This window comes from Labrus bergylta, chromosome 3, assembly GCF_963930695.1.
Source record: "Labrus bergylta chromosome 3, fLabBer1.1, whole genome shotgun sequence".
NCBI classification, from domain to species: Eukaryota; Metazoa; Chordata; class Actinopteri; order Labriformes; family Labridae; genus Labrus; species Labrus bergylta.
The window spans coordinates 9665233-9737321 of record NC_089197.1 but is presented as its reverse complement, the minus strand read 5'-3'; the positions used below and the strand labels follow the sequence as shown (position 1 = coordinate 9737321).

Genomic DNA, 72089 nt, shown 5'->3' with positions numbered 1-72089 from the left:
TCATTTGGTCTCATATTACATCACTGGAAAAGCTTGACAGTGCTTAGAGAATGTATTACTTACAAACTAATGTACCCAGATACAGCATCACCAGGCCCAGCTGTAGCCTGCTGCTCTATAATAGGTCCATTATTTGCCAGCATACTTATGCTCTCTCATCATGTTTGGTAACTGAAGAATGTGGAGGCAAATAAACACAAACTCTGAATCCTCCTTCCTGTCTCTCAGTCAGACAGCGTCACCCTCGCAGGCTCTCTATTTCCGAAGAAGACCTAATGAATATTTCCCTTTGAGTGGGAGAGTGTAACACAAACACGAATCCTGCTGGATCTCCGTTCCCTTTTCGTTTTTTTTTTTTTTTTTTGTAGTTCCTCGGAGGGGGAAAATGTGCGATGCATGAAAAGGCTGAGACACAAGATCACATGCAGTATTTTGGCATCAGCTCTGCATCCTCTCGCCTCTCACCAAATCCTCTCCAGCCCTCTGATCATCTCCAGAAACACGCACACACTGATGGCAGAGAGAGAGAGAGAGAGAGAGAGAGAGAGCATGAGGCTGATGAGAAAGAGAGAGAGAGAGTCACTGCTGCACATTGAGCCTCTCAAACTGAGCTGCTGATAAGTCTGCAGAACACTTGGTCACAGAATAAGAATGAGAAGCAGAAAAAGCTAGAAACGGTATTTGATGATAAAAATGTGCAGTGAACAGGAAGACGTTAACGTTGCTTGGGGGAAACATTCACCTTCAGCAACCTGAATATTTAGAGGCCAAACACAATCTCAAGCTTTGAGCCATAACTCAATTGTAAAAACTGGCAGCAAACTTTTTGCTTGTGCAAGTTTTCTCTAAATGGAGCGTCTTATTAACAGCAAGATCACGTGTGACTACCTAACATTTTGAAATATTCCAAGTTAGGTTTTTCACTATCTATCAGAGTAAATGTTAATGTTAGCTGCTCTACTATTCTCTTAGTTTAGAACCAGGACAGAGTTCAATCCAGCAATCAGCTTTAACTGAGTCATTTTGTTCACACGCATTGTCAAAACAGTGAAAGGTTAGATGTAAGAATACAAACATTAATGCATGAATCAAACCACTTAGCATCTTTTTCAAGTATTCATAACATCACAATGATACCTGAGAACATGAGCTTGCATGTTTCTTTTGGTTCCTTGACTGACTTCACATTTAAAAACACATGTAAATTGGTCAATCTATGTGCAGATACATTTGCATCCCCCCCTGTTCATAAAGATTTGCATCTGATGTGATCTTGATCAGGCCAGTCACATCGGGTTACTGAATATGGTGAGGGTTTTTTTCCCATTGGGAAAAGCTGGCTTCCAGGACCAGAAACGTGGTAAAACTAGGATAAATATCGGAGATGCTTTAAAAATTGGAGAGAGGTTAAAGCGCAGAAAAGTTTCAAGACTGATGCAGAGCTGGCTAAACACTGAAACTTCTGTGTCCAAGACATGGCAACCTGCATGTCGCTTTCTCCGATGTTTTGAAATTGGATAGCGGTACCAATTTGAAACAATACATGTCAGAGTTACATATTGCTCCTTTAAGCTCTACTATAGTCATGCTGTCTAGCTTTAAAGTAGAAACAGCTGATAATTACTGCTAGAAACGATCATTATTTCAGTCGACAAAATCTCTGCGATTGTCTATAAATTAGAAGCATGCTTCAGTCCTTTTATCTGAAAAATGTAAACCCATCATTTGTAAAGTTGCTGTTAAAATTAGGAGGTATACAGTATCTGCCCTCAGTTTTGGCACAGTGCAGGAAAAGGAAGCTTGACAGGCGCAGTTACCAAAAATAAGAGCAAATGGTCAATTGCACAACAATCTTCTTTGGTGTTGTAATTTAGGGAAGTAATCTCTCTTCTCATATCCTCCTAACTGTGGAGCCTTGTAGCAACAAAACGGTGTCTCATAAAAAGGCAGGAAATGTGTGTTGGCTGGAAGGTTAAAAGATAAACCCTCAAGTCGTGATTGATTGTTCTCAAGTGAGAGTAAACACGTCTGACAGGCTGCAGGGGAGGTGAAGACAATTTTGGTATTTTTTTCATTATTGATATAAGGCTGTAGTTGTGATTTTTATGGTTGTATTACCTTTTTATGTCTCTTTGCTGTGTTTTTCTGTTTTCATACAGGCATTTTACAGGTTTGTACCACCCCCACCTATGTGCTTTTATATTAGTATTTTTATTAGTAGACCAAGACTACACTTAACTAACAGTAATGTTAAGATATTATAAGACAAGATTTTCCTGCAGGGAGGTAAAAGAACGTGGCACACTTTAAATATTATTTATGGTGAAATATGGTCAATAGTGTTTTTATGATAATGAGTTAAATAATAGTTCAGTGTGGTCTTGAGTCGGCTACCGTGAACCGCCTCGCTGGTTTTCAGGGTGGCTGCTCGGTGCAGCAGGCCTCCCCGTGGCCATGCTGGGTGCACCGGCTCTGATCAAAGGGGCTCCGGCTGGAAGATTACAGAGAGAGAGAGAGAGAGAGAGAGAGCGCTCCTGCCTGGGTTTCCGGCGGGCACAGATGGCACTCAGTTAGGCTGGAGGCCCGGGGCTGGAGCTACTGAGGAAAAATCAGAGAGAAGCGGGCACCATGCTTAGGCCGTCTGGGGAGAAGAGCCCCCTGGCCACTGACAGTCAATCCAAATGGAGGCAATCTTCCCCTCACTCAAGGGAACGGCTTGCAAATGTACCCATTCCATGCATCCTACGAGCGGGGCCTCCATCTCTTCCATCTGAAGTATGAATGAAGACGAGCAGGAGAGCAGGAGAGTGGGGGTGAAAAGGGGGTGGAGGGGAGGAGGAGAAAGGTTGATGTGGTGGAGGAGAGGCAGGCAGGCAATCTCTGTGTGTCCTTTGAAGCTTGTCTTATGGCTTTTCTCTGTCAGGTCTCTCTCCAGGGACACTCGGGGAATCTGGCTCTGGAAGGATTCCACACACTCCTCAAAATCCGAGGCTGAGTTCAAGCATCCAGCCTGGAAAGTGTCTGCATGTAGTAAAGAGCTCACAGCATAACCTGTGACATTCAGACCTGCACTGCTACAGAGACAGTGACATGTGGATAAGTGCCGGAAACATGCAGGGCTGTATTTGGCTCAGGTAATAATGCACGTTTTAGTGGCAAGAATGAAGAGAGTGTGCACCTTCAACCCCAGCTAAGCCCTTTTCACACGTGTAAACCTGGAAGTTTTTAGAAGATTTCAGGACAGTCTGCTCCTGACATTTAGTTTCCCTCTCACACATGGCCCCCACAGTGGGAGATTTCCCTTGTTTGGGGGAGACATCAGAAGGCAAGACATGACGTAAAAAGGATACCGCATAAGTCATTATATGCAGGACAATCTGAGCTGTCGCCCATATTGCATCATATAAACGTCATCACCACCTCCACCCTCTCACTCTCAGTGATTTTTTTCCTGAACATTACCCGCTTCACACATCAGCTCACCCTGACGTCTTGTAAAAATGTTACAAGGGGGCTGGCAGGAAAAAATCTAGATAAAGTTGGTATGAAAAATGTGGATGTTTGCATCCACACATGCAGCTCATCCTGAAAATTTGGGGACATTTTTCAAGACTTTTGTGCATCTGGTTACAGTTTAAGAAAAAAAACACAACATGCAGGGAAGAAAAAAAAGTTGCCACGTACCATTTATCAAAGTCTTGAACCCTCAACAACTCCGGCTTATTTTGCATTGACTCGTGATCATATTTAAAATGCTTTAAATAATATACTCTGAACATAGAAACATACATAATACATGTATTTAAATGTGTTTATAGCGTTGTACTTTCAATCTGACTTCTCAGCTTCACTCACCGAACTGAACAAGTCCTTCAAATTTAATATTAAAATAGATTTAGTTACAATCTTCTGCAGCAACACATCAGAGAGTTCAATCAATCTGATGGTTTGTCAGTGGCTTCATAAGTCAGTCACAAGTCAGTCACAACATCTTTGTGATGAATTAGTCCAATTTTAGAGATATTAATTCCTGACAGGACATTTTTGAAAGATCGTTAAACAAATACATGGAAAATGGAGGTAACAGACAAAGATATATCATCCTAAATCTTGTGCAGATTTTTTCAGTTAAACTGGAGTTGTATCTAAAAGTTTGAATAAAGTTTTAAAAGGTGTAAGAGTCTGTAAAATCTTAAAAATGTGTTTTCTGTACCATGTGGTTGATAATCAGCAGATATGAAGATCAAAACTGAATGAAAATAAAACCTGGAGTTTCCCTCCGACCCATCCTGTGTGTGTGTCTGTGCCTGAGCTTCAATGCTTTCTGCAGAGGTCTCCAGTCAAAAGCCTATCTTTAGCCTGCTGCGTGATTGTGGCAGAGCTCTGTAGGCCTCGTTTAGTCCCCCAGTGCAGAACTAATGTGCTTCAGATCAATAGTAGCTCAGAGGCAGGGCTGAGATAAAGTCTGCACAACAGCCATGGAAACACAGCCACTGAGCTCTCACACCATGTCATCCCCTCTTTCTCTCACCAACACACACAAATGCAGGTTTACTTTACACAACCCCACAATTTACTGTGAGTTTTAAACAGTTTCAAAATAAAAGCTGCTGCACAAAATAAGAGAACAAAAAGAGAATAGGTGTTTTTTTATTTATTCATTGTGTTGGTTTTCAGGGTGACATATTTTCCCTCCAATGTCCACATTGCTTGTCTTTTCTTCTTTTTTTCTATTTCTGCGAGGCGATTCATGTATGGCATTCTTCAGGCATGGTCAGGACTAAATAGCCTTATCTGAAGCCGCCTCGTGCTTTGTGTACGGCGCGTCAAAGACGATTGTTTTCGGAGGACATCACAGGAAGATAGACAGATACTGCCGCGTGCCGACTCCTTGTCAATTCTGCGAGCGGCGGGGGTGTGCGTTCACTCTGCTTTATCAGGCGGGAGATTGATTTCTGTGTCCATCTTGTTTGCCCTTCCCTTTGTGTTTCAAAGCTCAATTTAGAGAGGCCTATGATGTATTGACGCGTGCACCGTGAATTACCCTGCTAAAAGATGCAAGCGCACAAAGCATCTTGCACAAACGGATAGGTTTCTGTCCCTCCATTTGTGACGGCGGGTTGTTGCCGTTCAGGGCACGTCCTCATTGTGAGGCGGCGTGTGATGTGTCGCACAGATGAGGGCTAATGTTTGGCAGGCGAGCGTCTGACTGCCGCAGCTCTAACTAGATCAAGCCGCTCTAAAATAGGATGTCAGTGGTGACTAATATGAAGAAACTATTTGCCTTGTGGCAACGCCTTTTTTTTTTCTTCCCTCCACCACCATCTCCATCCGCCTTGCAAACGCATTCATCACTGAGAAACACAATAAGTGAACAAACACCATCACTCTCTGCAGCAGAACCCCGCCAGCTCCCTACACACACACACACACACACACACACACACACACACTTTCCCTCTCTTTATCCGCTCTCCCTCCATAAACCTGGGCCTTTACTTCATTACCTCGACAGGCCTTGAATGCAGCACATCTAATTAAGAAACTTGCTTAATTAAAAAAGAGGCATTAAGGCTTTAATGGAGAGCAAAAATAATGACTGTGTCAGAGAAGGACCCAATAACAACCAAATGAAATACTTCCTGTGTGCTTATACTTACATACACTGGACTTTACATCTACCACGATCTGCTGGAGAACTCATCCAGCCGCCATTGTTGTTTGTTCGGGAGGACAAATGAGATAGTTAGAGGCTTTAATAGATGTGGCTGTAAAAAAAGCTAAAGCAGAATATCAGCCGCGGAAGGCCTTAAGGAGAGGAGGAACGTCTGCAGCATACAGAGCAGCAAACAGCTAAATGCCAACGGGCAACACTCATTCATCTCCCCCATAATGTTTCATGACTATTATTATGCTCATTTGTTCTCCGTGCTGGGCGGAGATATGAGAGTTCAGCCGTGTCAGATGGCTGTAATATTGTCAAGTGCTGAGTTTTTGAGGCTAATCGTCACACAGTTAACCCTGTTCCCCCAAAAGACAGGAAACAAGCTGGAAGATGTTTCACATCCTTGGAAAGAGTCAGAAGTTAAAGATCCAGTTTTAGTCATTATCCCCCTTAGTGCTTAACAGCCTGGAACTCCCCGCGATCCCAAACGTAAAAAGCGGTAAAGATAATGGATGGTATTTTTTGTGACCAAAACATTTTAATTCATTTCTCTTTCGATGTTATCTCTTTAATTAATTAATGTTAACTCTTTAATCCAACACCGGATGCAGATGGCCTAGTGGTTAGGTCGCACCCCATGTGGGAGGCTGTAGTCTTCCAAGTGGATGGCCCTGGTTCAAGTCCGGCCTGTGGCTTCTTTCCCGCATGTTATTCCCCACTCTCTCCCGTTGTAGGTAAAGCTGAAAACCTTGAACAACGATATGGCAGTAAATGCAACGTACACAATACTGCAGCATTAACGTCAATATAAAACTATCAAATATAAAACAGCTGATATTTAACTGCTCAATAATTGGTTTAAATTTGATACTTTAATTTGATATTAATGATAGTCTGTACATAGTCTAAGTCAGGATTCTGAAGGCAGGACTCTGATATGTAGTGGAATACTTTAATTATTATCCCCTAATACTTCTTCTGACTCTTTACGTATTTTAGGGCTCCATTTTTTGGGTGAACTGTCCCTTTAAGAGGAGCCATGAGAACTTGGGAGAACGCCATAACTTTTGCCGTGTGCGATGTTCGATATAAATACCAGCAGCAGGGCGGCTTGTGAATGCATGTAAATACCTTCATGAATGCTAATGGCACATTTACAATACAAAGCAGCGTCTTCCAGAAGGTGAAGGAGTCTGAACATCATGCCTTTGCTACATAACAGATGGTTACGTCGGGCTGTAAATTTTCCTCGCACAAGGCCAGCGACTCCGCCGTGATGTGACCCAGCCGACGAGGAGAAAAGAAGGGGAGAGAGAAGATGAAGGAGGACAGAAATCAAGTGGGCTCCGGTTCAACGGCTTTGTTTGGTCGCTGCAGTGAAGCGATCATCAATGCCCGTCTATCAGCGCGAGGGAGGATTTCTGATTGCTGTTGTCCTGTAGGAAGGAGAAAGTAAAGAGCAGCTGTCAGGGACAGCAATCAAGCAGCTAAGGTCAGGAGCTTTTGTGCATCAGAAACACGCTATACCTTTAACCCGGACCTTGAAGTTTTTAATTAAAGTGAGCACGGATGTGATGAAAGGAAAAAAGAAAAAGGATTCACTTTAGTATTCCGAGTGAAGCTAATACATTTTTAAGTCACACAACTCGCAGTTTCTTATTTCATCCAAAGCCGCCTCCGCAGCAATATCAGAGGCCTTATTGTGTTTCACTGTTTCCGAGTTGATTCGATGAACTAAAATGAGATGAGACACTTTCGGTCCCAGGACTGGAAGGAAGGGGACAGGAGCTCTCCTGAGGGGAATCACTGGTCGGGGGCTCGAGCAGAAAAAGCATCGAGGTTGCCTTTTCCCTGCTCATATTAAAAGGCTTCTTATTCATAAAACAAATCGAGTTGTGTTTCCATCTGGAGTTCTAGCCGCAGATTTAATATGAAGTACAGTTTGACTTCATTTAAAACAAAACTAATTTTGCCTCATATCTGAACGCTTTTGTAAAAAAAAGAAAAAAAGAAGAAGAAAAAAAAAGCATATGCTATTCATTGCACAAGAATGCCAAGAATGCATTCTTCTAATTCATAAAAATAACACAAGTATGATTTAAATGCCGTCATCTTCATGTAAAAGCTGCAGCAGGACGAGGTTTAAAATGCTCAGAGGGGGGATTAAGTGCTTTTCTAGTTCCACCCTAACCAAGTCGACACTGCGTCTGCACTGAGGGGTAAACACCAAATCCACACACAATCCATTTCCTCCACCACGTCCAGAAACCTTCTGACTGAATCAGCACCATTTTTGATCCTGTCAGATTTCCCCTGAATCTCCACAGTGCAATTAATTACCATAGCAACAAGTGGATAAAGTTTTTTGTCCAAACAAATGTTTGTCTGTCTGCTGGCCCCGCCCACCTCATCAAGCTCACCCAACTCACCTGTGCATGCAGCTGTTTCCCATCATTACAAATCTTACCAGTATCTTAGCCTCTCCCTTTCACACACTCATTGCCAGATTGTTCTCGGTGATTCATGCATGATTTCTAGCACTTTTTCCATTTTGGATTGATTATCCTTACCGATCCTGCCAGGCTCTGAATATCATGTCCTCTTGTAATCCTGGAAATTCTTCCAATTTATTTAGGCTTTTATCCAAATTACCTCAGCCTTCTTCCCTGACCACAATTCTGTCTCAGCGCCCCTGGCTTCTGTCTCTTTAGCTTTTACCCGCATCAGTTCTATCTTCTGAGTATAGCTGTTTACTTAACTGTGGATCTCTGTGGGTCAGACACTCTCCTGGTGTTGCCAGCTTGTTTATCTGGTTCCAAACCTGCTACCTCTTCAACCAGGTCTCCTTCCTCTTGCCCAATCATATTCTTGCCCTTGCATGTTCTGATGTATACGTGTGTGTGTGTGTACAGCACCACACTCACCTGTCTGGGTTAGATTCAGGACGTCTGCAGAAACAGAAAATCCTGCAGGACAGGGCAGCACTATATGTTTGCATGTGATGCTTCCACTCCTTGTTTACATGTTGTAATGGGGGAAAAAAAGGTATTTAGCAGATGTGTTAAAATAATTCTGTTAAAGCTGTCTGTGCCATTTCAAAAGAATAATGTTTTAGGTAAGCACAATGTGATTCTAAAGGATTTTGGATGATCTTTGATTTCTATAAGGATGACTCTGCATGGACATGTGCTCTTCCTCTGTTTAGGTTGATTGTGTTAAACTGCGTATCTACCTACAACAGGAGCTTGTCAATATTGTTCCTTTCTCCTTGACGTGTGTAAAAGGAGTCTTCATTCTGTATGTCATTTGAGCTACTCTGCAGTGTGGTCACCATGAAACACTCTGTACAGTTTCTCCTTCCTGCAGGAATAAAACCTGTGTCCCTGAAACGCTACGACAATAGTTATGCAATCTCTGTGGGGAAAAGTGGCTAACATATTTGTTTTGTTTCTGACGGACCAGCCAAGTCCTAAGCATGTCTAACTTAACTGTAAATTAGACCGAGGTGACGGGGGCTCTACTGTTATTGGCGCACAGAGCAAAAAGAGTGCGTTCTTTGGTAGGGCTGATTGTAGCGCTGAAAGTAAAAAAAACTCATTGATGTCTGAATTAGCCAAGATAGAAAACGAGTGGAAACCTCTTGCATGCCAGAATGTCAAAAATCAAGCCAGTAATGTGTTTCATGCTTTGGTTTTGTTCACTGCTCATTTCTATTCCACGCCGCACCAAGCCTCCTCTCACGGTCAGACATGCTCTGCCTTCCTTCATGATGAACAGAGTTTTTTTTTTTTTTTTTTTCTTCACACGCTGCTCTCAGTGTTTGAGCGTCTGATGAGCGCACGGACAATGTAGCGTTAATGGGTTTGTGAGCGCTGTTTTAATTTCCCATGTGGAGGCCGCGGGAGCCCGTCCTCCTGACCCTGGCGTGTGTCGGAGAGAGCCCTTCCAGAACTCAGCGGAGAAAAACGGCCTTATTAGCCCAGTTCATTAAAATCATTAATAGTCATGAAATGAGAGGCACCAGAGTCCAAAAGGCTTAATGCTCCATCCATATTAATTAGACACCCACAAATCTGAAGTGAGGGAAAACCGGGGCTGCAGCAGCTCCCACTACACAACTACACACACGCATATACACACATTTAAGCAACCTGCCTACTGTGGCGTAACCTCCTCACACCCCTCGCCCTCCCCTCCCCACGCCTGTCACCGCCGCTACCCTCCTGTTACTACCGCGATTAAATTCCATTTTAATTAAAACTGATCACATTAAGAAACTGATGTGGTTAATTAACTGGACTCGGGTGGAAGCGGCTTCCTCTACATCTGACGGCCGCATTGTAAAACACTTCCTGTCGAGGGGAGGGGTGCGGCATGTAAAACCACCAGCACCCGCCGTCTTTCATCCCAGCTTCTCTATCCCCCTTTTCACACAAACCTCTTTTTTTTTTTTTTTTAAATCCTCTGCAACAAGTCACTGAGACTCATTATCAGGTTTCAAGACTCTTGATTAAAGAAAGAAATCTCCAAACCTACTCTGCAGTATCTCTCTTTTTATATTCTTTGAATGTTGCTGAATTGCTAGCTTGTTTAACACGTTGAGCATGTTGAGTTTTCGGTGAAATGAGTACAGATGGCTCCATGCACTGGTGTGTACAGGTCAAGATGCACAGCTTTGACCACAGGGGACCGCCAAAAATCAACAGAACCCAAAGTTCCTGACAGGAGCTTTAAAATCGACATAAACTGTTCAGCTGCCAATCAACTGTACTCCCTTTTGTGCGTCATTGTTGATGTAACTTTAGCTATATAAGGAACTGTTTGACTACACCTGTAGCGAAGCTGCACATGAATGCTATGATCATTCCCCACTTAACATATCGTATGACGAGCTGGACCCAGGTGAATAGCACAACATTAAGGCCAATCTGATAACTTCACAAACAAGCGCTTAAAGTTTTGGACAGAAAACCCAAGCTTTACCACCACTGTTACATCCTTGACAAATATAACTTTCTCAGCTGGGAAAATATTTGAAAACACTCTGACGCATGCCTAATTTTTAAGATTATCAATGGCAAGGCTCCCCCACCACTCTGCACTTTTATACAGCAGAAAAACTCCAACAGCAGAACCACAAGGTCTGCCCTAAGAGGGGACTGTGTAGTCCCTCTTAGGTCCAGCTCTTTGGGTCAATTATGTTTCTCTGTGAGAGCCTCTAAATTATGGAACCAATTGCCAGTGGAGATTAGAAATTGCACCTCCCACCATACATTCACCCAACGTCTTAAGGACTTGCTTTTAAGCAATCAAAAATGTGAACACCTTTTTATAGTATTTAATCTGAGTGCATGTTTGTCTGTTGCTGTGTATTGTTGTAGCTGTGCTGTCAAACCCTTTAAATAAATAAATGAAATGTATTGTTCACGTTTTGGGGAATAATAAACAAGCACAGAAACACATGGTGGGAGGTTTGAGTGCAAGGCTGCAAAATGAGGAGATTTCCCAGCAAGTAGCCAAAGCCTGTAGGTGGTTTACAGGATGTTGATGGATGGGAATCAGAACCATTGGGTAGTTTGGAAATGGGAGGTTTTCTCAAGAAGTGCACAATTAACAGGACCTGAAATGTGCAACATACACAGACGCTGTGAAGACACAATAAGACTTAAATATGTTGAGTCTTGTCAGTAAATAACCAGAGCCAGTGGCGAGGAAAAGATACTGAGGTTATAATAGTGTGTCTTGAAATCTAAACCTGACCCAGCACATAAACCAGGCCTTTGGGTAGTTCATTTAAAGGTTGAACTTTTCCCAAAAATTATAACTCGTTGTTTTGTCCCTGGGGCTGGAAATGTAGACCGTTCCAGCAATTATACCAATCCTGTAGGATTGAGTCTTCCCAGCAAATACCCAAAGCCATTGTGTAGGTTTAAGGGATTTATTAATGAGTGCAAAAACATGGCTGTTCAGGTAGTGAGTATGGAAACGAGGAACTGTACCAGAAATTACAGCGGGTGATTTTAACTCCTTCAGTATACCTTCAATGTCAAGAAAATATTGTTTTTATAATTTGACCTTCATCACACGGATCTTCTTCTCCATCTTGATTAATTGTTTTGTCTTTTTCTTCTTCCCTTCTTTGTTTCCTTTCCCTCTCCTCGTCTTTTCCTCCTGGTCTTTCTCGCCCGCCGCCTCCTCCGACCACACGGCGCTGCTGCTAGAAGTTATGGTTTGTGGCTGGTGAGCTGACAGCGCTACAGCAGAGGGCGAGATAAGGCTGTGACCTCTCTGGCCGCAGAGGATGAGATGAATACATTTACTCCCCGTGTGATGGGAGGGTTAGGAGGGGGAGGGGTAGGGGGGAGGGGGGGCGTCCCTGGGTGCCTAGCCCCCCCCCCCCCAACTAAATCTGCTGGATCTGTAACAAGGACTACAGACAGCAGGGATGGAGAGGGGGAGGTTGGGAATCTGAGGATGGAGGAGGGGTCGGTGTGTGTTTATATATTTATATATATGAGTGAGTATCGTCTCTTCTTTTTCCCCAAGGCCTGATATTGGATGATGTCCCAAAATCAAGGCCTCCTGCCACACGGCCATGATTCATCACCCTACATAGAAGTATCTGTGTGTGTGTGTGTGTGTATGTGAGAGAGGGAAAGAGAGAATCTCAATGGTTCAGTTCACATCGGCATACTGTACACATGGTGATGACTTGTGCATCTGCTCTTTCTTGACCGTTTAAATGTCCCTGTGATGACAGCAAGATGTTGTCATAAGGTGATGAAAAGCAACGAAAACAAACTCACACTGGTTTTCTCCTTTTGATACATTTTATATCATGTGACCCGTCGGTTGAAAGTTGAAAACGATCAGAAGAAATGTAAAGCATTTCTTTGAGACTTGAAGAGCAGCTGATTAACGTCCGTGGCTGAAGCGAGTATACAGACCCTTTAGAAACTTCTCTGAAGGTCTATCCAATGTCAAAGCATTTAATGCTACCAACAAAAAAATCACGTCTGCCATAATTTCTGGTGAGCAATCAAACCAAAGAAGATGAACATTTTAATAGGACATAACATTTACTTTCTTATTCTGTTAATCGTGACCTTCATTTTTCAGGGTGTTCAATCATTTGCTCAACTTGAATGACATATTTGAATTGAAATCATAAAATTTAAATTTGTGTTCTTAAAACTTAAATTGGGTTCATGCAAGTTTGTGAACACTTCCAGTTAGTGCGGAAGAGCTATCGAGTGCAGATTCACAGAACTCCTTCTGGACCAAACAGCTCCTTTGTTTTGACCATGGGAGTACATTGATTTATGTGATTCATGCTCGTAAAACGGCCGCTCCCTTCTTTCCACCATTGGTGATGCTGGAACAAAATGAGTAATATCAGGCGACCATAGATTAAACGCTTTGATTATTGTTTTTTTTTAAAGTTATATTTTTTGGGGCATTTTGCTTTAATTAGATTGGACAGGTGAAGAGAGACAGGAAATGTTGGAAGGAGAGAGTGGGGGATGACATGCAGCAAAGGGCCGAGGTCGGAATCGAACCAAGGGTCGCTAGGACAAGGACTGTACATGGGGCGCACATCATACCGCTAGTCCCCTAATGTTTTTTTTTTTGTTTTATTTTTACAGTTTAACGTCACAGCTATGTAGTGGGATTGTTTTGTTCAGTCAGTGAGACAAACAAAGTTTTCTATCAGTTTTATTAAAGTTTAAAATGTTGCATATCATACCTTCAAAATGACTTTTAATCCATGAATTATTAAAAGTGATGTTAATTAGATGTGACGGACCCTAAACCAGAGGTTTTACATGTTTTACCGAGTGTGTGTTTCTATTTTAAATGTGTGTGTGTGTGTGTGTGTGTGTGTGTGTCCACCAAGGGCATCATTTATCCAGCAGCCCAGAGGCAAAAACAACCTGCCGCCAGTATTGATGGTTCGTCCTGCAGCACCTGTGTGGATTGGGTTCAAAGATCACCAGTCACAGGCAATCAGGAGTAAATGGAGCCTGTGTAACACCAGACAAACGGCTAAGAGCTTCAGAACAAAGCCAAGGCCAGCCTGAGTGCGTGTGTGTGTGTGTGTGTGTGTGTGTATTACTGCTATACTCCCTTATTTCACTCAACCTTAGCCTCTGTAACAGGATTAATTCTTGTTCATTTCTAAGCCTCTGTCCTTGCTGATGATCCCTTTATCCTTACTTCTCCTCATGACTGCAAACCACACCGAGAAAAAGTCGCCATCTCTTTTTATTTTTTAACTAAATAAAACGACTGCCGGCCGGGTGAGGCACTCAGCAGCCTAAACACATTTCCAATCCTTTTATCCCCGCGGTAAAGGTTTAACACTCTCAGCTCCTGCAGTCAGCAGCGACCCCGGCTCATCCGCAGACTAATCCAACACTGTGTTATTGTCTTATTGACTCTCTGAGCCTGAACGCCAAGAATCATAACCGGTTGTGGGAGGCGTCGCGGAGGCAAGCTGGCAAAAAAGAAAAATTCGGCATCTCTTTGCGGGGACGAGTCGAGGAGGAGGAGGAGGTATATCAAAGAGGTATTAAACGCACTGATCCATCGTGCCTTAACTCACTCTTACATCATCATAAAACATCATCCAATTTAGCAGCACTGTCAGAGAGAGGAACCATAACACATTTGCATAATGCAGCGTCTTCACTATGTTAATTCTCCCTTCAACCCAGCCGTATACAAGGACTCTCTTTTGGACTTATTCTATCTCTAACATTGTGTGTGTTTGAGTGCATTACGCCCTGCTAGCATGTCGACGACCGAGGAAGATTATGGAGGTAAATGAGGCTCTCCAAAGCCCTCAGAGCTCCTCATGCAGCCGAGCACAGACACTGCGGGGCATTACAGGAGGAGCAATAGAAACACATTACTGCTGAAATCACATTGAGAGGTGTAAGTTACCCAGGAAATGGATGCAGCACACGGGGGGAAAAGGTAGGTGGGGGGGGGGGGGGGGGGGGGGGGGGGGGGGGTTAGGTTCAGTCTCTTGACAATTTGCGTTAAATATTCTCAAACGGCGGAACCAAGCTACAATCCTGTTATCATGTTTTACTGCTTTTTTCCCCAAGTCAATCACACAACATCTGATCAGGAAATTATGTCAATATTTAGAAAACTTTCAGCTTTTTTTTTCCAAATGAAACAGCACATTTAATAAGCACTTAGCAAGAATATGGTTAATGCTAATTTTAGCTGTAAATTTAGCTGTAGCTAAGGCTGCGTTCAGACGATAGCCTAACATTTTTTGATAACGCACAGACCCTCAAAACAACAAAAAATGCTGTAGTAGAAATGCACAGCTAATAGTAGGCGGTGTGGCTTTAAAATAAAACAGCATGCGCATGGGCACATAAACTTTCACCTTTTACAGAGCAGTGAGGTGTGAACATAAGCAAACGGCTAATGGCTAATCGCCTTTTAGTTGCCCTTCATAGGTGCATAGGTTTTATTTATTAAGATTTATTTAGGTTGTTTTTTTGCCTTATTGGATAGAGTCAGAAATCGGGGCGAGAGAGAGAGTGGGGAATGACATGCGGGAAAGGTGCATCAGGTCAGATTAAAACCCTGGACGTCCACTTCAAGGACCACAACCTCCAAATAGGAAGTTTTCAAACTAACAAGTCCCCCTTTGAAAACTCCCTCAGATCGAAGTTTCATCTACGGCTCTTGCTGTGTCACACATACACACGTCAGCATCAAACACAAAGCTACTAGCAAGCTAAATATCATAATTACTAAAACATTCCCTGGCAGCTGGAGGTCTGCAGCTACTTCCTGCCAACAATCCTCTTGTTAATATATTTCATGATAGGAGGGGACGTATCAAACAGGCATGCCTGCTGTTGCTGTTGTGCTCTTCAACGCTGTTTGCCAGTTTGCGCAGGTGCAATCACGGAAAAAAAAACTGAAGTCTGTGAATCGGATGGTGGCTCTGATGTCACTGTGCAAGATGCAGTCATATCAAAATTTCAAAAGTGCCAGAAATTAATCCGGCCACTTGGGAGCAGCAGATCAGGCCGTAATCAGCACCAGTTCGATGCACGGCACAAGACATGCGATTGGCACCCTAGTTGTGCCTAATTGGACTCCCCTTCCAGGTGTGCCTTTATTTACAGACTCACACATTTACACAGCCTGAATGTCAGCTTAAGCCGCGCAAACACCATACGATTTCAGGTGGATTAGGACCCGATTTTTGAGATGCATGACGGATTTTAACCCAGTAATCATAAAATATTACACAGGGGTGAGGAGGGTAATTGATGAACAGGAAATTATTATTTAACACTAAATGTAATGGATTAAATACATTACCTGCAGAAAAGAGAAAGAAAGGTCTCTATTATTATGCATTTTAAACAGGGCAACGTTTGGATCTGAGAGATCTTCCAAGGGCTCATTGTTGCTCATTTGGAGCTGAATAGTGTGTGGACCTTTCTCTGTTTTTCTGCAGTTAATACATTCATATGTCCTGCACCTGTATGCCTTGTGCTTGGATGTGCGCACACTAGTGATCTCTTTTTTAAACAAGTTGTTAGTCGATGTCCTAACAACTCTTTCTCTCTGTCTCACTTTTCCAACCTCGCCGTCTTTCCACCAATGAGTCTGGTTCTGCTCTGCGTGTATCTGCCTTTTAATTCTTCTCTCTGAAATGTTAAAGCCGGTCTACACCACAAGAGGATTATGTTATAAGACAACTTTTGTTGTTGTTATATGGTCAATATTTGTTTCCATGCAGCACAAACATCCATGGTGTCTAGAGAGGACAGACTTTTCTGATTCTCTGACCTTCTTGCGGCACCATGAGGTTGATCAAGTCAGTGCTGTACTCTTGTCAACTCATGACTTAGTTAAAAGCTCTTTAATTTGGACAAAGCAGTGGGATTTTTTTGATTATGACTTATTCACCATCAAGCAGAACACAAGTCTAACCTCTCCTGATTTTTGACTTTCTCTGGTTATTGTTTGTGTTTTATGACCTATATACTAAAACACTTCTGGTTCAGTCCCATTTTTACAGCCTCCTTAACCAAAATTAATTCAACCAAGGCTCAAAAAATGGAGACCTTAAAATATAAACCAAGAGAGGATCCCAGGTATCTCCAGCCCAAACTAAAATAACAAAACCCAGCAATGTAGACATGTGTGGGGAAAAAAATAGTAAAATGGGAAGCAAAAGCTCATCACTGCATGGCTGCCCAGAGGGTGTGTGACCCTCTGTCTCTCCTACCAGGCTCCTCTAAATACCCTTTTTGCACTCAGGTGCAGCAGGTGAAGGAGGCGGGAGAATCAAGGAGAGAGAGAGAGAACAGGTGTGCAGCAGGTAGAGGGGGAAACAGAGAAAGAGAGTCTTATCAGATACCTTTAATAAACAATTATCTAAGTCCTTCCAATATGCTCTTGGTGGCTTTAATATTTGAGCAGGAATTTGAAACAAGGTTCTGTAAGTTTGGCTTTGGTTTAGTCACAACACAAGCAGATACTGACCTCTGGTGGTAAAATGTAAAAGGAGCAGAAGTGCCTGTACATAAAACAACAGAAAGTGTAGATTTGACCAAAAAATGTGTCACAGAAAGGCCTCAGACTGCCTTCATCAACATTATTAATTTATACTGAATTAATCCCGCCAGGGGAGATTTGGTTTTACATTATTTAATGAACATGCTACACACACAGAAGCTGAAAATACACACACATGCACAAACAGGATCCTATGGACATGCATTAATGAAGAGGTGTCAGAGTGAGGGGGCTGCCCACAGCAAACACTCCAGAGCAGTTTTGGGGTGACTTGCTCAAGGGCACCTCAACAGTGCTCAGGAAGTGGACTGGCACCTTTCCAGATACCAGACCAATTTCCAGACTTGGCTAATGCTGGGACCTCATTAATCTGACCTTCAAGCTTTAACCTAGTGTGGTCACGACTGTCATTAAAAAAAAACCTGAGTCAATACAAAGTTTTATAATCTGCAGGAACACTAATGATGACGTCTGGAAGCAATGAGAGAAAAACAGTTGATTGCATTGAAAAAGCGCTCATCTCTTACATGCATTTCATATAATTTAAGGTATTTTTCTCACAAATGTTCTTTTAATGTTTACATTGCCAGTTCAGACGAGAAAAAAAAAAAATTAACAGCACAACTTTGATGAGCAGGTTCTTTGCAAAGAGGTTATTAATTGTAATAATAATAATGCATTAGACTTTTATAGCGCTTTTGTAAGTACTCAAAGACGCTTAACAAGAAAAAAACAACAACAACAAACCAAACAGTGAAAACAATGCAACGCAGAAATAATGTAAGAGAAGAAGGATGAGGACAGTATTTGTTAGTGGTTGAAGGCGATGTTGAAGAGGTGACTTTTTAGGGATTTTTTGAAGGTGGTGAGTGAGGGGGGGTCTCTGATGATTTTTGGGAGTGAGTTCCAGAGGGTGAGAGTGACAATGGAAAACCATTTGTTGGTCCTGCATGGGGGGGGCAGGAGGTTTGCATCAGCAGACCTGAGAGTGTGGGATTGACAGTAATAAGGATGGATTGGCCCATTAGAAGACATATGGGTTCATGATTATCATAAAACACACAACATACAGTATCATAAACAGTTAGAGATGATATAGAGTCATCCTGGTTGAATTGAGACATGCGTGTCTTTTTAAGGACTGTAGTGCCCCCTTCAGGCAAACCAGGCTCATTACAGAAGTATAGGATGATGTTGAATTTTTTTTGTACACGTCATATTAGATATATTTCTAAGAGGTGTTTTTGTAGCTTGTGTGGTGTCTAAGTTTCATTTGCAGCGCCCACACGTTATCATTTTTTGCTCACAATATAATTATCTTGTGCACACAAGATTTTTTTCACTTTTTGGGACTTCAGGGGCTCCGTAAGGCCTCGATGCATTTAGTGTTGAAATAGTTTACTGATCAAACATAAAGAGAAAAAGCAGCAAGACATAATACATCAAGATGAACTTCAATATCTGTCCAAGAAAGACAGTTTTATCAATATCCTAATTTCATACAGAGTGAAATATTCTAAACATTTTGGTGTAAATGCAAAAATGGCTCAAGAAATATCCCACATATCTTGTTTTTTCATTTATGTGTTTGCCACAGTTTTGTGTATATTTATTGTGAAGCATGCATTGTACATAGTTTGATGGCTTTTGCTGATGCTGCAGTTTCTCATCTCGTCCCTCCTTCTTATTTCCTGTTTTATTGATTTCTTTTTTACAGAAAAAAGTTACAACCCTTATCTGTTCGTCAGAAAGAAGAAGAATACAGTGAGCGCTGAGACGATCACCTACATGTGCCCTGAAGGAGACGGGCCGATGAAACCTTTTTTTGGAAACAATGAGCAGAGCCTTCTTTCTAGGCTTTTCTTTCTTCACTTGAAGCTTTGCAGTTAGCTGTCACTGTGAGTGATATTCTGACATCCATCATTTCAGAAGCTCTCAGGATACAAGCTGAAGAAGCAGCCTGCCTCTACCCTCCATCTTGGTCTCCTCCCCCTCCTGTGTTCCTCACCCTTCCAGCTCTCCCTACCCTCTTCTCCTCCTCACCTCCCAAACCCTTCCCCTTCTCCATCCCCGCCCTCTCATCTCGTCTTATCTCTCCTCATCTTTTTCTCATCCCTCAGTTAAATCTGAAGAGGATCGCTAACTCCAGTCCCTGTGTCGTTTTCTACAAGCGTCTACCAACCCAACTCAACAGCTGCTGCTCAGCCAGACATGAACAAAAGTATGTTTAAACATTATGTAACTTTAAACATTTACTCTCACATTTTACCGACACAATGACTTAGACTTAGAAAACTTTATAAATTTATAAACAAACAACAGAAGGAGTTTATCAGAGACGACAAACAAACAAATCAGTACTTGAAAAAGATGAGCGCTGTACGCTGACACCCTCGTGTGGTCTCTTTGGGCAATGACACCTACAAGGGCCAGATGAAACGTTTAAGGACAAATGTAAGCAATCAATAAATACATAACATGATATTCAAGGAGGCACCGCCGTCACATTGAAGACTACAATCAAGGAATGTACATACAGACCTCTGCTGCAGAAGTCTCAGGAATAATCCACTTTATCGTTAAACCCAAGAGCACGGGACACGATAGAGAGAGAGATGAATACAAGGACGTTTTCATTCAGAGTGGTTACTATCAAGATTTAGCAGCCTGATGGCGGAGGGATTGAAAGACTTGGAATAGCAGTTTGTCTTCCTTAGGGGCGGTATGAAGCGGCGGCCTGAGGGCATCGCCTTGAACTCAGTGGACAGGATATGGTCGTGTTGGGACATTATTCACTACTATGTAGTTTAAACAGACTCATCCTCCTTTGTTTTTATCTCCAAAAAAATAATTCACAGACAGTTGAGTTCAGAGAGAGATAGAGGTGATACCTTGGACAGGACAAGTTCTGCAAAAAGATCAGATTAACCACTTTGTCCACAGGGGGGCGCCAAAATCCACAAGAAGTTAAGAGTTCTTCACAGCAGACTTCACTTATACTGTATATTTGAAGATGTAGGAAGATGTATCTTTTGCTGATGGATTGTAGGGGAAATAAAAATGATGTCTGGAAACATCCTTTGAACAATATGAAGTTGAAGCAGTTAAAGACCCATCTGTTCAGACTTGGCTTTGTTTGATTTGTCTGTATTTGATTTTATGTGACTGTCTGTTTTTTTTTTTTACTGTGAAGCACTTTGTGATGTCTGCTCTTGAAAGATGCTATATTTGACTTACTCATTAGTTGTCAAAACATGGCGCCTACATTACCCACAATGCAACTTATTCACAGCAGATTTGGATGTGTTTTGCTAGTAGCTAATATAGCTTCTAGCTGCAATAGCCATTCATTCAGAAATAAGCAGTGAGCTGCACGAGTGTGTAAAGTAAACTTCTGACAGGCTTCATACCCCAAGATTTAATTTATATTTAAGAACTTGTAATCTTAACCTTGACTGAAGCTGACCATAAATAACGATGGCCGAAATCTGAGCGACGTCACCCATTGGTTTATGAATGGCTGTTTTGGAAGGCTATCTGTGGCATTTTCCATGCTGACCGTAGCGCTACAACGCGGCCACTTCCAGATCTGTCCCTTATAATGACTAACTGTCTTTCTTTAAAATCTAAAGCTGACACTTTTTTATGGAGTGTGTATGTGACTTCTGGGCCTTTTGGAGCCAGCCTCAAGTGGACACTCGCGGAATTGCAGTTGTTGCACTTCTGCACTGGGGTGACATCATTCGAGGCAATCTACCAGACTTCTATCAGGTCCCTCTGGAGACATAAAAGGCATTATTTATTCTTATTTTATAAATATTAGTCATTTTGATAATTATAGTATCAGTAGTATAATATAGCCTATTATCTATAGTCTAATAAAGCCCTCACATCCTCACAGTGATGAGAATGGTTTCCCCTTTAAATCATCTGAGAAAACGTGGATGCTGCTGTTCCGAGCAGTGAGGAGGGAGGGGGGGTTAGAGGGAAGGATGAGGAGGAGGTGAGATAACTCTGTCAGTATGACACACATATTCACAGACAGGAGGACCCGCGCAGAGGACACGCGTGTTTTCATCATGTAGAAACAGACGGACTCGGCTTCATCCTCAAACTTTGAACCAACATGTTTCCTGCGCGGCAGCGTTGACTGCGAACACGGACTGACGCATCTTATTATCTGCACGTAATAAAGATACAAACACAGGTGAGCCTTATATGACACATCCAGGAGGTAAGATCGTCACACAGTTTGAGCCTTTTAAAAAGAGGTGATGGATCGTATTTCCCTTCCGCATTAATTATTCATGTGCGACCCTGCGTCTGGCTGTCTTCACAGGGATGAACTTTGATCCTGTAGAGTTAGATTTCACTGACAGCAGCGGTGTTATTTTTATATTCTGGATATTACCGGTGATTTTCCCTCCATGCAGCGGAGCCTGTAAACAAACAGCAGACATGCGGCTGCTTTCAGCTGCAAGGACAGATGCTCCTCAGGCTGCTGCGTAGTTTAAAAAAGAGGAAGCTTCAGTCTGGGACAATAACACATAAAGCCTTAACTCTGACAGTCTTCAATTACAGCTGGACTCATTTCTCTCATCAGCTGCACTGCGTCCACAGAGCTTTAAAGGAATAACATTCAGCCAGTGTATGGATGAGCTGTGAGGTTGTTTGTGCACCAGCTGGTTTGTTTTGTCTGATTTCTCAGACACCACGGGGCCCCACCACTGTAAAATCAGAGCTGTCCTGTCACTGCTGTCTGTCAGAGAAAATGAAACGAGACGACAAAACGTCATTTTAGCAGAGAGCAGAATGACTAGACCTCAAGTAAATGGATTTATAGACATGCCTGCAAATATCTGTTAAAGAAAGAAAAACGTATTTACTTTTAAAGCAATTAAAACAATAATTAAACATATTTTAAGTAACATACATTGTTTAATGCCTGAGAGAAAATGATTTGTATCATTTGTAACTTTCTCTGAATGTAAGTCTGTATTTTAAAATATGTAGAGTACATACTTATATTGTATACATTCAAAACAGTAATTAATCTGTTTTAAATGTATTTATAAGCTTGTATTCTTCATAGATCTATTCATAGATAGATAGATACTTTATTGATCCAAAGGGAAATTCAAATAATTATCTTATTTTCCTTTCATTTTTCCTGATGGCTTTTGTTGTCCTTTCTGGGAAGGAAAAAACAATAAAGACAATACTGGAGCGAATAAGTAAAAACAGAAGGAAGAAACACAATGATGACACTTTAAATGATATGCAGTAATATCAAAAATCTAACAATAAAACCAAAGCTCATGCATGTCTTAAACTGTAAAACAGTTTTTTTGTTCATGTAAACAAGGCTGCACACTGAAAAATAAATAAAAACTACTCTGGACTTCACCAGCCATGAGTCGGTTTAAAGGCTACAATAAGTTGGACGCCCCTACATGATGGGTGACTACAAGCTGCAACATTTAACATGCTCTCAAAATAGTTTTTATGCTACAATGACAGAAATTCTGTTTTCAGTCTCTTCAACAGTATCAACATCTTTGGATGAAACATTAAAGGCATTACTTTGGAGTTGGACAAACTGGGTCGGACACTTTACAATATTTTCTCAAAGTTTACCGACCAAATGATTCATCTATTAATGTTACCAAATCAAAGAAAAACATTAGTAGCAGCACTACGGTAAATATTCCAGTCAAACCCGAGGAAAAGGCTGAATTTGAATCATGTATCTTTTATTTAGATTTTTTTGGTTAATTTTCTTAAAGATGAAACCCGTGCTGCTCTTTACTTTTATGTTGCTATTTTTGTAAGCCTATGCCATAGCCTGTTTTGTATGAAATGTTCCAAATAAAGTTGCATCCTCTGACTGATGGATGGACTGTAAATGTCTTTTACAGGGGCAGAAAATGGCGACTGCAGACAGCTTCTTCTTCTCTTTGTGGATTGTCACGTCTGTCGCCACTGGACTTGGATGCCCCGAGCGCTGTACCTGCTCCAATAAATCCGACGCCTATCTTGGTGATTGTTCCTACACAGACTTAACTAAAGTCCCTGATGATTTTCCTCCTATTATAACAACTATGAGTCTGTCCGCCAACAAGATCACTTTAATACCATTAGGGAGCTTTGACAATGTCACCCATGTGACGTCACTGTGGATGGCCCACAATGAGATCGTCACCATCGAACAAGGAACCCTCACTCCTCTGGTTCATCTTCGAAACTTGGACGTGAGCCACAACAAAATTGTGGACTTTCCTTGGGAGGATCTGCAAAACCTCACCAGCCTACATCTGCTAAAGATGAACAACAACGAGATGTTCCACCTGCCCAGGGATGCTTTCTCCAACCTCAAAGACCTGAGATCCCTCCGACTCAACGATAACAGATTCACAACGATAGCTGAAGGGACGTTTGATAGTTTGATGTATTTGTCCCATTTGCAAATTTTTAAAAATCCTTTTTCATGCACCTGCTCCCTCGACTGGCTCAGAGACTGGATTGCAACCACCATTATCTCAGTACCACAGCAGAATTTAATCATGTGTGCATCTCCAGAGAAACTCAAAGGGGTACTGATTGAAAAATTGCCTGAGTCAAAGTGCACCAGCCCACAAGTCATGATACGATTCCAGCCTAGTCACCACACAGCTTTCCATGAAGGCAGTTCGTTGTTCTTGACTTGTGAATTCACTGGAAATCCAAAGCCGCTGGTCATGTGGAGCATCCGCAGCCAACGTCAGAAGCAGCAGGTGGCTTTGTCGTTCGCTGAAGATGACTTGGCAGGAACAAGCAATGACTCCTTACTGTCCAATAATCCAGTGAAAGTCTTCAATAACGGGACTCTGATCATTTCACATCTGAGGAGGAAAGACAGCGGCAACTACAGCTGCTCTGCCACAAATGAATTTGGAAGAGCGGAAGATTTGGTGTCAGTGGAGACGGTGGCTTTACCAGAAGCAACTTCCACAAAACAAACTTCCACAGAAGCACCACCACTTTCACAAAAGACAACAGACAGGAGATCTGTTTCAGACTCTGCGCATCTTCCTGATTTAAACACTAAAGACCTCATAGACATCGTACCTACTTTGGCGCCAACTGCAGAGTCAAAATCTTCTGAAGAAGCAACCAGACATTCATCACACGCTAGCAAATGTGGCTTGACGGCTAACACAACATACATTTCCAGCCATGTTCTTAATGGGAGCCTGGAAGAAGTCAAACAGTACACATTTGACTTTGGTGTGATTGCATTAGGGGTGTCGGAAACAGAAGCGACAGTGCGGCTCAATCCTCTGCTCATACCGAGAGGTAGAAACGCCAATCAGGAAGCCTGGGACGCCTCGCCTGAGAGCTTTGACGATGGCAGTGAAGAGCAACAAGGTCTTTTAGACTTTTCAGAAAATGTCCCATCGAATGGCTTGTATCTGTGCATTACTGGCGACCGCAAACACTCAGCCGTGCAGTGGTCAAAGATCAAAGACGGCGTCAACACATACGTCTTCAGTGATTTGCGCCCTGGCACAAACTACTCCCTGTGTTTGACCTACCGAGGTGAGGACTGCGAGGTCCAGGTTCTCTTCACCACCAGGAGGAAGGTATCCAACCTGCTCATCATCATCTCGGTCAGCATCTGCCTCCTCACCGTTTCCACAGTGCCTCTCCTCGGTGCAACCTGCTTCCACCTGGTGTACAAATACCGCAGCAAGACTTACAAGCTGATCCTGAAGGCCAAAGACCAGTACCACATGGAGAGGAACCTCACCGTCAACTTCAACACCCACGCACCTCACAACGACTACAAGAGGAAGATCAACGGCAGCCACCTGGACGAGGAGGAGGGGGAGACCGAGACAGAGAGCGGTGACGGAGAGAGAGAGGCTGACACCGAAGAAAGTATCATGACAGAATCATTTACTTTGTCCCAGTGCCGAGGGAATCTCGACAGCTGTGAAGTAGGATCAGAGTATAGTGATAGGTTGCCGTTGGGAGCAGAGGCAGTGAATATTACAAGCAACTAGAAATATCCAAATTGTACATGTTTCTTTAGTGATGTTTTGCGTTCATTTAGAGAGTAACTCAAGGTCATCTTTTTCCAATGTGTGCCAATTATTTAAGCTCCCTTGAGCTAGCAAAGGCAGCCAATAAACATTATGTTGTTCCTTTGCTGTCTTACAAAACTCTAAATTTATACTTGCTTAAAAACAATTCCCAAAACTACAACATTCAGTCACTATAAAGCTGCTTGTCATTGTTGACTCTGTGGACAAACATTTAAGTAAAGCTGAATCAGGCACGGTTTAACAGTTACCTTGATACACCTTCTTTTTGTAGGCGGTAATTTTAAGGTTCTCCTCCCTTCAAACTAGGCAGTTTTCTGTCATTTCCTGCAACCTACATTTGAAAAAGCCAGAAAACATCCAGGGAAATAAGTTCTTCATAAAAGTTAAAGTTATATCAATATATGTGCAGCTTCACTGTCTATTAATATATCACTGATAATGTCGCCGTCGTCAGAGTAGTATTGGAAAGAAATAAAAAGTTTGAAATTAAGGGAAATGCAGAGAAGCACATGAGCAAATCAAAAGCACTCTCATGCCAGCTAAAGGTAACCTTCAGCATTATAGTCAGTCAGCTTAACTTGTCTTTATGACTTGAGAGAATAGTAAAAAACTAGCATGCTATCAACTAAGCTTGTTAGCGTGCTAAAAAGATGAGACAGAAGTAAAAGAATATGCTAAGAAATTATCATTTGGTTACAGATCTGTGAAATTACATAGTGATAGACAATCATGTTGTACATAAGTTTTCATTTTTAGAATTTTATCATTTATATCAAATATGTTCTAAAATGGCTCCTTTTTCTAAAACAGAAAAACAGTATGACAGTGGCTGTTTTTCTTATTCATGCAGAGAAAGGAAAGCTAAAAAGTTGAAATGCAGTAGGCCTGTTATACAAACGGTTCAAACGTATTAGCTTCCCAACTGATCAACCAAAATGACACTGAATAGAGAACAAAGAGGCCATATTTCAAGATACAAGTGTTTAATAAGCTGCCAAGAGCTGCCATTGTTAGCTAGCTAGCATTAGCTTACTGTCATAACAGCTAGCTAGGAATACTACATATCATGCTACAAAAAATATGATTGCGTTAGCAGGAATTGGTCGAATTCCAATGTAAGTTCTGGTCAATAATTTCATTTTTTTGGCATTCGACCTATTCCTGCTAACGCCACCACATTTTTTGCAAATGTCTGATGAATTTTCAAAAACCGTTCCATCTTCATATCCTCAATTTTATTGATGCTATGCTAGTAACCAGTAACACAGCAGTGGGAGACAACATCATAAACGTGGGAGGAAAGCAAGCGGCGACCTCCGGTGTTGAAAAATGAAGCCAATGCGGAAGTGCAAAATTCTTAAGTTCATCAAAACCCGCCTCAGCTCTCAGCCTGTCGTTAGGTTGACTGAAAGTTAGGCTGAGACAGGATTTCCAACATGGCGGCTGCTGCCAATGCGCCTCCGGAGCCCCCTGCAGGAACAGATGACTGATACTCAGGCCTCATCCATTAATATTTACAGATTATGGGGGAAATGTGGAATTGTCAATGTGTGAATATTTTGAAAGTGTTAACCAAGAAACGATAAACATGACAACTTTTGTATTAAATTATTACTGCCACACTTTCTGTTTTAGCACACTGGTGTCATGATGGGGAGAGCGGTTAACTTGAGAATATAAAAAAGGTTGTATTAATTCAAATATATCAAAGCTTGTGTCCCATGTCCTGTGTGATGATTAGGAAGATGTCTACAGCTGTAGACGTCGGCAATAGTGAATGGGTTAAGTGTAACTAAAATAAACCAATATTAAGCTTTAAACTACTAACACAGAATCTGTGCTGTCGCTTTAGCAGTAACATAGTTTTAAGAAAATAGAAACTAAACCCTCTCTTAAGGGAATTTAAATCAACTGTGTTGTTTCGAGGAGAAACTGTCTTGTTCTAGTGCTACAAGCTCTTTGTCCTGTTATACTGTGAACACTCAAAACAGTTCTTAAATAAGCTCTCTATCTCGCTGGTAAAACACTCAACATATTGGTGCAGTATTATCCAGCAGGTGTAACACAGTGTGTATGTTTGAGCTCTGAGTATGTGTGGAGCTCTGTTGTATCTGGGTCATGTGTCCATCCTGTTGTATTTCCCAGAGCGCTGCGTTAGGAGACCTGCATGTTGCCCTGTTGTAGAGAGCCGCAGTATGTTGACTTTATGAGAACAACTTTAGGTCTGTGTTTTCTCTGTTTTATACCCCTGAAGCGTTTAAATATCCTCACTAACTCTCCCTATACTGTGCTCCTCAATAAAGTATTACTAAAGGAATACTGAGTGAGTGCTCATCTGTGTGTCTCTTCTTTCTCTCAACAGGCGATAAGGGTGAAAATAATTAATTGAGCTAACTTCAGAATCAGAATCAGAAATACTTCATTAATCCCCACTGGGAGTTAGGTCATTGCAGTTGCTCTTACACAAAATATAGCAGTAGAAAATATGGTAATAAACATAGAAATATGAATAAAATAAGAGATAAAGCAAAAAGGATACAAGAAATAGTTTTGAAGAAATACAGAAGATATGTATAAAGTGCAGATTATTAAAGAAGTAAGGGACAGTATGTACTGAATAAAAGCACAGAGAGTTAAAGACAATAAGCAATATTAACAAAGCTCTTTTGAAAGAGTATTACACCATTTGTTTCAGTATTGCATATTGTGTTTATGGACAGATTCACTAACAAAGAACACACCAAGAAAGATATTGATCCGAAGATTGAGGGTGGATAGATGAAGCGGATGAAGGTAAGGTTGGAGGGAAGGAGGCATGAAGGGATGCACACGCTCCACATACGGAGGCTGTCGACCTCTGGGCGGGCGGCCCCGGGTTCGAATCCGACCTGTGGCTCCTCCTGTGACATGTCATCCCCCCTACCTCTCGCCCTGATTTCTGACTCGATCCACTTTCCTGTCTCTAAAATAAAGGCTTAAAGAGCCCAAAAATAAAAACCTTAGAAAATTGTCTAATGTGTTCATGCATTTTAGTTTAATTTCAAAATGAGATATACAGTGTATGAAGTTCAAAGGCAAACATGTACTTTCAGCTCACTTGTCAACAGTTAGGAATATACAGGGACATTTCTTTTTTATAGCCATCCAAATAGTATGGAGGAAAAACAGTGAAAAAGTGAAAATATGCAACAGAATGAACATTAATATCTCATCCTATGATTCATCCAAGAACAACAACACAGCTGAAGTTGTAGTAGAAGTAGAAACTACTGTTCCACACAATCTTCTAATAATATAACTTTATGACATTGTGAGTAGTACGATATGACCCGTAGGTTATCATGACGCATACTGGCGATCTCATGTGAACTCCAGGTTTGGAGAGCTCTAATGCTTTTGCTTTAAATAAGAAATTATTACGTTGACGATGCTTAGAGGGTGAGGGTTAAGGCATTTACATGACACACGTTCTAGATACTCCAGGTACTAAATCTAGATTTCTCAAGACTGGGGAAAGACCTTGTCCAGGTGTCTGAATCAACAATACGCTGTTTAAAAGTAAGTAAAACAGATGACCAGTGAAACCAGATAAGATGGTATCCATGGGTGCAGCGTCATTAACCTGAGGCTAAATGGATTGTGACCTCTTAATGACACCTTATCCTCCTGGTTGTGACACTGTCATTGATCGGCACCTGCATTGTGCATCCTGTGTGTTATTATGTAATCACCAACACAGTGTACAACGAGCTACACAAACACAATGAGAGCTTAGTTTTAAAAAAAGGAAGTACTGCAGTTTGAGCTTCTGGGTATTCCCTGTTAGTGCTCTGGGTGAGTGATCCTGACAAGTTTTTATTTTTACTTCTATTCACAAGAGAAACCTTCGAGCCTTGGAGGGTTAGAGGGGTTCAAAAATGTAGCTCTATTTGACTGAGTGGCAGTATACACCAAACAAGATCCTGTTTGACGGGTTCAAAAAACACTCGCAAACTAAAGTCAGGTTTAGTTACAACTAAGTAAAAACTCATCAGGTATTTTGCATGAATCCCACACAGCCAACTGTCTTATACACTGGATTTTATTTTGTTATTATTTGTATAGCCTACATTTTTGGCAAGGTAGACGATTTCTTGGATGGGTAGGTCTGGGTTATTTTGGGTACAGGCCTGAGCATAGCCAGGCATCCCCGTGCCTATGCCACTGCCCTGTATCATAGTAACATACAGTATAATAGCTGATATTAAGTTTATGTGCCATTGCAACTAAATCTTAAGCAAATAGAAGCAATCATCTTTAAAAACATTGGTGTTAGATGTTTGCTGCATACTGCCAACACTCTATGCATGTTAGACATCTCAGTCAGTTTTCTCCTGGTTGGTTAGGGTCTCAGTGGATTGCTCGGGCTCTGCAACTGGCTTGTCAGCCTCCTTCCTGCTGCTAGTCTTGGCGGTGTGGTTGGGGGTGCCGTTCAGGATGCTCTCTGCTGTCTGAGTTGTCTGGAAGTGCTTCCTGAAGCCCAGCAGGGACGGGTTGTGGACCAGCGTGTACATTAGCTGCCAACGAGATCGAATCCTGCGAGTGTGGGTCGCCTTGCTCGGCCCGTTCTCCTGTATCCCTGAAAACATGGAGGAGCAGACCGTCAGGGCAGAGGGAGGGGTGGAGGCTTTATAAGAAAGAAGGTATGTTTAGACATGAAAATCTAAACTCATATTTACTTCTTTTTTTTTTAAGTTTAGCCTTTGAAAACAGACAGTTAGAGATTTTGTAGATCTGTATTTACATGATCCTGTTTAAATTAATCTACAGTAAGAAACATATATTTGCTGAGCGCTCAGTTTTTTGCAGCCACAAGTAAAAATTCAGCATTTTGATTCGTCATATTTTCAAGTTTCTAGATGAAATCATTAACTTTATCCACACCCGATGAAAAACAGGGTGAAAACTTGCAGACACGAAGCACCATCTGGCTTTCAGAGTGTGTATGTTTTTATTAAAATAAATTAACATCATAATTGCAAGATCACGACTGACCTAACTCAATCATCAGTGTTTACAGACATCAGGGAGGTGCAGCATTTGAGGATACTCAAAGAAAAGTCAACAAAATAGACACTAGATATTTGTAGCACATCAAACACTTTAGTAGAACAGCACATGTCAAAAACTAAAAAAATTAACACAGTTTAAATCACTTCTGGAGTGTGAATTAATATTTTTCTCATGTTTATACTTCCAAATTTTCATTTGTTTATCAATGATTTGCCTCGAAAATCTGATTCAGGATGTATCATAATGGGTTATTTATTGAACTTTTAGCCTAAGCGATAAATATTGGATTAAAAAATTTGGATTTTAAAGCTTGAAATAACACAAAAGAATTAAGATCAAAATAAGGATTTGGTGTCACATATACCCTGATAATCCTCTCAACATATATTTAAGTTTCTCGCTCTTTTTGTTCTTGCAATCTTTAAATCACAGACTGGATCCAAAGCTTTGCTGTTGTGTAACATTTAGTGCGTGTGTCTCTACCTTCCTCTGCGTCTTTTATTTTTTGTCCGACTCGTCCGCCCTCCACCATCATGTCCAGCAGCAGCCCACAGAAAGCCTTCATCACTGGATGGGACTGGCTGATCTCCACCCTCAGGGCGTTGGTGTAGTAACTGTAGGCTGGATGGAAAGGGAGTAAAGTCAGTGTGCAGTAAGAGGACATCTTTGAGTCACTTGCTGACAAGTTTTGTCTTGCAATGTAACTTTGATTTATTTATCCAGTACAGTTTGTGTTGTTGTTGTTGTGTAAACAAACAGCTAATATACAACATAAGGTTACTGTTATTGGCTGAAATTGTTATCTGGTAAAAATATGTACCTGGGTCATAGGCCTCTGAGGTGCGGTGCAGCAGACTGAGGTCAACGCGTCCCAGATGAATGATGTTGTACAAAGACGTGATCACCACTCTCCATATGGCGACGATCAGACCCATCACAACGTTGATGAGGAAGAGCAGGTACGTCAGGAGGAACAGACTCTCCCTGGACAGAAGTCATGAAATATTTCCGTCACATTCAGAGTCATTAGCAGGTCTTGCAGAGCCCAGCATTTACACATTTAGATATTTTACCTGGAATGTAAATGACCTTAGATAAATGTTGGTATGTTTGCTGAGACGAAGGAGCACATTCCTGTCTCTCGTTATAAATGTTCATACATCTGAAATATTTGATTCATGCCCTCTTTAAACGTTTGTAAGACATTTTTCTGTTGTGTCAATTTTAAGAAAATGTAATTTCAACGTGATGTACTTCCTTAACAATATGTATTTATTGATAAGACCCCTCAACGAGATAATTTCTTTGAATATATTGTGTTAAAACATATTTGAGTCTTGTAATGATGCAGGGAAGTGAGATGCCATTGCCGACCCCGGGTATCTGAAAGTTATCCCAGAGGAGTAACCATTAAATAGGAGGGGCAAAAAAACAAAAAGTTACAAACCAAACAAAACCACCGCTGCCGAGTATCTGAGAAATTGTAGATTAGAGGGGCGACCCAAGAAACAGCTGAGACACAAAGGCCATCAGGCCCGTGTCAACAAAGTAACTAAAAGGCTGGGTCATAAAATCCCAGCACCAACAAACTACACTTGTAGTGGAAATAATATGCAAAATCACACACTTCTGAAGGACACAATAAACACAGCGAGAAGCTTTCACTATCGCTGATGGTAAGACAATGAGCCAGTGCAGTAACTCAAAGAAATATATATGCTTAAAACACCTGGCCCAAATCAGGTCCAATCAGTGTCTCACACACACACACACACACACACACACCTGACTCTGCACTGAGATGATTACCTCCCCATTGAGTGGCTGAATCTCGATTTCCTCCCTAAACCCTGAGCCCTTACGGACTTATCTCACGTCACCTGGAAAGTGATTGAGTGCTTCAAGGTCTGGAAATGGTTTAATAGCAATAGGACGGCACTTTGCGACTTCTCTGTTACCATGACAGCATGATGTCGTGTGGCATTAGTTTCTGGGGAAATAATGAGATGGTCTCTAACTAATCATGAACTGCAGTAAGAACAAATCGTCCTGAAATACGCACATGCACAAACATGCATTAATGGAGAGATGTCAGAGTGAGGGGCAGCACACAGAGTGCTCTCTGTGTTGAGGGGCATCAAGACAGGAAGTGAACTCGCTTTTCTTCAGAAACCAGTCGAAAATTCTGTACGTAGATCCATACTGGGACTTAAACTGGCCACACTGGTTCTGGTGCCCAACCCAAGTCCCTACAGACAAAGCTTTGGCGGCCCCTTGATGACTGTGGTCGAATAAGCTTCACATACCTGTTGTTTAAGTCTCTGGTTCCAGCATCTCTTTTGATGAACGCAAACTTAGTCGCCACATGTTGAAGAGCGGAGACGAGCAGCAGAGTGACCCAGGCCGGCCTGAGACGTCACACAGATGTCAAGTGAAACCACCAGCAGTCACAAAGTAAACATGAATATAAAGAGACATGTTGCCCACTCACCATGCTCTTCCCAGGATATCAAAAACAAACAAATTGCGTCCGTAGAAAACAGGAACAATCATCATGAACACCAGGAACAGGAAGCAGATGAAAAACACAACAGTCTGGATCGCCATTCCTGCAAACAACAAGAACAACAACAAAGAAAAAATACATTTATATATTCAAATGATAACGGTTTTGTGATGTGAAAATGTGAGGGACTTGTATCTTAAATTAAAAGACAAGGCTGCCATTAAACTTTATTAATCCCATTTCTCACAAAGAGATCAAATCCCTGTACACCTTCAAAGCAGGTCTCAAATAAATAGTTGACAATGATAATGTAGTATGTTGTTAGTGCTGCTTTGGGGCTCTTCATCAAACATTTGCAACATTTCCTTTATTGGTCATCTTTCTTACAAAACTCCCAAAGAAGGGTTATTGTTTTAAATTTGTTATTTCACTGTTTTTTTTTTATCTTACCGACACAGACGATGGCAGTCTGGTATCCTGTCAAACCCATCCAGCAGACAATACCGGGTCTAGATGGACGGATGGTCTTCTTACTGTTATAAATGCTGTAAATCTCTCCTTTATACAGTCCTCTCAGGTTTGTCCTGGAACAAACAAACCCAGAGGTACGTTATGTGCTGACAGGAAACCCTGGGAATCTACTGTCAAGCCAAACAGAGCAACAAAGAGGAGAAAACTGTTCGCTGACATGTTCCCCATTACAACTTTATTTAGCTGACTCGTTGAAAGTTGTTCTAGGAAAGATGTACATGAAGTTGTCGCGCCCTACTTTACCACAATCAGATCCAACCATAGTATTACAGTTAGAAAGTAGACATGAGGAGATGCTATGGATAGATTCATTGAAAGTTCTGTAGATCAGCATTTCCAGTATAGTGACCAGCATCGTTAGGTTTCAAAACCTGTCTTCAAAAACCAGTGAATGACATCACTGAGAAAACGTCCTTATTTTCATAGAGTCGATGGTTTTGAACTCACCTGTGCATTATCATGGACTTCATGAGCATGACGAGATTGACCAGGAGAGACAGCGTCACAGCACACAGGTAGCACACTGACAAACAGTGGGAAAAAACATGAAAGGTGATAACTCATGATTATACACCGCCAAATTTAAAACCCCCAAAAAAGCTGCTCTACATACCTTCCAGAAGCCAAGTATAAAAGGTCACAATTTCGACGACCTCCATCCTGTCGTCTGAAAGGATGATCCCAAACCCGAGCAGAAGGAAGGCGATGTTTTCATCGATACCCGCACGCACAATGTGGAGAACAGGGACCACCAGGACGACCAACAGTAACGCCGTCTGAAAGATGACCAACTTGTGCTTTTATGCTCCATTAACACAAACAGAGTTCATTATATGCTGTCTGATTTTAGAGGTTAAAGGTCGTGATGATGGTCCACTTGAAGACTTACGTGATAAATTGCCACAAAGGAAACGAACGCTGACACAGCCAGCTTTAGTGGAAAACGAAACACTGAAAGACAAATGAATAATGATGTCAGTGGACCTGATTTCAGCCATTCAACCTTTTCTTCATCCACTAAGATTTTAATGCAGAAACTAAAATGCAGAGGCAGATCTAGACTTCTTGAACGGGGTGGCCCAACTGTGGTACTGACTTATGCAGGGGTGGCCTGGGCACTCACAAACACACAGTAATTCACACTTATTTACCCTCTCTGTCTCCATTAATCCTCTTATAGAACATCTGTCTCCTCTTATATACAAACATTAAAGTATCAGACTGATGTTATACTCCTATGAACCATTTTGAGACTCAGAGGATGTTTGTTCAGAGTCACAATCAAAAGGAAACGTGCCAATTAGAAATGCCAAGAAGTCTATTAGCAGCCTGTTGCTGCATGCTTGTTTGCACGTCCACATTGGCTTCAGAGGTTGCTAATTGGTTGCAAAACAGCCCAAATTGTAAACATAAGTCCCGCCTCTGATAAGAAACTTAGCCAATCATGGTTGTAGCGGCGTTCCTGAATATGAAGCCGCTGAGAGGCTAAGGTTGGGCCTAATATATTTGTCCGACGCGCTTTCAAAAGAATACTGTGATACGTAAAAATAAATTTGACATTTTTTATTAACGTAAAAAAGATAATCAACTTAACTTATAATAACGTGCATTAACTCATAATCACAGTGAACAAAAAATACGGCAACCCAGCTCACCCCCTCTCTTCCACTGAGAACAAAACGTGAACAGGTGAGTTAAATCAACACATCTCCGCCCATAACCATGTGACCCGACATCCCCCCCCCCCCCCACTCAACACAATCCTAATAAATGATATAATAATCAATAACCCAAAACACCAATATATAACAGACTACCTTAACCTTAAATAAATACCACAAAGACAATTATATCAATCCATGGCTCCAACAATGGTTTAGTATCCTCTGATGGTATGGACATGAAATCAAATAGCTGCTGTGAAAACATGCTAATTATTAAAAAATAAAGAATACATCTTGAAAAAACCCTCTTTGAGTACACAAACCTTTTTCTGGTACATAAATATAACTCTTGGGCACATCCAGTATTCTCTGAAACAGCGTTTTCTTGTCTGCAGCTGAAGAACTATAAGATATAAATAAACAGAGAAGGTTTCAGATGGAGCGGTGTGCAGCGTTAATGACAGCACCAATGGACACTGTGGTTTGAAATGTACTTTTTTATGTCAAAGATATTGCTCTGAAGTTAAATAAATGTTAGCTGTAATGTTTGAGTCCATGAGCATTTGTATGTTATAGCCTATTCCTCATTGGTTCAGTAAAACTTTGTTAGGACCTCCATTTTGTTTCCTGTGACACACTTATATATTTAATTCAATAAATGTATCCAACTTTTGTGCTGATGTAGTGGATCCAGAACAGAAACCTGGTGAAAATCGTTGCTCAGCAAACAAATCAAACATTACTTTCTGCCATGAATATGGATTTATAGCAATTACATTTTACATTCAACAAACTACTGTCCATTTCCCTCTTTTTACTAAAGCATAGATTAAATTTATGGCTTTGGTTCTTATTTTCTTGCTACAGTTTTGTGTCTTGCAGCATTGCAAATTCTTCTATGAAAATAAATGACATAAACTTGTGATCCTTCCCTCTCACCTGACACTTGAGGACTTTTTCTTGAGAGTTAATTTTACATATGCGGTGTAGTAGCTGCTGTCAAGATCCTGTGAGGAAACAAACAGACGTATCATGAGTGCATCTGCATCATTTTGAAGTCTCATTTTGAAGTATTTTTATGACACTAAAGTAAAGGTGATGTCTTCATATTTCTTCAAGAAGTATTGTTGGGATTTTATGCCTTAAATAGAAGGACAGTGGATCGAGTTAGTAAGTAAAGTTTCTTCATGTAGCACTTTTCACAGACAAAGGTCACAAGGTGCTTCACATCAACACAAACCAAAATACATGTAGGCCTAATAAAAACAGGAACAAATGAGTACTTCATGGACCGACATTATGGAATCCTGCTATGATCAGGACAGTAAGACATAGATCAGTAGGTAGACTGGGTGGACATTATTACCCATACGATGTCTAAATATAAACGTGTTTAGCTGCTTTTTAAAGGACTCAACAGAGTCAGAAAGACATAACATGATGGGCAGGTAATCCAACAGGATTGGTGCTCTGGCCTCAAGAGCAAGATCACCACAAGTCTTAAAATGTGTCCGTGGGAGAGAGAGCATGGAAGGGTAATGACATGCAGGAAAGGATGAGCAAAGTCGGATTTGAACCCCGGCAGCCCGCTGCGTTGCTGTTAGAGGCCTGGCGCCGAAACGCGTCCATTGCTGTTGTTGTTGCTGCCTCACCTGGATTAAAAGAAACCTAAAGGACATTTTTGCGTGCTGACTTTTTGTCTCTTTCTTTCTTTGTTGTAACAATGCTTCTTGGCAATAAATCTTATACCTTTGGAAAGCCTGTTTATTTCCCTTTTAAAATGGTGCCATATTTGTAAGGCATCAGCAGAGAAGATTTGTTAAGTTTTTCACGGGCGCATCCTACATACTCAGCTCTGCTGCTCATCCCAAACACTCAGCTCTGCTGCTCATCCCACATATGTATGTTCCTTACAAATGTGGCACCATTTAAAAGGGAATTAACAGGCACAAGATTTATTGTTACAACAAAGAAATAATCTACCAAACACAAATGTCCTTACTTTTTGTGCGTTGTCAATAAAAAAGACACTTAAGGAAAGAGTTCCTGAATTATTTGTCGATTCGCCGAGGTGTTTTTTTTTTTCTAAGCATGCAGTTAAAACAAAAACTCTGTTGTATTATGGTTTGAAAAAACAATATCTCCTCCATCGTCATAATCTGCTCAACAACGCTGAGTTAAACCCATTTCACTCTGCACAAGCTGCTTACTGTAATCTTGGTTTCACATTGTTGAAATTCATGTTCCTGAGATCAGTTCATGTGTTTATACTTACACACATTTGTGTTATATACAATACGTCATCAGTAGCGAAATGGAACATCTGTATTGTCTGAATGTTGATGTCATGTTTTTGGACTTTTCTCACCTCGTCAGTTTTCGGTCCTTTGACAAACAGAATCACAAACTGGACACAGAGATATAAGAGGCAGCCCATCTGAGGTAAACTGGCCAGCAGAGCGTAGAACTTATAGATCTGTGAGAAGAGGAAGAGAAGGAACAATTCACCTTTAATGACTCAAACGTTATAGTGCACATATTTGACGATATGTTTTGAGGTATGTTGTTATACTTGTTTTTGGCTGAATAAATCTAAGATCTAAAGCTAATAAACAATAGACAAAACCAAAGTTCAGTCAGACAACTCAGTGTTGCATTTGTTTAAATATTTAGTGCAGCAGAAGAACATAGTTTGAGGTTTGCGTCTAGGCTCTGATTTCATCACTCACTATATGCAGATCTGAGGAGTGATGGGATTTTATCTTAAACCCCCAGTACCCCAGAAAAGTTTGCCATCACCTTCAGACACTCCTCAATCTAAATGTAACCAGGTAGGTTTGCTGCAATTCGGACAGTATTTTCTTAGCAATTAAGCTCAAGCTGGAAGTGTGAATGTGGCACTGATACATCAACAAACATATTTCTGACAGTCAAAAAGTAATCACAATGCTCCGTTACTTCTATAGAGCATTAAACATCTTGTTTTTTCTAACCTCTGGAGTCTTGGGACAGTCGAACTTCTGCCACACCAGGACCCCGAAGTGACTGAAGGAGAGCAGGGCCCCGAGCACGTAGCCCACTTTGTGCTGCAGAGTCCCACAGACCAGGAGAGGATAATACAGGAGAGGGTAGTAGAAGATGGCCATTATCTTCATGTACTCTGAAAGAAAGAAGGGACGAGAGAAAGAGAGAGAAATTAACCATTTTTTAATGACTGGCCTCCCATTGGACAGTCAGGATTAACCTCATTATTCAAAGGGAGCCGACGTCTTGCCCAGTTTCCGAGCTAGTTTCTCCTGTGCTGTATGTATTTCTTCAAAAAGCGTTTCTTAAATAAAATTCTTATCTACATTAATTATATTCTTTCATGTCACGCATGCTTCCTTATAATGGTTCAATGCTTGTATGTATAAATGGTATAAATACTGTGAGATTGGCAGACAGATTGGCTCGGTGTCTGCAGTAATGCGAGTGTTTATTTAGCAAAAATCAACACAAATGTACCGATGAAGCTGCTAATGGTGACACATAAATGATGAAAATATCCACCTTTACTGTCTGCTGAAGTGTCTTTGGAGAAAGGCAGAGGGTCCGGAGCGATGACCAGCATGGACAGCTTACTGAACACGAGTCCAAACACAGCCATGGCCATGCCTTTCTGCTGAGTCTGGTCCAGGAAGTTGGCTGGACTGTGAGAAACAGGAACATGAGTGAGACAAACCCTCGACCTGAAGTCACGGTTATTGCTGAACATTTCAAATTCACCTGAAGATGCTGGACGATCCTCTAGTGAATCCTTGACAGAGTTTGTTTCTCCTGGAAAGCACCGCCAGGATCAACATGACCACCAGCTACAGGGAGAGACGAGAGTCATAAGGGCTTCTGTGACATTCACATTCATATATATTTATTCACATACACACAGTGGCGAGAGTCTGTTGGGGACCGAGGCAAAAATCAATTGAGGGGCCCTCCAACCATCATGTCTTCCAGTGTCCCGACGCTTACTCCTCTTCCTCTTTTTTCCTGTTTCTTTTTTCTCTCCTATAGATGGATGATTCCTCATCATTTTTCTCATCTGACTCTTATTTACAAACTTTGGTTTTCACAGCATTAAATCTGTGCGTCTGCAATGCTTAGCAGGGCAACGAGAGTGAGTGATGTGCATATGGGGCCACTCAGGGGTTTTTTCTACTGTCATTGCAAAATTTGCACATTTTGGGCCACTGCTGTGGTTTAAAGTTTGTGAGCCCTCAGGGGCCCCCTACTGCTCTGGGGCCCCAAGTAGTCGCCTGCCTTGCCTGTTGACAAGCACTGCCTCTGCATACTGTAGTCTCCTTTACCACAAAGATGTCACTGTCATTTTATTTGTCATTTCCCGATTGTCTCCATGACGATTTCGGACGATACCAGCCGTCCTAATGATACCTTTTGAAAAACTTGAAAACTTTCCTTGAAAAAGTTTGTAAAATTTGCAAAAATGCAAAAAGGCAAGTAGAAAAAAGGTAATAAAGTAGAGAGAGGACAGTCCCTTTGGTTTAGAGGACTTGTTTGCAATAATGATGCAGCTGGAAGTCAGGAGAGAATGATGTCAGCCTACCTCATTTTACAATAAACCCACTCATGACTGAGAAATCTTGTTATTCCTGATCAGCTGCAGTGACCCAGTTGTCAGAAGTTGTTATGAAGAAGCATTTACCAAGAACTGGGTGAGGGCAAAATGATGGCAGACATCATTACACTGAAAGTCTCCCTGAAGCAGAAGGAAAAACTTTACAATATCTATTTTTGTCAACTACTTTAAATAAGTATTAAAAAGAGATTCTTCCTCTCTGTCCTCCTAAATATCTCTTTTTCAATTTCCATTCTTTGAGCTTTGACTTATGTTGTGACTTTTTCTATGACCTAAGGGATTAACACACCAGAATCCTGCAAATCTGGTCTGTGAACTTATCCTGTAGTTGATGTAGGCTGTACAGCATTTTTTAAAACAGCGCCCTACACTACATCAACACTCAACATGATTTGCAGTTCACTGTTTAGTGCACAGGTCCTTTTTTAGACTCAAGCCTTGTTCACACTTGCCCAAAACTCCTGAAACTTTCAGAATGAGCTGCATGTGTAAACTCAAACAGCAGAATCTTTTACTCAGACTTTAACCGGATTTCCTTCTGCCTCAGGAAGTTGAGTGAGCTGATGTGAGAACACAGCAGGATATATCAAGGAGGTGTTTATTCCCTTTGACTTCTGTGCATGCAATTCAGCTGCTCCATTATGTTTTCTGTTAGCCAGATTTTTACTTCTCCTCTCATTTGTTGATATTATGATTCTGTAAAACTACACATAGCGTTAATGTAAAGGCAAATATTCTCTTTACAGCGCAGTACAGCAAACTCTGTTGCATCATCTGCTTTGTTCTTTCTACGTCATGTCTTACTTCAGGAGACCCCAACCCAGGTACATGTGTGAACAACCCGATCAGGAGGATTTCAGGGGCAGTCTTCCTGAAATGATTTTACACATTTTTCAGGTTTGCATATGTGAAAACTGCTTCAAGAATACTTACAGATACCGACAGCATGCATATGTTGAAGAGCTTATCATCCACGGTGGGGTCACATGGTAAGATAACTCTGTGGCAAAAATAAAACATCAATGAAATTCAATAAAGGTGGATTCTTTGCACAGTTCATTAAACCTTTTACTCAATAACAAAAAATAACAACATGTATACGTGTGCTATAACATTTAGATGTCCAAGAAAAGCTAACATAAAAGTTCAACCTCAATTATTTAAATTACAAAACTGAGAACTAAGTGTTCCATATGATTTATATCTTTATTGTTTTAATCATCAGTTTAAGGATCAATGTTGCTCGGGAAAATTCAGAAAGAGTGAACTGTTTACCAAACTGCTTGTTAAAACTGATGATGATAATCATCCAACTTTCTCAATCTTGGAATTGTACAATGAAAGCGGACACTTTGAGTAGGAATGAGAATATGTCCAACAAATGGAACAAAAATGTTAAAGAAGTGAAAGCTTTCAATTATATAAGAATAAAACAAACGAAGGGACAACAGTCGGTTTAATGCAATGTTGAAATTATACTTTTGAAATTTAGTAAAGTTAGCCTCAAGTAAGGAGTTCCATAGTTTTGGTGCATGGTTTAAAAAAAGGCTGAAGTACAGATTTTCTCATTGTGTAACAGTTTTTAAAAACTGACTGCAGAGCATCTAAGAGGCTTTTAATATTTGCTAAAGAACACAAGTCCCAAACAATGAACAGACTTGACAAGTAAAATAACTTTGAATTCATCCTAAAAGACTTGCAGCAGTGCAGTGTTTGTTAAAGAAAACATTGTTTGCAGTGTTTTTCTCCATCATTTCGTTCTAGTTCATTGAAAGCCATAGCACTAGAGTTCATCTTTAATAGTATTTTATCATTGGATTCTAAGGGAAGATCATTAAAAGGGGCATAATAGTGGCCATATCTACCTAAAATAGATGCATGGACAAGTGTGTCACTTGTTGTAATTGTAAAAACTAAACTTTTGCAACATATAGAAAACAGCTTTGGTCATTTGGGATTTCACATATAAACCGAGTCCAGGCCGTGAGTTTTCTGATTTGACTAAGTTTGGAGATAAGTTGTTCTTTGAGTTTGTGCTGAATTTCTTTTGCAATTTAAGATGTTCAATTATTGCATATCAGCCTTTTTTTTGTCAGAGGGTTTGGTCATCTGTTTGGTCCAAGATAATATACTTCAGCATATCGGAGGATTTTGGGTTACGTCTCCAATTACATGAAAGAAGCTGAGGACCAAGGCAGCATCCCTGTGCAACACCAAGACGATACAACAAGTACAACCACCAAGTGTCTCCACCTGTCTGCATTGTATCCAATCAATATCTAATCCTATTGGCCCAGTGGCCACCAAACAAGATTTCAACATATAGTTAGTGGAAAACAGGGTGACTGTGGTCAGAATATCTGAGATCTCCTTTCAGACATTTAAGTGTTGAAAGGACTTCAAAAGTTTCTCTGGGATATGCAGTGCTAGCATTCAACCAGGGTTGACTCATTTATTTTCAGGCATTAATCCGCACACTGTAGAAAATTAATAATTATAATGATTCCAAATCCAGTTGAGTCATGCTCCATGCAAAAATCAATGTCTTCAAATAGTTAGTGAGAACAACTTTCACCGTTGAACAAGGTTTGAACACCTTTTATTAAACACATGGTCATCAGTGCTGACTGTTGAATCTTAGGTTATCCTTTAAGGGCTATTGTACTCACTCTTTGGGCGGTTTGGTTGGCTCTGCATTGTTGGAGTACCAGTCAGAATAGTCGTAGTAGGAATATTCAAAAGGCTGTAATTCCCCTTTGCTGTTATTCATCACAGCTGTCCGGTTGAGGTGAGACAGGTGAGACAGAAAGATCCACAAGAGTCACGATTGTCCTACTGTCGGGTAGCTCAGTTTGGTGGTCTGCTTGTTTTGCTGTAAAGTGTTGGGAAAAGTTTGGCCCAAACACTCGGGCACATTCCTGACAAACTAAGAGCTCAAGATTAACAACTGCACACAGAGGGGGCTAGAAGAGGGAGAGGTTCAGTGATACAGTCAATAAGAGAGGGAGATGAGGAAGAATCAGACCCAAGGGACCTCTGGTGCTCCTCGATGGTATAATGTTGCTCCTTGATCCATTATTTTATCTTTTGAACCAAATTTATTCAATACCAGTATAAGATAAACACTTCCGTATTGCATATGGTGCAGTATCCTTATTATTCAAAATTGCTATTTAATAGCTGCCAATTTAAAATTAGAATAATTAAAACCACTAAAAGACTAATTAAACAATTTTCTTGTTAAAACTCAGGGCCCGATTGACAAAAGGATTGCGCTACGTTTGCACTGTCCTCCAACTATGAGAAATGAGACAAAAAGACACCTTTCAACAAACATAAACACACACAAATGGTTTAATGCTCCCATAATTTTGTCTCCTGAGCCAAAAGAGTTTCTGTGTGCTGGTGCTGGTGCTGTTTGCCCATATTTGATTTTGCCATTATGTGTTAATTTTGGCAAAACTATCCCGTTTTGATGTTCATGAAACTCGTCAAAAAACCCATCTTAATCACAAACAACAGCACTAACAGCCACGTGCAGTTAGACTGATACTTTGACTGTCTGCTGAGAGCAGATGGTAAATGCGCCACAGCATTTCTAAAAGGATATCCCACACTCAAACTTTCCAGGTATCAGGACAACAACTCAGCCTCTGAATCTCTATAATGAAGTCTGTGAATATTATTTTGACATATAATTAGACGAAGGGGTTAAATCAATCTGGGCTGCCAGGAGACGATATGTGTGGGTTCACATAACAAATATCAGAGTGATTTGTTTTTATTTGGACGAGCTGCTGGCATGTTGCAGTGAGGAAGCATTGTTATAAACAGTTAAACATGTATAATATTTGTTAAGACTCGACTGCACAATAAAAAAAAAATCCCCTCCCATACTTCATCATCATCATGTGGACGGAGCTACGCATCAGGAAGAGAGCACACAGCCCAGCTCTTAAGAGGTAATCTGGACGGCTGAACTCTTCAATTCAAACAAACTGCGTAGAGTAGGAAAGCATTATTCGAGTGTTTGCGCCTGACAATCAAGCAGAATGTGCTTTGTGAATTGGACCTAGAGACGGTGCAGATATCAGGTGCAGTGCGCAATTCACAGAGCTATTAGCAGCTGCAATCCATCCATTCTTAGTGAATCCCATTGCTCCTGAAGTGAGACAACAACCTTTCTAAACATATTTTTTTTAAACTTTTGGGAATTTCATGATATTTATACCACTGTCTCTGGTTTGGTGTTTTGAGAAGAAAAAAAAGCCCTCTGTGTGAGATTAAGTAACATCAGTTTTTCTCCACAACGTGCCGTTAACCGGCCTCCCTCCCTCTGTCCGTTACTTAAGAGACTAATCTCATAATAAGATGAAAACCTCAGATTCTTACAGGGGAAACCTTTGTGTGAAAAAAAGATTGTGAAAGGCCAAAGTGAGAATGTTGATCTTTGGACACGTGAGGTACAGCTTTATTTCAGTATCACTCCCATCGTGTGTTTTAGTTTTTTTTAAATAATATTAAAGAAAGAGCGTTCATCGCTGGAGCAAAAAAAATTACAGATCAAAGGTCACAAACAGATCGTAATGTTAAGCATAAAGATGGACCCGTTTTGTTCATTAAGAATATTTGTTTGCACTTTTTAAGCCATTGGACTCACTTTCTGCAGCACGCTTTGCAGTGAGAGTTCAGAGTTTCTTAATCTGGATGTGTGAGCTCACTCATATGACAGACGCCACAGAGGACCAGCTGATCTGATCCCTGGATTTTCCCGGCGTTCAAGGACCCATAACTGCTGCTATTTCAGCATGTGGTGGTGGAGGCTATTCTTACCACCTGAAACAGCAGAATGAACCCTCAGTAATAAATACCTGCACTAAAAGCAGAGCAGTGAATCTACTCTTCAGTGTTTGATGTGTCCACCGCCTGTGTCTGGTTCAGTTTCTGTGAGGTTTTTTCTTGTGTTTGAAGGTGAAGTAATACTGAGTGACGTTTCTTATCAAACTGACATTTGGTTGGGTTTAACCACACCACGTTTATACTGCAACCGTCACGTTTCACATCGCATTTCAAAGAGGAGAGAAACGCTTTATTTGGGTCACAACACCCTTCTAAAACTATGTGGTACCAAGTAAAACCATTTAAAGTTTTTATTTTTGAGGACAGGGGATAGAGTCGGGGAGAGAGAGATGGGGGAATGTCATGCAGGAAAGGAGCCACAGGGCAAACCTGGACCATACTTTAAACCAGTAGCAGCTGGTCAATAGAGGGCCCTTTGGTGTTGTCCATCCACTTCCCACAAGGTGAAAAAGAGGTTTAAAGTTATCAAAATAGGCTATACATTCATGTACAAATCAGATATTGTAGTTGTTGAGGAGTAACAACAACAAGGAGTAAATTGTATAATCTGCAAAAAAATGTAGATTTAAAACGTTCTACATGTATACAGTTGCTCCTCGTCAATACAAGAGACAGGAGGTCTGAGACATTAAGAGCGAGTCATGCAGTGTCACTGGACCAGAGCGGTAGACCAGACTGGCATGAGTCAACAGTTTTTTAAAGTTTGTCACCATAGCTTTTTAGGAACCATATGCCTGTAAGTACAAGTGCTTATGGTGTCGTTTGTTAAGTATGTTTAGTAAAAAAGATAGTTTCCTAAATTAAAATGATCACAATGCTTATTTTGTTATCCAGTTAACAGCATTTTCCAGCATCTGTTAGCATCAAGCTAACAAACCAAGATGTACATCCTGGTCCATCAACAAAAGAGTAACCCTGTTTTGACTTGTAAAATAACTTTTTTTCCTGTCAGACCAGGTAACAAAAACATCAGCATTGTTTCTCATGTACATCTACATCTTTCATTACATCACTCCACTTCTAAACAAGAAGAACACTGAGCCTCTTTGTGGAGGTTTATTACTCAAAGTCTCCTGACTCCTGCCTCTCCTAACAGGCCCTTAACTCTGGGTTTTTCCATCCATACCGTCATTAGAATAAAGAGTCACAAGGAAAGCGGCTCTCTCTGAACTTCAAACTGGCTCAAATGAAGGCTCTGCACTTTCTAGTTCTTCTTTAACATTTATTATTACATGGTGTGTGTGTGTGTGTGTGTGTGTGTGTGTGTGTGTGTGTGTGTGTGTGTGTGTGTGTGTGTGTGTGTGTGTGTGTGTGTGTGTGTGTGTGTGTGTGTTCAAGTTTTGTTATCTTCCCAAACAGAAGAGGGCACTGTTTCTCCGTGCTACTGAGGCTTCAAGATCTAATTAACTAATAATGAAACCTGCTGCTGTCTGTTTCTTTGTTTGTCATGATTTTTCTACGTCTGTATCTTTTCATTTAGCAAAATAACAATTTCATTTAACAAGGGGCATCCTTCAGGCTGTAGTAGCTCTTCTAAATGAGGTACAGTAAATCTGCTTTTAGCTTTTTTTTTGCCCCGGTGACGACCCCTCCCTGTGGGTTGTCCCTCTTTGTTCCCTGCTACAGAAATAGTATTTGTTACTCTCAAATCATCTTCAGTCGATGATGATGATGATGAAGTGTGACATTCTCAGAAGAATCTTAATCAACAACCTTATTTCAGCATGTTTTACTGTATCAGGGCATGAAAACATGAAAGTAACAGTGACAATAATAAAAGCAGATATTTACAGTTCACCTATCTCTAAACAATGACTGCATTCACAAAAAAACACACAAGAGGATGAAGTGGTGATGCTGCCTGTCCGGGTCGGGACACTCTTTGAAAAAGAGATTTTTAATCTCAACGATCTTTTTTCCCTGGTTAAATACAAATAAAAAAAGGACTCAAGGTTTGAAATGTGTCTGTGATTCGCTTCAGATACAAGTCAATGTCTACATATGGTACAAATAAATCAGCGATCATGATGACGAGAACTGACCTGAATTTTCATTCATGAACAAATTGTAAAGTGACCATTAAAGAAATAACAGCACGCAGAATCTCTGATATGTAAACAGAAATAAGAAGCGGACATTCTCCCTGGAAACCCAATGACTGCATGGGTTTGTGGGTGATGTGTTTTTTTTTTTTGGTGTTTTTTTAGTTCTTGAACATGTCGCACAGCAGCTTCTCCATGGGCGTGTTTCCGATGGTCCTGTGGAAGAACAGCAGCTCTATCCGCTCCGAATTCACAAAACGCAGAGAGGGAAGAAGAAGAAGCAGCTTTCCAAACCTGGAAGTCAACGACAAGAAACAAAAGATGAAGCAAAGTCGTGTATGCAACGGGAAATAGCACCGTGGAAAATGTCAGTGTGGTGCAATAAAAAGGATGTGACAGGCTCAAGAAATATGTGAAACAAATAAATAAAATTAGAGATTTTAAAGTCACTTTTAAACAATAGTGTGTAGAATGTATCCTTTTCTCCTGAGAAATATTCTTGGATGAAAGCAATGGACACTGTATCTGCATTGCTATTAGAAAGTACAAAGCAAAAGTGACAACTCCAATGCTTGCAATTCAAGTGTTAGTGCAACATTTAAAGGTGACATATTATTCTTCTTTTCAAACAGTTTAAATAAGTCTCAGAGCTTCCCAAAACATGTGTGTGAAGTTTCTTGTTATAAATCCACTCTGATCCTGTATTTGATCATGTCTATAAATCCCTCTATTTCAGCCCTGCTCAGAACAGGCTGTTTCTGTGTCTGTACCTTTAAATGTAAATGAGCTGTGTCTGGCCACGCCCCCCTCTCTGGAAGGGCTTGGGTGGCTCTGCCGTTCTCGCACTATGCTCTATTGTTTACAGTAAGAAGGCAGAACAAACACCTAGCTGTGGGAGTGTCACCCACCTGGGGGAGGGGCTACTGCCCTTTGTGATGTCATGAAGGGAAAATCTCCAAACGGCCTGTTTGAGCTCACATTTTCTGAAAAGTGGAGCAGGCTAAAGACGGAGAGGATGGACTTTTCTCATCATTGGGGGGTTTGTAGACCCTTAAATAAGTTATGTAGCTTGTTGAAGTTTATTATACCCTGATATTGAGTCTAATAGCCACAGGACGCTGCTCTGATGCCTGATAGCAGAAAATAGAGATCTAGAGGAGAGCTGTCTCAAACCATTTTTGGCAGAATTGAACTTTTATTAAGTTTATTTTATATTCAACATTAAACAGAAATAATTCAAAGCCAGAAAATAAAACTGAGGAGGGGATGTTACCTGGCTGGTTGACTTGGGTAGTGTGAACGGATGTGTTGTCCCAGCATCACCTGAGACTGATCCTGTAGGTTCTCCACCTGTTCTGGGTCCTTTAGACCACGAGTCTCTGTGGACGACAAACACAATGATGAGATTACACACATTTAAAAAAAAAAAAAACGGAGCTGCCCCCATGTGGCCATTTGAGGAACTGCATTTTATTGGCACTTCTGCATCGGCTTCTCTTTAAAACACCAGAGGTTGTTACTCGATATGAAGCAGTCAATCATTATAAATTGTATAAAGGTTGCAGGAAAAGAAAGAGGTCTCACCTGGTTTGAAGAGCACGATGGCCTTGAGGCAGGCGAACTCAGTGGGGTCGACGGCGAGGGCCTTGAAGCGGCTGAAGACCTCCTGCAAGAGGCGCAGGTCCAGGCTGGTGTAGCTGGTTTTGCCCTGCATGCCGGGGCAGAGGTCGGGCAGAGAGAGGAGGGGGCAGCTGTCCAGGGGAAGAGACCACTGAACGGCACAGAGCAGGAAGAGCTCGCTCCACGCCTCCTCCAGCAGGATCACCTGATCACACATGAAGAAAAGAGATGGGAGATTAAAACTTCACCTTGTAAATGTCTTATTTGATTTGATTTTAGTTTCAGTGTTGAAGTGAATGAAGGTTCTGTGAAAGACCATTACTGACAAAAAATTTAAATTAGGAAATAAATTACTTTAATATTTTCATTTTTTGTCTCTTTTTTTCAACTTCCACCAAACTGTTGAATTCATAAGTGAACGATTCAACTTGAAACCTACATCTTGAAATTTGAAATTAATTCAAAGTTTCACAGTCGAGTCTCACCTGGTCCCTGAACGGCAGGTTGGAAAACACGGGCAGGTTCTTCGCCCACTTTACCGACATGAAGAGCAGCCTGGCCGAGGTCTCGTACACGTTTTCGGAGCTGGACGGGTACAGAGCCATGTGGTACTCCGAGGAGGCTCGCTCCGGCTCGTTGCTCGTCACGTCAACGTTCTCGTCGACTGAAACAGAATAGGCCACGTAAGGACTGAGGGTCCAGGAAGAGAGACCAACTTTCAGAGTAACTCTTAAACTTTTCACACTCGAAATGCTGTTTCCCTGTAGCTTTCTGAAATAAAGTAACCTTTTTATAATCTGATTCGTGTTGCTGTGAGATTTTAAACTCCTCCTCACCGTCTTCAGGCTCCAGCTTGGCGCAGGTCTCGGCCGTCATGAGGCTGGCCATGAAGCGGTGGTTGTTCTGGGGGCTGACGCAGCGCTGGGGGGCCACAGAGGAGGTGATGGACATGGAGGAGCTGATGTGGGGCCACGTGATGACAGAGCTGCTGGAGGAGGAAGAGGAGGAGGTGGAGGAAGAGGAGGAAGAGGAGGAGGTGGGTTCCCGTGTGGTGGCCAGGTGCTCCTTCTCTGGGTCCATGTCGATGGAGTCCAGACGGACCTGAGCTGTGCTGCGTGGCTGACGCTCGTTCTGCACGGCTGCAGAGACGAAGAGGAAGAAGAAACAGGGTCAGACAACAGGAAGTTATCATCTTCAGACCTTTCACAGTTTCGAATTTCAATCCCAGACAATTTTGATTTTATTTTACATATTTCATTAATCCAGAGGGGACATTCTGGTTTAAACTCTGTTATTTAGAGACATGCTTCTCACACACATAGTCCCGAATCACAAACACACATGCAAAAACAGGACCTGTGGAGATGCATTAATGGAGAGTTGTCAGAGTAGTGCTGCTACACAGGGAGCACACCAGAGCTGATGGGGGTTCGGTCCCTTGCTACAGGGCACCTCGGGGCAGTACTCGGGAAGTGACCTGGCACCTCTCTGGCGACCCTCCGGCTCCCTACAGAGTCCCTACAGACTTTGCTGCCTCCATTGCATGTTCAATATGTTTCCACTACTGGTGCAGTGGTGAACGGGTGTCTCAGTAGATCATGAGGAATTGAGAACTGACAGTATTCTTGCCCTGGTTATTGACTTATCTGCAGTATTAAAGTCGACAAGTCAAAATACTTTTTAAATGAGCCTCTGGATCAAGCTTGATATGCTCCAAAATGTGCAAACAACCATTTTTACAAGTACATCCATTAAAAACATCCTTTACACTTTGTTTTAACTTTCATATCTGGCAGGAAAGATTGTCTTGTTTATCCAAAATAAGCCTTGAAATTGTGTCGTTGTAACTCTCATTTATGTCAATCACTGTGTGAGACTGTGATGTTTTTTTAGACAGTCATCACACAATATAACTCTCAGATTTTCACAACTCTCACTTCCACTCTCTCACCGTCTTTGTTCATGCCGGCCTGCAGACACTTCTTCAGCCGACATGCCTGGCACTGGTTACGGTGAGCTTTGTCCACTGGACACATTCCTGTACCCGCCTGACACCTGTCGACGCACAAACAAGACGTTAAAGTAACAGTCCTCACAAAACTAAGAAAAATCTCTCAATCTCAAAAAAATAATACTGAGTACGAATTACAAGAAACAGACATTTTGAGTGGAATGAACCTGAATGTCTTTTTAACAGCCAAAAATATCCACTAAGTGTCAAAGAAAATTAAAACAAAAAATGTCAAAGAAAAGTTTGGAGAGTGAACACAACCTTGAGTGACCTCTATGCCTCTTTCAAAATATTATAAGGACAGGTTCTTTCTTCTTAATGTCTTGGTTACGAGATTGTTTTGTATAAAAAAAGCTGAAAAAATTACGTAATGGTTACATTTGGTATCGTCTGTTATTTCCCACAATGCACCTCACACACTCCCTGCCTTTGATGGGATGCGATAATTGGTGAAGTATGCATCTGAAGTTATCCAGTGAAACGCTTAATAAAGTTGAAACACAGCTGTGCGTCATGTTTTCTCTCCCACCTGTAGATGAGCCTCCTCCTCACGCTGCGTTTGAAGAAGCCGCTGCAGCCGTTGCAGGCGTAGATGCCGTAGTGTTTCCCGCTGCTGGTGTCTCCGCACACTTTGCAGACCAGCGCCGGGCTCAGAGCTTTCCCCGGGGCCGGACTCTTGGCTGTGAGTCAAAACACGGTGACAACAAGGCAGGTCGGTTATAGAGCCATTCATGTTGGTCTTATTGTTTCAGATACGTGCCTGCCATCTGCAGCGTCAGCTCGGCCGTCTGACACAACACACCAGGAAATGAAACTACAGCCGTATAAAAAACTAAGAATGATCCTAAAATATAACAAGAAATGGCTTTAAAAATATTTAAAAAGTAACACAAACGATGCAGGGATTCTGATAAGTATCCAAATAAACCCTTTCATTAGACATACATTTAGGTTCTGGTGCTTTATTGCTTACTTTTGTCACCTTACTTCACCTCTGTCACTTTAACTTAAACTTTCCACTTACTACGTCTCAAAGTCCTGTATAGTTTTTAGTGTATAGTTTGGATCTTAATTGGTGTATAGCTTAATCTAATAGCCAACAGGGTCCCCCGTGCACAGCCTAAACACGTCCATGCAGGAACATACCATGAAAAATAAATCAAACCTGTGTGGCACACTGAACAATAAAATAAAGTTATTTTCAGTGTGCCACAGAGTTTTTATATAGTTTTCATGTTTAATACTTGCTCGTTAATAGTTGTAAATACATCTTTATTTTATTACAGTCTGTTCTGTATGCATGCTCTTCTTCTTGTCTTTCACCACTGCAACATTTGAATTTCTCCACTGGGGATCAATAAAAGATTATCTTATCTTAAAGTTGCATCATAATTATCTTTTTCTCCTTTAAAGGCGTTTTATTTTAAACTTGTATTCTGATTATTTTGTGTTTGACTTGACTTGCACATGAATGCATGTGTGTGAGATTGTAGCTGTAAACTGTATTTCTATTTGAATTATAACAGATTTATGTTATGCGAAACTTAGCCGTGCATCTCCTAAAACAAATATAACATTCAACACATGTTGACATGCACACAACAACACATAGATATATCCAAATAGATAAATAAAAAACAGCAGGAGGAAAAACAGCAGGAGGAAAGAACAAATAAAGAAATCTAGAAACAGTATTTAAATTAAGATAAAAGGGTTAATAAATTAGGAAGCAAGAAAATAAAAGGGAAAAACTAGGAGTATTTTTTTTCAGATGTTGCTTCATGCCTCTCTGATAATAACATATATTTCATTAAATCAAACAGAAGATTTCAGAATCAAGTAATGAACCAAATAAAAGTCTCATATCTGAGAATGACAAAACTGATCATGCAAATCATAAAAAGTCGGATTTTTCTTGATATTTCTGAGGCCAAGTGTGCGTCACATCTCTCAGGCTCCATGATCACCTGTTGCTCCTAAGTGAGAAAAAACTCTTACCTCCTCTGCTGTCGTCTGTGTTTCCGCTCATCGTGGACTCAGCGGGGGACTGCGACGACATCATGGGGATCTTGGACAGGTGATCCTCCATCATTTTTCTAATTGTTGTACAAAAAATGTCTCTTAGAATGATGACAAGGAAATGTAAGAACTTTAATTCCTCTTCTCCGGAGCTTTTAGGATGAAATGTCCTGGTATACACAGAAAAAGTTCCTCCTTTGGGGGAGAAATGTGTCACCGTGAGGCCTCCGTTGGGCAGATGGCGGGTCGGGTTGGGTCCCCCTGCAGGGCCTCCTCTGTGTGGAGCTGCAGATAGGTCGGTGGTCCTGCCACCAAGTCGAGCTCACACTTGTTTCCTCGTCAACAGGTTGCACGTCCTTCCTCTCTCTGGGGTCCGTCAGTGTCTGTGGGTGCTCGTCCTCAGTGGCAGCTCCTCAAAAGGCAGCCCGGGGGGGGAGTAAAGGGGGGGGTGCGAGGGATTAGCCCCACGCGCTGTGTAAGCAGCATGCTTATTTGTCATCCTCTTAATCTTTACTGTTCATCTACTGGATCAATCAGTCACATTGCTGGAACATAGGTGCTCAGTCTCAGATCTTCATCGAGTCTAAAAACATAAAAACAAACACAAACACAAACGATGACTCCTGAAACTCCTGCTCGGTCTGTAACTTTAGAGCACTTCTCCTCCAGCTCCTCTCCTCCTGTCTCCTCTGTCATCCATCACTCAACACTCCTCTTCTGTATCTGCATACACGACCCTCACATTATTATGTTTACCAGCCTCTTCAATTTGTATTTCCCCTCTAAATTCCAGCTCCATTTCCCCCCCCTGCTGTATATTTGATCTGTGTGATTGCCTCCCGTTCATAAAGACCCCCAGTGTTTGCAGAGGAGCTGCACATTAACTCCCATTTAGCTCCTTTCTTTTTTTTGGACAAACTAGAGATCATCTGCTTCCCTCCGGCTGCAGGAACAAAAAGGTCACAGAGGGAATAATAGAGTTTTGAATGGATGACGTTTTAGCCGGCTCTAATTTGGCTCTCCCATTTATTATTTAGGAGCTAAAAATCATCCTACATTTGGCATTTACATAGGGAGGAGGTTTTTCGACTTTAAGACTGAAGCCAAAGTAAAAAACTCAGCGAGAACATAAAGAACAAGCAGCTTTGTGATCATATTTAAATGAATTATATCAAACTATTTGGGGAAAAATTAAAAGCACTTTAGTTTATTGATGTAATTATGACTCAAATTAAAGAGAAACAAAAATCTTAAAATACAAGTTCAAACACAATAGTGTAAACCAGACTGGAGAAAAAGGATAATAATTCAAAGAAGGGGTCAAACACGGCTAATCTGATGGGTTGAATTCCCTCATCATGGGCCGAACATTCATCCAACTTTCTGTGTTTTTGCATTGGTTGTTTCTTGACACAGCTGAGCGGACTGAGTGAATGGGTTTTAATCTGAAAAGGACGCGAGCTGTCCCGTTTGTGACATCTGTGACCTCCCTTCTATCAACTCTTTGTTGTTTGTTTTTCTGTTTTTGGTTTCTAATGCCTGTTAATTACTGCACTCTGTGGCTCAGTTAATACAGTCGGTTATCTCGGGGGTTCGATCCCATGTCGATGTGTCCTTGGGCACAACACAATGTGCACAACACAACAAAAGACCACAGTAAAATAATGTAAAAATCAAGTCTCCTTTTTGGTCTCCACCACTCTTGAATAAAACGCTCTTTAGCCACTAACTGTTCAATGTTCTTCACCTGTAAGTCTCTACCTTTGTATCTCTGTTTAGTTTCAGGATGCTTACAGCAGAGCAAGAAATCAGAAAACAAAGAGCTGAAAGAGGCCAAAAAGATGAATAAATCTCTGTGGATTCCAGCTGAGCCTAATTTTGCAGCCTTAGGGGCTTTTAAATAGTGGCACCTGGGCATGCAGTACCAACCGTCGTTCCTGGGGGGACCTGGCCTTCTCCATTGCTGCTCCCACCCCCTGGAACTCACTCCCAAAAAGCATTGTGCCCACCCTGGAGAACAACACACCAGCTGCTGGTTTTACACGCCCATTGATTTAGTCTAGATTTTACAATGACAGGCAATTGTTAATCTTGATTTACTTTTTTTTTAAGCTAAGAGTGAGACTCTACTGTCAGTACTGTGGCTTCGTTACAGTGTGCCTGAAGGGACAAAATAGAAAAATGTAAAATATTAATATCAGACCTTAACCTCATCATGATTAAGGCGTCACAGCCCTACTTTAAAAGTATGCATTGGAGAAGGAAAATTGTATAAGATACTTTGAGATTTAACAATGTTAACATATTTCTCAGAGTTGGGGGTGGACTCGTGACCTCAGTTTTTCTTAAATCCAGACTAAATCCTGACTATGAGCAACATGTTGACCTAACATCTGTTCAATAATCTGTAAATCGTAGTGAAAAAAAACCCACCTAAACAACCTTAAAAAACTGTCCTCCTGCCAGAACCGTTTCATAGCTGCTGAACTCTTTAAGTCGAATTTCTGCCATGAGAGCAAATTTAATGTTGATGTCAGCCGCTCCACGATAACAAGGCCCCCTCTGTGATTGAAAAACAAAGTGGAGAGGAGATAAGTAGATTAGAGTTTGACCACATTTTGTCTGCCTGGGCACCAGAAGACGAGGAGGGGGAGAAGACACACAATTAGCTCAAAAGATTAAAAGAGCAGAGAAGACACACTACTTGTGGGCATCTTTAGCCATATGGTGGCTGCTGTCTTCATCCTCGGACAACACAAACTGTTGACCTTTCAAAGATTTAACTGGTAATTAGGCCTCTGAGATCAGTGCCCTGCAGGATTTCTGTGTCCATCCACCCAATTAAACTCTGATGACTGATCTGGATACGAAGTCCTCAATGTTCCTTTACAGAGTCAGGAAACAAGTCAGGTGGACGTACATCTCCCTCATGTAATGATGTCCCTCCGTCTTCATCTGCCCTAGATTATTTATTTTCTTTTCTTTTTTTTTGCACTAACTAAGGACACGAGTAGGAAATGATCAAACCTCTCTGTGCAGCACATCAGTTTCATGCTTTGTATTGAACTTGTGTTAAATTGCATCGTCCCTATTAAAGGTGCACTGTGTAGTTTTGGTAGAGAAATGTGAAAGTTGGAGAAGTGTACAGATTATGTGGTATATGTTCATACCAATTACACAAACTGTCCTAGGAGGAAAATTTGGTCCCTGTAACCCTGTTTAAAGATAAAATGCTAGGGGAGAAGTTATGGTGGGGGGTCCGCAGCAGTGAAACCGTAACACTCCTGTTAGCTTTTCAGCTCGAAACAGTGTTCCAGGGACCCATTTTTTCTTTGAGTAAAGTTTGTATATTCAGTTCAGAAAATATAGCACAGAATTGTTTCACTTCTCCAACTTTCAAATTTCACCCCCAAAACTCCATAGTGCACCTTTAAATAAATAAATACATATAGTTCAAGTTCAACACAAAATACAACTTTCACAAGAAAAGAGAGAAGAAATCATTAGCATATTTCATGATACCTCTCATTGTTAAAGGTGCACTATGTAGATTTGGTAGTGATTTTTTTAGTGGGGAAGTGAAACAATTCCATACTATATTTTTGGAACTAAATACACAAAATGTATTCAAAGGAAAAAATGGGTCCCTGGACATTGTTTGGAGCTGAAAAGCAACCAGGAGAGTTTATCTTGAAACAGTGATCCAGGGACCAAATTTCCCTCTGAGGACAGTTTGTGTATAGAGTTATAAACATACACCACAGAATCTGTACACTTCTCCAACTTTCACATTTCAAACCTACACAGTGCAGAGGTGCAGCTTGTCAACAGGCAACTGCGTGCTCTGCTCGGGGGGCCCCAGGCCAGTAGTGGATGCGTGGGGGCGGACAATCTTTAAGGTCACACTCACACGAAGCAAAGTTTTCCCGCATCGTGATTAAGCAAAAGGAACAGGACATGAACTAATCTATGAGGGGGAAATGTGAGTTTTTTTGTCTTCTGCTGCAGATTTCTTTTTAAATTTCTGGATTTTGCATCTTTTCTTCTGAATTGACGGCGTGTTTCCTGAAACTGATTTTCTGCTTCATATTTGATGTCACTGTTTTGGATGTCAGTATAGCTCAGTCTTAAAGAGGACGTATTATCCCCCTTCTCCAGCTTTTCAAACTGTCCCCTGTGGTCTAAATGAAACATCTGTGCTGTGCTTTGGTCAAAATATAACATGAATCAAGCACCAGAGGAGGTTTGTGACCCTGTATAAACCAGCTCTCTCAGAACGCTCCGTTTTGGTGTGTGTGTGTCTCTTTAAGTTCAATTACCCCCCCCTGAGTTTTCCTGGTAGACATCACTCCTCTGAAGCGAGAATAAAAATGGCGGACCTGCACAAAAGTTTTGTTCTAGGCTGGGGGTGGAGTCTAGATACCAGCGGAGGGGAGGGTATATTTTTTACCAGAATACCACTGTGATGTCACAAGGAGAGCATATTTGAAACAGAGCATTTTTCTCTGTGTTGTAAGACTTATGCAGACCACAAACAAAGGACTGGACGGGTTTATTTCACATTTTGTGGGCCTGTAGAAACTCAGGTTACCCAAATATTTGTTCAAAAACACTGTGAAAGTGGATTTTCCATAATATGTCCCCTTTAAATGAATAATGTTGGGAAACAGAGTGTTACCTGTTCAAGCCCTGGTTTACAGACCAAAGTATGGAATTGGGTCTGGTAGCTGAAGAGGTGCCAGTTCACTTCCAAAGCAACGCTGAGGTGTCCTCGCCCAACTGCTTTCATGTGGAGTAGTGTAGTAATTAGTTGTGGAAGCAATATTAAAATTTGAGTGCATCCATTACTTGTAAAACTTAAAATCTAAGACTCTAATGAAAGTACATTTCAGTGGTCAAACTCACAGTTCATACACGTCTTTAACTGATTCCTTTGGATTTTACTTCTTGTGAAAACATAAGAGAACAGCCTCCATGATGAGTCCTCAGTGTACCGAATCATCTCTTCTTCATGTATTATGCAGCTTTAATTTACTTATAATGTGCTGCTGCTGCTGCTTTTTAATATCTTATGAGATAAATGACCTCCTGAGTGAGAGCGTTATTGCTTTATAATTTATTGAAATCGTGTGTAATATGTCGAGTCAAATGAAAGTAAATATGCAAAAAGAGGGGTTGAGGTCAAGGTTTGCAAACACTCCATGTTTTTCTTATAGAAAAATATGGTCATTAAAATTTGGGGTGGGTGGGGGAGTGGGTCTAAATATTAAGATATCAATTCACAAAATGAAGTTCTTCCTGCAGAACAAACATTTCTTCTCAGTTCTTTTGTATCAATGATATTTCAATGAAACAATGTGTGCTAGTTAGTGGTGGAGGAAAGCAGCCTGCTACCTGGATTACTAATTTAGTCATGAGCTAACATGCTGTGAAATGACACTAAACCACCTTGAATCCTTGAAGACAACATCATGCAAATACAATAAAAATATAAATTTTATATCAAAAAAAGAGTAAACTAAAAGTGTTTTTCAATTCAATTCAAGTCAATTCAAACAACTTTATTTATCCCTCTTGGGACACTTGGTGTGGAGCAGCTCATTGTAACTAAATACTTTAAATACGGAAATTGTGGAAAATAAATTAACTATTTTTGACATGAGGAACTTAAAAATGTTTAAAAAAACATTAATTTTAACTAATATTTACAACATATCTAACTGTAACAAGAATACAAACAAATAGGACTGACAGTATTCATACTAATCACACACACGCTGTTTTGTCTCCCTTCATAAATAAGCTCAGCGTGATATTAAAAGGTCCACCTGCTGCAGGAGTGTGACCGCCTTGATCTGCTCTCTATGTTTAGAAGATGATCAGATGTTGTTCACAGGAGCGGCTGCAGAATTATCACTGTTTACATAATGATGATGATGATAAGCTGAAGTGACACCGTCAAGTTTTAGGAGGAGACTTGCTGACACGAGCAGTTCATAGATTATGCTCAGACTAATAGATTAGCACGGGAGCAGCCTTATATTAGGATTCAAAGGATGATTAGAGGAGCAGCTATGGTGTTATGTAATGAAGCCCGTCCGGGAAAGGGGGGTGGGGGGGGGGGAAGTGGGACTCAGGTGAGGACCCAGGGGTGACTTAAAAAGTAACTCAGAAGGATAACCAAAAAAAAAAAAAAAAACGCAAGAGATAGATTGGAGAGGGGGAAAAAACAAAAATCTTCCTAATCTAAGGCCTCATCCACACGGGGCGGCTCTGGCTCAATTGGTAGATCAGGGGTTTGAGCCCCGGCTCCTGTAGCAACATGCCCGCTTTGCCCTTAACACTTAACCCCAAGTTGCTCCTGCTGTTTTGTCGGCTGCTTATAAATGTGAATGAATAGGATTAGTTACTTCTGATGGACTCTTTCCATAGCAGCCAGTGTGTGAATGTGTCGGTGTGACCTGCGGTGTCAAAGCGCTTTGAGTAGTCAGAAGACTAGAAAAGCGCTTTACAAGCTCAAGTCCATTTACACAAAGGCAGGTACTTCCAAAAACTGAGATTTTTCTGATCGTTTTGGTCTTACATACACGTGTTTTACGTCACTGAAAACGCATCTTTTTGAAAAACTCCTTCGAGGGTGAAGATTTTCAGAACCTCTGTTGAAGGTGTTTCTGTGAAGACGGGGTAAACTGAGTTTTGGGCTTGTAACGTCACGCTGTGCGCCGGTTTCTCCTCCGCTTTACATCAATGTGCGACGTTGTCACTTTTGTAGACATGAGATCAGTGCGATAGCAGACTTTACCAAACTCGTGCTCCCACTAAGGTGACGGGCAGAGAGGCGCCTGAATGGACAACTTTGTATCAGAAATGATCATTGCAGAGGGATGGTGAGAACATTTTAGCAGGTCAAGGACATCGTTTTTGTCTTGGCCTGATCATGACAGCCGTCACCGTGCGCTTTGCCTTTTCACGTGGACGACGCTGTGTTTGAGAACTCCGCGTGTGTGGATGGGATTCTCTTTTTAAACTGAGGAGGAAAACCAGTTTTAAACATCAACAATATTCTGTGTTACATCTGCAAGTTGTTTTTTGTGGCTTATTATGCCTCTAGGAGGAGGGTCGGATTCCAACCCAGGCTGCCCACTTTGAGGACGGTAGCCTCTGTACATGGGGCTTGTGAACCTACCACTAAGCCACCGGTACCCCATCCACTAGTTTTATTTTCAATGGCACGTCATCAGTTCATATCACTGGTTTGAATTACACATAAAGACAAATTGATAAATACGGTTAAGAGTCACACTTTGTTACCATGGTTACAATTCAGTCAACTCGATTTTCTCGACGACTCTTAACACATGTTGTTCCCGCTTAACTGTTAAACACACCTGGTCACAACCCTTTCACTCAGTAACCTCCCCGACTTCATGTGCACACACATATGGAAAAGGATAAAAGAATACACACACACACACACACACACACACACACACGGGGGGGGGGGGCTGATGGATCATGAAGGAAACTCAAGGAGGAGGGTTGAAAAGGGAGAGGGGGTAAATCTGATCTGTCCAGTGCTGACGGTGGCAGTGTGGCTGCGTCCTCACATCAGCGTGTGTGTGTGTGTGTGTGTGTGTGTGTGTGTGTGTGTGTGTGTGTGTGTGTGTGTGTGTGTGTGTGTGTGTGTGTGTGTGTGTGTGTGTGTGTGTGTGTGTGTGTGTGTGTGTGTGTGTGTGTGTGTGTGTGTGTGTGTGTGTGTGTGTGTGTGTGTGTGTGTGTGTGTTATATAACAGCGTGATAAAGCTGCCTTTGGGATCTGACTGTGGCTGCTGAGCCTCTTACCTGTGTGTCAGGTGTGTCAGGTGGAAGGCTCTGGCTGCAGATCTTCTTCATCCTGTGCATCATCATCTCTGCCGCTGTCTGAGTCTGTCACCACAGAGTTTCATTTTAACAGTTTTCTGTCATAAAAAAGACCCTCTGACCTTTGCTCTTGCACATCCTTAAGACCAAATGTTCTTAGTTGACCTTCAAAAGAAGAACATATATTACGGGTCGGGGGTTCGATCCCCAGCTCCTGAAGTCACATGTCCAATGTGTCCTTGGGCAAGGACATAGTTGGTTTATTGAAAGGCGCTATATAAATCCAAGCTGTTATTTTACTGTGATGCTGCTGTTTTGTCAGTGAGTCTTGCGGGATTATCTCATTCATGTCTCTTACTGCATCAACTTTTCACGAGGGCCCTTGCACACTTTAACATGAGTTAAAAGGCAGCTGCTTCCGACGTCTTCACTGCTGTCTGTGCCGACGTATGTCCAAGAAACACGCGGCCACAGACAAGACAGCCAAGCATAGAAAAGATATGATAGTTTTGCTCAGGTGTTGTTCCTCTCCTGATGCGTACAGAAATCAGAGCAGTTCATTTTCTTCATTTCAAGAGTTCATTCTTAACGGTTATTTCCTTGATTAGACGTAATGTTCCTCGGCCAGTCGTTACAACAGTGGAGCCAGTGATCTTGATAAACCAAATCTGGCTTCTATTTATTAATTAAGCTTTATTGTTTGGTCATTTTATTGTTTGCTTTCTGTCTCTTTAAGTGTGGTTACATTTTACCAGAGGTTTCACGTCCTGTGTAGTTTCAAGTGCTGAATTTTGCATCTGAAATGTCTTTGATGCCACATGTCATCCAGGGCCCTTAGCTGTCATTCAGGGAACCTTACAGATGTACTTCAGGCCGTGCAGTGTGTATGTGTGTGTGTGTGTGTGTGTGTGTGTGTAAACCGTCAGCAGCAGTGTGGCCGGCCGTGTGTGTCCAGCTCTCTCTCTGTCCTGACCTAGATCTCTGACAGTAAACAGCTGCTTCCTAAAGCGACGTCGTGCTGCCATCAGCAGAACGGCCCCGAGAGATAAATGTCAGATTGGAGCTCTGCTGAGCCTCTTGATGCAGCTCAGGGCCCCCTCGCTTGTTTAGGAGTATCTCCCACACTTATAGCAGCCGACCCTCCTACTTTCAAATCACTTATCAAAACTCACCTCTTTAAACAAGCTGTTAATGTATGATTGTGATGTATTTCCTGTTTTCTGTCGTTTACCTTTATTGTTGTTATCTTTATGATTTGTGTGTAATGCTGCGCTGTCCGTTAGTCTGTCCTTACTGTGCTGTTTTTTATGTTTTAACTATTGTAAAGTGTCTTTCAGTTTTTAAAAGCGCTTATAAATAAAATGTATTATTATTATTAACTGCTGCTGCTGGTGGTGGCGTTGTTTTGTGTTTGTTTTAATTAACACTGTTTGCATTCAAGGCATATACCAGACAAATAGAACCAACAGGATGTCTGGGTAGAGGTCTGGTGTCAAGTGGCATCAGATTTATCTGACAGATGAATATTCATGAATTCAAGTTGACACATAATTCATATCCATGTATTATGTTGGATACTAAATCCCAATGAATGCAACAACATAATAAGTAATGATTTTTCAAAGCAACGAAACTGTTTTGTCTAAATGTTTGCATTTCAAATTTCAAAGTATTTCAGGACAGCACACCAAAATCTGAAATATCCACATTTCTTTTAAAGGCTGCAGACGTTTCAAGTAAAGCTCTTCTTCACCTGCGAGTGATCGCTCAGTCTGAGTTTGACTGAAGCCACTTAAGGACAGCTTTGCCCGAAACGTCTGCAGCATTTACATTTCTTTTTGATAAGTAAAGGGGGAGACATTATGAAAAATCCACTTGTACAGTGGATAATCTGAGTGTTTACCAACCCCCAAAATGTGAAATAAATCCATCCAGTCCTTTGTTTGTGGTCTGCATAAGTCCTACAACACAGAGGAAAATGCTTTGTTTCAAATGTGCTCTCCTTGTGATGTCACAGTGGGCTTCTGGTAAAAAAAAATCCCCTCCCCTCCCCTCCCCTGGTATCTCCACCCATGGACTCCAACCCCAGCCTAGAACAAAACTTTTGCACAGGTCTGCCATTTTTATTACTGCTCCCGGCATGGGAGGGTCGACTAAGACATAACGGTTGATGGTCATGTCTTTGATAACTCGAGCATTATCTACCTGCGCTACAGTTCAACGTTGACTCATCCTAAGTGGATTTGATTAATCCTTTTGAATGTCAACTATCGTCTAAAGAGTAGGATTTAATATTCCAGGTATTCTGTTAGTGACAGGTCTCATTTCACAAGGTAATTCAGCAGAGTTAGATATCTTTAACACCATGAAGGAGAAACAGGTAATGTATATAAATATATAGAGAGATATTTAACATGTTTCATCCCTATACTTCAACGTTATCACAATATATTTATTTTTCTGATATTTGTCTGTGATAACTGGGGTTTCTCTACTGTACAACAGATTTAAGTTTTTCACAACAGAAAGCAGAGTTGGAAATTATCTTATCAAAGTATTTGTTTTTGAAAGACTTGATATGTCATGCTACCCGGCATGTTTTGACACAGGTAGGTCTTATTTTCCTGCCTAAAAATTAACACTACAACAAACAAGATATGGAGATCCGTACGCCAGTTTATGGAATCTTCTTTACAAGCATAATGTAATGACTTATAATAACAAACTAAGTTCTACAGTATTGAAGTTACAGGCTATTTTATGACGGGAGATGTTTCAACTATGAAAGAAATACGAAGAGACATGCTCTTTGTCTCGCTCATGAACAGAAAACAACGTTTATTTTAATTTATTAGATTGAGGCTGGTAACAGTTTCCATTGCAGCCATGTCCTCAAAGGTTAACTCTTTTAGTTGATTTAGCTGCAGATGAACCTCTGTTGTTTTAACATGGTGTTTTTTTTAAATCACTCTGTAACACTACTTTTATTTACCAGCCACTTGGACTGGTAAGTTGAGCAAATTCAGCCGTCACTGCAGAAAGAAAACAGCCATATTTGGAGGGTGATGGATGCTAATTCCAAAATCTTACAGAAAGTATTTCAACCTCCATTATGATGATGCAATGCATGTTTTTTTAAAGCATTTAAAAGGAACAGATATACTTGATTTGTGTCTAAAGTACAACATCGTTATATCCAGCAGCTACCTCCACTTCTCAGCTGTCTACATTTCTTTCAGGCATTAGTCGAGTAAAACAAACTACTTAGACAAACGTCTGTCAGATGAATATCAATCTTAGTGCCGCGACCACTTCTGCTGCTGCTGCCTGGGATTAGCTGAGATGACTCTAGATGAGATTAGGGCCTCTTTGGAAACACACAGGAAGCAGGAAGATTATAGAGAATGAGCTAACTGAAACGGCTAATGTTGCATTTCTATGAGACAATTCATAGTGTCACTTGTTTGTTTTTACAGAGAGGGGTGGACTTCTGAGATGTTACATGATTTGATTAATCTGGTTGAACGTAGACTACCCTACAAACCTCCTAAGACATGTTAGAAGCTAATTTTTGTCTACATTTTAAGTTTCCATGGACAGTTTATTTTGAGGACATTAGGGGATACATTTTTGTAGTCTTTTGTTAAAGTCAGAAGGAACTAGCTCATATTGTATAACTGCAATTATTAGATTAAAGTTCAAATAAAAAGGAACTGGATCAGAGTGCAGAAGTAACAAAAAATATGTATTTAACAAAAAGACAAAAACTTACTTCGATTCAAAATAGAGAAGACATCTGACAACCGACCATGAACTGACACAGGAGGGAAGAAACACAGAGGCTAATGCTGCATTCAGGTGCTCGTTTGGCTGTCCCAGTTTCTGAGTCGTGAAGTCATTCTTCCAATTTCAGTGTTCACATGATTTCAGTTCAGAAAGTCTGAATATAACAACAACAAACATTGTTGATGCTATGAAGAATATTTGTGAATGTCTCTGTTACAGGATACATTTCAGCAAAAAGTTGATGTGCAATCCGTGAGTTAATGAAAAGTATCTTAACATTAATTAAACACGTTTCGCCCCGATTTGATGACAATTATGACGTCAACTCGGGTACTTAATTTTTATTTTTTTTACAAGTGTCGGACACCACATGAATGCACTATAAATACAAGGGGTAATCACACACAGGTGAGACAAACAACCCAGGTGACGACAATGAGGGCAATCATAATGGCAGGAAACAGACAGAGGCAGGAACAAAGACAAGACAAGAAACAGTGGGGACAAGAACTACAAAATAAAACAGGATACACTAAAAACACACAGAGAACTGAATAATTTAAAAATAACTACACACAGGACATTTAAACACTTCTGGATGTTGTTTTGGACAAAGTGACTTTTTAGGGCTTTAATAGTTCATGCCCTCTTAGCATTGTTTTTGCATATGTCACAATTTTATATTTTAGAGTCAGAATAAGTCAGCTGATTTAAAAAAATAAAAACTCTCAAATCAAATGACAAAGACATCTTTGTTAACCTTCATGAATATTTCTTCAGTTTTAATTGTTATTACTTTACTTTAGAACAACGTCCCAAAATCTCCTTATTTACAGCCAAACAAAACAGCAATAGTTTTTTAGTTTTATTTATGTCATGTCAAAGATGACTTTAAAAATGTTAACATTTTCAATTTAGGTCTACAGCAACAGGTGCTCCAGTGCTTACAGTACAACCTTCTGCTAACAAGCCCTCTTAACGAGGCTGTAATACCCTCACCCCCGCCCCATGCACCCCCTCTCCCCTGTCCTCTGGCTCATCTTCTGACTGCTGACGCAGCCATTACTCACCGTGTAAAGCAGCTCTTTGGCCGTGCGACTCAGCGGGTTCGTTAAGATTTCGGGGGGAAGGGGGTGTCGGGGAGTTGGTTTGGGAGGAGGCGGGTGGAGTGCAAAGGGTCAAGCCAATGGGCAGCTGGGATTACGACCGCCCCACCATCTGCCACCCGAATAATAATCAGAGAGAGGAAATCAATTGGCTGAGTAAATATCAGGTATGTGAGCTCATTAAACACAGTCAATTAAACTTCAGACACTGTTTCACTGTCGGATTATAATGATACCAGAATTTTAAACTAATAATTGAAACATTTCTAGTTAAAGGTCACATATTCTCCTCCTCTTCAAATAGTTTAAATACGTTTCAGAGCTCCCAAAAACATGTGTGTGAAGTTTCTTGTTCTAAATCCACTCTGATCCTGTATTTGATCATGTCTATAAACCCCTCTATTTCAGCCCTGCTCATAACAGGCTGTTTCTGTGTCTGTTGCTTTAAATGTAAATGAGCTGTGTCTGACCACGCCCCTATCTTCTACAATAAAGGCTTAAAAGCCCTAAAACTAATGTAATTTGTTTTATAAAATGTTGCTAATTAGCTCATCTGAAATCCATAATCAGTCCTGCCACTGAATGTCTTGGTTGCTTTTTAGGCCGTAAAGCCTCATCACTACTCATTTTAGTTTGTTTCATTACCAGTAAAATAAAATGTAAAAAAACTCTTCACAGGGGCTTTAAATGACGGCACAAAGATAATAATATTCTACCTGATTTTAACATAATTCATCTTCCTCAAAGGACCTGTTGATTGTTTTTCTCCACTTCAACTTTATCTTATTTCTAGGAAATCCTTCCAAGTTAAACTATTTCCTTATAAACTAAAACATTAAGGTTTTTAAATCTAAATGGGCTTCCTGACAGTTAATTGTCTCTTGTCCTTGCTCTTATTTAAGTACTATATCTTCTTCGTTCTTCTCTCTTTTTGGTATAATTGATGTACTTTGGAATATGAAATGTAGTGAAAGAACTATCTTTAATTTCAATTTCAAGTTTGTATTGTAAACGATATCATATTTTCCAGAGAGTAAAAAATTCAACATCTTCATGTCGTCTAAAAATGTATCATTTTGAAACACAAAAGGCTTTTAATATCAAACTGAACTCTCCAGACGCTTTAGAAATAATTTGAACTTTAAATTTGAAATCCTGGTTCCTTCATTCATTCATTCCTCTAAGCTGACCAAAGTGACCGATAATGGTCAGAGTTATCTATGAAGGACACAGATGCTGCTTCATATGAGTAATCGGAATAAACACGCAGAGCTTACGGCCGCTATAATTCAGACAGATGCCTCCCCTGGCACACTTTTCCCCGCCTTTTGCTAAAGTAAATTGCTATCTTATCAGCTCAGCCAAATTAATATGATATCAACACCCTCTCTTTTTCTCTTCACACATTAAAATCTCCAACTGTGTAATCCTGAAGAAAACAATTATTCTGCATAGAGCAGCAGGTTTTTAACAAAGAGACCCCCCGTCATGCCCTGATACGCTGAGATAATCAGCTAACGAACAGCTTTATTAACTTGCATTGAAAACCAATATGGTGGCCTGCCACAGAGGCAGAAAGGGAGATTCTGTTTGTTGCAGCGAGCGCCAGTTGCCCTCTGAGGTCAGCACAGTGGTCATTTATTGTTCCCTTGTGGAGAGTGAAGCTGCAGAGACGCGTCAGTGGAGGATTAGCGAGCAGCGGCACATGTCAAGGAGTGAGAGTGTGGGACCAGAGCGTGCCGGGCAGACAGAGCGTCATGGGGCTCAGAGCTGCCGGCACACGACCGTCCACGCTTCATTCATCAGCACAGACACAGAGGTGAGGGAAGCTTTAAATGATGTCACCCTGAACAAAGCCTGAAGTCTTTCCACAGGTGTTATCACCTGCAAACAAAGTGTATAACACACTAAGATGTATATCAGTCTGCATTCTGGATCAATGATGATTAAAAGATTTTGTCTGTTTAGTTAGTTTAGCACTTAGTTGGGCTGAAACCTCAAAGACCAAATGGCAAAAATATAGTGTCATTATGATGAAAAATTTAAACGACATTGTCATAGCATTTGGAAAAATGTAGGGTTAGGTATTGATTGAATATTACAATTCACTTAGCAGACGCTTTTATCCAAAGCGATGTACATCAGTACAACACAAGCAAGTTCATGCCCGGTATTGCAGCTTACGGCCTTTTAGGTTGTCAAAAGGAACGACTGCGAGGGACCAAACACAGACAAAAACCGAAAAGGCCGCTGCCATGTAATCAGGACGGGAACTCGAGCTTTCCCTCATCAGGTCGCTGTGGCCCCACTCATTATCTTATCTCCCATTGTAACCCGCTGTAATTCACCCTCTCATGATTGATGATGTCGCTGTCTGATTACACCAAGACAAAACCCCCCTAAGATCACCTTTCCTTCCTGTGGCCAACTCCACAAGCTCCACGAGGTCCGCCCGCTGGAGGGGATGATAGGGGGGCATGTTGAGCTGCTGTCAGGTACACATCGGGTTTGCATTATTTCTCAGCAGGAATCGGCACTATGCAAGAAACCTGGAAGACAGTTATTATGCAGTAAGCATGACGTAATCTATTGGTTTGTTGACTCTGTTTGAAGCCTTGGTTCAGTTAGTCTATGAGCTGCATAAGCTTTGCAAACGGCAACCCATCAAAGGTACACAGCCTGTGCCCAAGACACAAGAAATGTATCATCAAAGCATATGTGAGTACTAGCTAGCTAACTTTAGCTAACAAAAGACAATTACCCATTAGCAGTTAGTTGTATTATTATACTTCACCGTTCTGTAGAAGGAAAAGTATGTGCACATGTGCATGTTTTTTTCATTACAAAGTCACACCGCCAATTACTGGCATGTATTCTACAGTGTTTTTAGTCGTTTTGTGGAGCCATGTGCAAAATATTTTGTACCATCTGAGGTCCAAACGTTACAATTTTTCAATTTCATAGATGTGATTAGTTGAAAATTACAATAAATTTTCATGAAAGAGTTGGTGGTCGGTCCTGAGGCTAGACCAGTCGAGAACAATTGATTTAGAAGACTAACAGGACTTTGACACGGGCAGAAAACTCCTGAAAAACTCCTGATATTTATATCTGAAAGCAAACAGCCAATTTTTTCTCCCAATCTTCACCCAGAGTTTCTCTTTCCAGACCTCTAGTAGTTCTTCCACAGTAAGTCCGAGTGAGCTGATGTGAGAAAGCAGCAGGATATTCTCAGGAGAATTCACCTCGAGCCAATGGGAGGGGATGATGACGTTTATATACAGTGACTGCTGCACGGTACATGCATGAGACCGCTACGATCTCTGTGCAGGTAAATAAACGGCTGTATTAGTTTTCTGTTCGTCAGTATGTTGTTCTCCGCTCTTTTGTTTATGTTGTCATTCCGTTGGACTACACGTAGCATTGATATAAAGGCAAAAATTGTCATTATAGCATCATAGAGCAGACTCTGTTGTTTCTCCCGCCATTTCCACATTCTCCTGCCCCCCTGCTGTCTGACAGTGATAGTCTCTCTCTGTGAGGAGCATATGTGAACAACCAGGTCAGGAGAATATCCGGAGCAGTCCTCCTGAAATGATCTAGATAGTTTCAGGAGTGCAGATGTGAAAACAGATTTAGTTACAAAAAATACAAAGCTTGTACTGTAGATAAAATCAAATGTTTGTGACCAACTGTTAACATGTTTAATCCTGATCTAAATAAAGGTATTTTGACATGGGCCCTAAAGGGGATTGACTCACTCTGGAGCCAGCCTCTAGTGGCTACTTGAGGAACTGAAGTTTTGGTAAATTGCGGCACATTTTGGCACAGCCTTTGGAAACTTTACGTTCTCTTTTATGAAAGGTAATTCTATCAAAATGAGAATGTATTCTTTCTCGTGAAAGAGGAGATACATTTTGGTAGTTCTGAAACATGATTAACTGTTTTGGAAAGTTATTTTCAAGCCTCTGAGCAGCGTGTTTGTGATGCTGAGCTTTGTGTGGTGCAGCTCATAAACACACAGGGAGCGAGAGCAGTGGTATAAAACATTTAGGCCGAGGACTCCTCTGCTTCAGATCATGTCCCTGGCCTGCCTTGGACAAATCAGATAGGTAACCTGTGCTCTTTTTAAGTGAGACAGTGAGCCTCATCTCTCCATGCGGCAGGTGGAGACAGATGCCTCATTATCCGTGCCACAGGGGACAAAACAAGCCCCGGACCCGATCGCCCCCCCGCGCTGGCGTTTGGTTTCCAATGCACCTACACAGGGCAATCTTGGACCGCCGCCGAAACGCGCTCATCTCTGACCTCAGTGAGCGCAGGTCGCATGCAGAGTCACATTAAACTTTCAGAGAACCCAAAGGTCCCCGTCAGGAGTGTTAACAGCAGCATTGTCCCGGCTCCCCCTGACTCAAAGGGCCAAGTGTAACAAGGCACCCCGTCCAGTGGTCGGGGTCGCCCCCCCCCCCCGGGTCCACAGATACAGTGACAGACTTCAAATCCATCTACAGCTCCTTTTGAGTCTCTGCAAGTCTGACAGAGAGACAGAAGAGTCAAGAGCAGTTGTTTTTTTTTAACAAGGACCACTTTCAGCGAAGAACTCAGAGTATCAATGCCAAGAGTTATTAGTCATATTGATTAAAATAATGATAATTTAAGTGTGCTTAAAAGTAAGAATTACTGCCGTCTAAGTCTCTATTATCTGCTTCCATTCTTTGCTCCAAGTCTTTCTGCCTCTCTCTCTATCCAAATGTTCTCAGCCCAGCTGGTCACAGCAGATGTCTGTTCACCAGTAGGTCAGAGTTTTCTGCCTCTTGATGAGGTCTTTTCTCACCTCTGTTGTAAGTGCTACTTTATGGATCAATTTGCGCACCACTGCTCCTTGTATGATCGGGTTGGTTGGTCTGACTTGTCTGCCCGTTGACTAAACCACTGGCATATTTTTTACTCGGTATTCATTCTCGGTCTGCTTCCATCTTACCTACGGAGCTACATACTTCAGAAAAAGTACTTGGAAGTTACAATCTTCGCTCCCAGGATTTTAACTTTTAACCATCCCTAAAGGCAAAAAGGGCGTTCAAGTACGCTGCTCCCTCTTCTTGGAATCGCTTGCAGGATACTCTAATTCTTCGGAAGCTGGTTTCCTTGGATGTTTTCAAAGGTCTTCTTAATCATCCGGAGGCAGGCATATCTGACTGTACAGTAGATGTTTGAATTAACTCGTGTTGCCCTTTTTGATCGCCTTGTTATTGATGATTTATGATTAATTTTGATGAATGGTTCATATATTTTGTGATTCCTTTATTTATGTTAATTGTTGTTAAGTTTTTGAAACCCTGTAAATTGTGCTGCTGTCTGTCTCGGCCAGGACGCTCTTCTAAAAGAGATTCTTAATCTCAATGAGACATTTTGCTGTTTAAATAAAGGTTAAATAAATAAATAAAAGATTTGGGGTCTCTGTTAATGATTTTACAAAGAGTTCAGTTTCAACCAGCTCTATGAGTGACAGGTAAATTTCAGGAGGGGCAATAGTTCAGCTCAGTTGATGGAGCAGGCGTATGCAGAGGCTGGAGTCCTTGATGCAGCCTCCACCATTTGATGAATTTCTACCTCACTCTCTCCTCCACACATTACCTGTCTCTCCTCTGCTGTCATGACGATAAAGATTAAAAAAAAAAAAAGTAAAAGTGATTTGTGGCTACATATAAAATGTATGATTTAATTGCTGAGTGTTTTTTAGTCTGACTCAGACGGGAGCTCGCTAAATGTTTCTGGGAGCGTTTGTCGGCTCAGGATACAGCGAGGAATGATGGCGTGTAGGCGTGGGATCAGGCTCAGATGATGGGATTGTAACTGAGACAGCTGAGCACATTAAAGGTGCAGTCAAACTAAACAAGCTGTGACACCCTGCCAGCTAAGAGTTACTAAATATAACTTCACAATATGCTTGATTTGAGTTTTTGTAATTGAATCAAACAACAACTTACTGAAGAGAAGTGTAAGACCCTTTAAAATGAAGTCACTGAAGAGAATATTGTTTGGGATGTTGAACCTGTGTGCTATCTGCAAGTGAAATGCATCATTAGCTAAGGCAACAGATTTCTTATTTTTATAAAAGTACATTTAATTTAAAGAGTCATCAAAAAATGTATATTGCACAATATTTTTTCTCATTGCAACTTTAAAGGCAGGGTTGGTAATTTTCTCCAGATCCACTTTTTAAGATTTTGGTTGAACTTGTCTTTAGGTCCTGACAGAAATTAATAACACATGTTCTCTAAAAAAGGAATGAAGAAAATCCATCAACTGTAGCAGTTGTAAGCCTGTAAAAACTTTGACCAATGTCTGCCTTGAGGTACTAATCTGATGAACCAATCACGCCTGCATGCTCGCACTTGTCACTCAACATCAGAATTATTCATAATTCCAGAACAAGCCCAGAACAATTTAAAGAGCTCAGTTTAGTTACTTTAATTTCCACCTCTAGAGGATTTTCATGAGTTAGCTTAAGTGATTTATTTGGCATTTTAACATGGCGCTCTATGAGGACTGGCACCCTTATACGGTCAGCCTCAAGTGGCCATTTGAGGAACTGCAGTTTTTTTTTTTAATTTATAAATTTGCTTCATTGTTTAGCCCTGGAGATTGCAGCATGGATTTAATCTGTATGTGTGGGTCTCCTCTGTTTGAGTGACTGACATCTGTTCAAGCTGCAGCCACATAATGACCCTGGAACAACACAGACCCCCTACTGTTAAAATAAGATCTTCTTCATCCGGGGGTTTGCAGGATGTTACATTTTTAAAGCAAAGAATAAATACAATGGAAACACCTGCTGCAGATTTAGTGTCATCATCTCAACATGCTGCAGTTTGGCAGCAGAGGAAGAAAGCTGTAAATAAATATGATGATTAAAACTGGAGGATTGATTCATACTTAACACTGAGTTATTTCACATTAGTCCATACTTATGAGGGATGTAGTCTGTGTGTGTCTATAGAACTTAAAGTCCCTGTAAAGTAAAATCAGCAACGTGTCTCTAAGCAAGCTAAATATGTTCCAAATATGTTTTAAATATGTGA

The 72089-nt window shown here is 41.1% G+C and overlaps 3 protein-coding genes across 3 annotated transcripts; 1 reads left to right on the top strand and 2 right to left on the bottom strand.

Moving 5' to 3' along the window:
• Window positions 1-21230: 21230 nt before the first annotated feature.
• Window positions 21231-27296, top strand: LOC109988611 (immunoglobulin superfamily containing leucine-rich repeat protein 2). The gene is made up of 2 exons (XM_020640148.2): window positions 21231-21437; window positions 23149-27296. Exon 2 carries the CDS (start codon window positions 23158-23160, stop codon window positions 25273-25275), a length of 2118 nt encoding a protein of 705 aa, XP_020495804.1. The 5' UTR covers window positions 21231-21437; window positions 23149-23157; the 3' UTR covers window positions 25276-27296.
• A 1036-nt stretch (window positions 27297-28332) lies between these two features.
• On the bottom strand, window positions 28333-42639 carry LOC109988649 (receptor for retinol uptake stra6-like). Its single transcript, XM_020640205.3, has 17 exons — window positions 42373-42639; window positions 40637-40703; window positions 38836-38921; window positions 38620-38759; window positions 38064-38230; window positions 37439-37546; window positions 36010-36077; window positions 35394-35473; window positions 34296-34357; window positions 34020-34182; window positions 33854-33929; window positions 33326-33459; window positions 32861-32978; window positions 32676-32777; window positions 31190-31353; window positions 30853-30990; window positions 28333-29935 (listed from the first exon to the last, which is right to left on the bottom strand). The coding sequence occupies exons 1-17, from the start codon at window positions 42471-42473 to the stop codon at window positions 29676-29678; spliced, it is 2034 nt and encodes a 677-aa protein (XP_020495861.2). The 5' UTR covers window positions 42474-42639; the 3' UTR covers window positions 28333-29675.
• A 3638-nt stretch (window positions 42640-46277) lies between these two features.
• On the bottom strand, window positions 46278-52639 carry nr2e3 (nuclear receptor subfamily 2, group E, member 3). The gene is made up of 8 exons (XM_065952647.1): window positions 52235-52639; window positions 50766-50916; window positions 50177-50280; window positions 49062-49364; window positions 48711-48889; window positions 48190-48430; window positions 47879-47984; window positions 46278-46899 (listed from the first exon to the last, which is right to left on the bottom strand). Exons 1-8 carry the CDS (start codon window positions 52326-52328, stop codon window positions 46767-46769), a joined length of 1311 nt encoding a protein of 436 aa, XP_065808719.1. The 5' UTR covers window positions 52329-52639; the 3' UTR covers window positions 46278-46766.
• Between the last annotated feature and the right edge of the window lie 19450 nt (window positions 52640-72089).

What these genes read in the sequence shown, in the direction of transcription:
- LOC109988611 (XM_020640148.2), top strand. Translation starts at nt 23,158, where the DNA reads ATGGCGACTGCAGACAGCTTCTTCTTCTCTTTGTGGATTGTCACGTCT.
- LOC109988649 (XM_020640205.3), bottom strand. Translation starts at nt 42,473, where the DNA reads ATGAATAACAGCAAAGGGGAATTACAGCCTTTTGAATATTCCTACTAC. An exon ending in AAGGACCGAAAACTGACGAG is followed by an intron (nt 36,078 to 37,438) that starts GTGAGAAAAGTC and finishes GTTTCCTCACAG; the next exon opens with GATCTTGACAGCAGCTACTA. An exon ending in CTCAGAGGCCTATGACCCAG is followed by an intron (nt 30,991 to 31,189) that starts GTACATATTTTT and finishes CTTTCCATCCAG; the next exon opens with CCTACAGTTACTACACCAAC.
- nr2e3 (XM_065952647.1), bottom strand. Translation starts at nt 52,328, where the DNA reads ATGATGGAGGATCACCTGTCCAAGATCCCCATGATGTCGTCGCAGTCC. An exon ending in CAAGCTGGAGCCTGAAGACG is followed by an intron (nt 48,890 to 49,061) that starts GTGAGGAGGAGT and finishes ATTCTGTTTCAG; the next exon opens with TCGACGAGAACGTTGACGTG. An exon ending in TACCCAAGTCAACCAGCCAG is followed by an intron (nt 46,900 to 47,878) that starts GTAACATCCCCT and finishes GTTGACTTCCAG; the next exon opens with GTTTGGAAAGCTGCTTCTTC.